This window comes from Bufo bufo, chromosome 5 (genome assembly GCF_905171765.1).
Source record: "Bufo bufo chromosome 5, aBufBuf1.1, whole genome shotgun sequence".
NCBI lineage: Eukaryota > Metazoa > Chordata > Amphibia > Anura > Bufonidae > Bufo > Bufo bufo.
The window spans coordinates 460,362,118-460,434,206 of record NC_053393.1 but is presented as its reverse complement, the minus strand read 5'-3'; the positions used below and the strand labels follow the sequence as shown (position 1 = coordinate 460,434,206).

General features: G+C 45.4%; 1 protein-coding gene across 1 annotated transcript; it reads right to left on the bottom strand.

Annotated features, from left to right (window-relative positions):
- Positions 1 to 14,157: 14,157 nt before the first annotated feature.
- LOC121002578 (ATP-binding cassette sub-family B member 5-like) lies at positions 14,158 to 55,379 on the bottom strand (the record flags this gene model as incomplete). Its single annotated transcript, XM_040434022.1, has 7 exons — positions 55,307 to 55,379; positions 55,126 to 55,213; positions 48,149 to 48,212; positions 46,165 to 46,309; positions 27,662 to 27,713; positions 20,261 to 20,452; positions 14,158 to 14,203 (listed from the first exon to the last, which is right to left on the bottom strand). Coding segments are annotated over exons 1-7 (621 nt in total), but the record flags the coding sequence as incomplete, so codon positions are not given.
- Between the last annotated feature and the right edge of the window lie 16,710 nt (positions 55,380 to 72,089).

Genomic DNA, 72,089 nt, shown 5'->3' with positions numbered 1-72,089 from the left:
GCTGTATATATTTAACTTGAACTCAAACCCCAGAGAATGATGGGTGTATTTCTACTTTAAACTGAGCATGCATAAAATGGCCGCCGCCGCTGCCACCCACCTAACTAACAGAATTCTAAAAGTTTGTATTTTTGGTCAATGAGCTCAGGGCAGGGTAAAACGATAGTGCCCTGCACCCACACAATTATTTGTCTGTAGATCGCTGAGTTAGATTCTCTCCTATGCTCTCCCTGAAATTACAAGTCCAGCAGTATCCTCTCCCTACACTTGCAACAGCAGAGTGACGTGCAGCGCTACGTGACCCAAGCTTATATAGAGCCTGGGTCACATGCAGCTCTGGCCAATCACAGCCATGCCATTAGTAAGCATGGCTGTGATGGCCTCTTGGGGCAAGTAGTACAGTCCTGATCAAAAGTTTAAGACCACTTGAAAATTGGCAAAAAATCATATTTAGCATGGCTAGATCTTAACAAGGTTCCAAGTAGAGCTTCAACATGCAACAAGAAGAAATGGGAGTGAGACAAAACATTTTTTGAGCATTCAATTTAATAAAAACAACAAATAAACTGAAACAAGCTGTTTTTCAGCTGATCAAAAGTTTAGGACCACACCTCTAAAAAAATAAATAAACCCCCCCCAAAATAGAAAACATGAACTCAGTAATGAGTAACTCTGCCGTTATTGTTTATCACTTCCAACATTCGTTTGGGCATGCTTGATGCAAGCATTTCCAGGAGGTGAGTGGGAACATTTCTCCAAATGGTGAAGACGGCCGCACAAAGACCATCTACTGTCTGGAACTGTTGTCCATTTTTGTAAACTTCCCTTGCCATCCATCCCCAAAGGTTCTCAATTGGATTTAGATTAGGGGAACACGCAGGATGGGCCAAAAGAGTGATGTTATTCTCCTGGAAGAAGTCCCTTGTCCTGCGGGCATTGTGTACTGTAGCATTGTCCTGTTGAAAAACCCAGTTGTTACCACACAGACAAGGGCCCTCAGTCATGAGGAATGCTCTCTGCAACATCTGGACATAGCCAGCGGCCGTTTGACGCCCCTGCACTTCCTGAAGCTCCATTGTTCCACTGAAGGAAAAAGCACCCCAGACCAATATGGCGCCCCCTCCACTGTGGCGTGTAGAAAACATCTCAGGTGGGATCTGCTTGTCATGCCAGTAACGTTGGAAACCATCAGGACCATCAAGGTTAAATTTTTTTCTCATCAGAGAATAAAACTTTCTTCCACCTTTGAATGTCCCATGTTTGGTGCTCTCTTGCAAAGTCCAAACGAGCAGTTCTGTGGCGTTCAAGGAGACGAGATCTTTGAAGACGTTTTTTGTTTTTTAAGCCCTTCAGTCTCAGATGCCGTCTGATGGTTATGGGGATGCAGTCAGCACCAGTAAGGGCCTTAATTTGGGTCGAGGATCGCCCAGTGTCTTGACGGACAGCCAGTGCTGATGAAATTTTTTTGGGTCTTCCACTTGACTTTTTTGTTCCATAACCCTCAGGATCATTTAAGAAATTCCTAATGACTGTCTTACTGCGTCCCACCTCAGCAGCGATGGCGCGCTGTGAGACCCTGCTTATGCAGTTCAACAACCCGACCACGTTCAAAAAGGGAGAGTTTTTTTGCCTTTGCCATCACAACGTGTGACTACCCGACAGAAAATGACAATGAATCCACATCTTTGCACAGATTTGGCCTTTTAAAGGCATGTGGTCCTAAAATTTTGATCAGCTGAAAAACAGCCTGTATCAGTTTAATTGTTATTTTCAATTAATTGAATGCTCAAAAAATGTTTTGTCTCACTCTCATTTCTTCTTGTTGCATGTTGAAGCTCTACTTGGAACCTTGTTAAGATCCAACAATGTAAAATAAGATTTTTTGCCATTTTTCAAGTGGTCTTAAACTTTTGATCAGGACTGTATGACGCTTGTTGATTGGCTTCTGTGCAGCCTTTCAAAAAGCGCCAAGAAAGCTCCGAACACCGAACCAGAACATTTTTAAAAATGTTCGGGTTCGGGTCCGGGTCCAAAAATTCTAAAGTTCGGTACGAACCCGAACTTTACAGTTCGGGTTCGCTCAACCCTACAGTTTGAGCTTCAGAGGGAGCTCCCTCGCTCCAAATGACCTCTCAGATGCCATGGCAGCAATTATCTATGATATTTGAGGTGTTAAATGTCCATATTTGGAGTTGCTTGTGATCAGAGCTGTAAAACAGTATGTACTTGCTGGCTATTTCACTGAACTACCAGCACCATCCAGCTGTACTCCTAAACATCATATTAAACATACCTTTGTTAGCCTTTGTGTTGTTTGCTTGCACCAGAAAACAATCTTTATTCTATTTGCAAAAGAGACCAAAATGCTAGGAGGTGTGCTCCAATCCTAACACTTTATAGCTCGTCTCTTCTTTCTATCATCCTTCCTTTCTTCCCTCTCTGTGAAACCTCTGTTTGTCCTGCGCATTACAAACACCATTCTGAGCAGAAGGTTCACAGCGTCTACTCTTTCGGAAAGTCTATGGTGCATTGCTTGACAGCACATGTGTATTACAAACTGCAAAGCTGATGCTCACTGTGGTGTTTGTAATGCATAGGTGGAGAAATTAAAGTTCATTGCACCTGCCTGAAATTTTACTTAGGAGAATGAGTCACATCACAGGGATTGGGGAAAGACTGTAGAGAGGGAAGGAGCTATCAATGGTTAGGACAGGAAGGCCTGGGCACTAGCAGAGATGGAGAACACATCTTATGTGCTTGGGGCCTCATTTGCATATTGGTGATTTATTTAACAACCTGGTATTCACCGTACATTGCATGTCAGCAAGAAATTAAATAGTATTGTTCTGTCCTCAGATGCAAATCCAGTTGTTTCTGTGTGTTTAACAGTTTTGACATTGCATTTACCTGTGTTGTATTTCATCTGCATTATATTGTATGGTAGCAGCACCATCTACTGGTGAGTTTAATGTATTTCGTCCAGCCTTTTTTCCTATGCCATTATGGGAGTGCCAGGGGATTGTGGGCAGTTCCTGGTTCTTTGTAGTCTTGTGCTTGTATTAGAAGCAGTAGCCATCTTATGTCTTTGTGAGAAGCCACACTCTCACTGGTTCTTCTGGTCCTGATTTCTTATAAAGCCTCTTTCAAGCATAGTCGGTAAGGACACTAGCGACATTTAATGAAGTTTATTATATGTTACTTGTATGTGATAGCTCATTATTATTGTATTACCTCATGTACTGTATGTATAGCAGATTATTCTGTATCTTATGCCATGTACTATGAATATTTATGTTCTGAAATACTACTGTTTTATTCTGTAGTTTTACCTTTCCTGTCAATCTACTAGCAATAAAGAGAAGGTTAAAGTTGAACAGTCTCTTTTTCTCAGAAGACAGAGGGTTTAACTACATGTCAGATTACACACCATGCTAACGTGTATGAGGACAGTATAAGTATCATGATAATATTGATGTTAAATGACTACAAGGGATGACATACTTACAGTTAAAACATTACTAATCCTGTAATTTTTAGGATCTGTGTCCAGCAAATGTGTTCCATACCACAGTGCCAAGCCATAGACTGCAAATATCATAAGCTCTGATACTCCAATCATCGCATTCGAAATGATAGACTTCTTTATTCCAGCAGCTTTTGCATCTATTAAATTGGTGTTGTACCTGCAATGAAAATACATATTAAAATCTGCCCCCTGTAGTTGGTTAAGTTCATGAAGGGTGGGAAAAATATAGTACAATAAACGTCTTGAACTAGGAGGCAGAGGTCAAAGTGCAGTAGGAGGTTGAGGAGGCGGTGGACGTGGGGGTGTAGGTGTTTTTTTCCATTTATTTATTTATTATTTATTTTTATAAATTTGGGAAGACCCAAAAACATTGGGAACTAGAAAAGAGAATGCAAAGAGAATATGCGCTGGAGTATAACAATGGCTGGGTGCGGCCGGTATACTTGTCTATGCAGCACAAGGTACGGACAAGTTCTGTGGGATCCATGCCTGGTTCATTTTAATGAACATGAGCTTGTCCACGTTGGCTGTGGACAGGCGACTGCACTTGTCTGTGATCACCCCCCCTGCCGTGCTAAACACACGTTCGGACAATACACTGGCCGCAGGGCAGGCCAGCACCTCCAAGGCGTAAAGGGCAAGCTCAGTCCATGTGCCTAACTTGGAGACCCAGAAGTTGAATGGGGCAGATCCATCAGTCAGTATGTGTAGGCGTGTGCACATGTACTGTTCCACCATGTTGCTGAAATGCTGCCTCCTGCTAAGACGTTCCGTTTCAGCTGGTGGTGCTGGTTGTTGTGGCATGCTGACAAAGCTTTTCCACATTTCGGCCATGCTAACCCTCCCTTCTGAGGTGCTGGCGGTGCCCCAGCTGTGTTGGCGACTTCTTCCTCCTCTGCCTTCGCCTTGTACTTATACTGACCCCTGCTGTCAGGTGGGAATGCCATCACCAGCGCGTCTTCCAGCGTGCGCTTGCACTCGCACATCTTCCGATCATGCTCCAGTGAAGGAATTAAAGACGGCACGTTGTCCTTGTAGCGGGGATCCAGCAGGGTGGTAACCCAGTAATCAGTACTGGTTAGAATGTGGGCAACTCGGCGGTCATTGCACAGGCACTGCAGCATGTAGTCGCTCATGTGTTTCAGGCTGCCCAGAGGCAACGACAAGCTGTCCTCTGTGGAAGGTGTATTGTCTGTGTCCTCTGTATCCCCCCAACCACGCTCTAGTGATGCCCATGAGCTGCTTTGCATGCCATCCTGCTGTGAACATGGTACCTCCTCCTCATCATTCTCCTCATCCTCCAGAACTGTGTCCTGGCTGGACAGTTGTGTACCTGGCCTCTGTTGGTGCAGGAACCCACCCTCCGAGCCACTTGTGAATGATTGGCCTGATAACCGTGGACATGACCCCTTTTCCTCCTTCTCTTCCTCATGTGCCACATCCTCTTCCATCATCACCCAAAGTGTTTTTTCAAGGAGACATGTTGGTGGAGTACTTGAAACAGCACAACACGGAACACACGTCCCACATGGAGGGCCACTCGGTGGTGAAGTGGTGCTGTTATGCAGAGCGACTCACCCATGCGTGCTGCAGCTGAAACTCCCCTATCGCCTGCTGCTGCTCGCACAGTCTCTCCAGCATGTGCAAGGTGGAGTTCCACCTTGTGAGTACATCGCATATGAAGCAGGGAGCAGGAAGGCAGAAGTTACACTGCAGCGCAGACAGGCGAGCAGCAGCAGGTTGGCACAGACAGCCCTCATTTTCTGCAGCAGCTCTGACATATCGGGGTAATTTTTCAGGAACCTCTGCACCACCAGATTCAGCACATACACCAGGCAAGGGATGTGCATCAAACTGGCTATGCCCAGAGCTGCTATGATATTTTGTTTGTTATCGCACACACCACCAGGCGGGGCTTGAGGCTCAGTGGCACCAACCACTCACCGGTCTGTTGTTCCATGCCCGTCCACAGCGCCTGCATGGTGTGTGGTTTTTCCCCCAAACAGATGAGTTTCAAAACAGCCTGCTGTCGTTTATCCCTGGCTGTGCTGAAGTTGGTGGTGAAGGTGTTATGCTGACCAGATGAGGAGGCGGTAGAGGAGGAAGCGGAGTAGGAGGAGGAGGCAACGAGAAACGTCCTGCAATCCTCGGTGGCAGAAGTACATGCGCCAAACTGCTACAGAGGTGGAGGAAGAGGCCGAGACTGTAGCAGAAGAGGGAGCAGGAGGAGCCTGAGATCTTTTGTGTTTTTTGAGGTGTGTACTCCACTGCAGCTCATGCTTTGCATTTAGATGCCTGGTCATGCAGGTGGCGCTCAGGTTTAGAATATTTATGTCTCACTTCAGGCTCCGATTGCACAGTGTGCAAACCACTCACGTCTTGTCGTCAGCACATTGTCTGAAGAACTGAACACGTGTAGTATACGGGAGTTGTAATACCCGTTACTACCAAAGGTCACTTGGTGTGCTGTCGTCCCTCCTTAATATTGGGGAGTTGTTGTATGCCAGTTTTATAAAATGTAATGTAATGTGTGTATTTCCCTGTCACTGAAACTTGCACTTGCAGGCCTGCTAGGGGTGTCATTCCTACTTCTAGTCCATAGAGGGAGCTAGGGAGCCCTAGTTTATATAAGGCCAGACCAGGAAGTGCAGGGGAGACGGAGTCTAGTTTCAGTAAGCTACAGTTGGAGATTAGACAATGTCTGAGACAAGTCCAGGCCTGAAGCCTGCTGTTCAGGAGAAGATTCCCTCCTGAATACCCATATGCAGAAGCAGGAACATCTTAGCCTAAGGGCCTGAGGAACCATTCAGAAGCTAGGAGAGACTGAGGCAAAGATCAGAGGAGCCAGAGGTACTGAGAGAAACAGAGGAGGTACTCATTTAAGCCATAATCAAGGATATAAAGCCAGACTTAGGTTAATGGGCCTTGGTGAAGAATTGCTACATTCCAGGATCAGACAGAGTTAGAGTGCAAGCTCCTTTGCTGCAAATCCTGTGTTCAACACTCTGTAATTACCCTGCTGTACTGAATTGCCTGCATCGACCGAATTGCAAAATCGACTGTATGCTGAGGAACTGCGTTTCCAATATTGTCTCTGCCTGCAAACTACTAAAGTTGAAGTTCTGTTTTAAGACTACGTTTCCTCAATTTATTCCTGCATCCGCAAACGGCGTGCCACCGTTTACTTGGCACTGGCGTCACGAACTATTCCCTACCTATACCTGCCCTTGCAGAGAGTCAGCTGTACCAGGTTAGTGTATATTGCACTACTACACTCAGAAACACCTACTGCACAACTTGAGTACACTGCACTTTCTCTTTTGGCGTCACGAACAGGATACGCACGCTTTCTAGTGCAAGAAGCGTGAACTTTGTGCCTTATACCGTTGCCCTGTGACCAAAGTGACAATTTTCCTGTTTTATTCAAGTGGACTTTGTGGATTAAAAATCATACCCAAAGTGTGTCAAAAACTTCTAAAAAGCGCTGTACAGTATTGCGCTGCACAGAGGAAGAAAATCGCCGCATTGGAGTGTGGTTTTGTGGACTTTAAACATTCCTGCTTGCCGTCAGTGAATAGACAGCGTTTGTACCTAAAGATGGCCGCTGGGCTTGCTGAATTTACTGCTGCGTCACCTTCATCCCGAAAAGGCGGGAAAAATTGGCGCCTTTCTGAGGAAAAAGCGGGAAGAAGGTCAAGGGCAGGCGCCACGGCTTATCTGGACATTTGCATGTCTGCCAGCATGGACACCGCCTTCCATTTACTGGAATACCTGGGGGGCGGCTCCCCAGTGCAGTGGGAGGAGCTGGCTACTCTAATTGACGCGACCCTATCGCTCTCCTCAGAAGGATCGAGCATGTTGGATTGTGAGCAGAGTGTTACTGCAGCGTCCGCACATGAAATTGCAAAGATGACTGACATCGGTGTAGAGCCAGAAGAGGCTCCACCGGCCTACGCTCCGGGACCGGAGCAACCCGCCTGCCGCACCAGGGAGAAAGAACCCGAGCCCTACTATGGCTCATGGAGGGACTTTTTTCAGCCATCGTTCAAATGGTCTTCCCTGATGGCGGAGATCCGAGAGGCCGCTATCAAGCGGAACATAAAGACTAAGATCGTGTATGAGGAATTGACCAAGACCATCCACGAGAAGCATACGCACACCCAACCCCGCCTGGAAAGGAGAAAGGGAGTGGTGCTGTCGTTTGACAAATCCCGTGGCTACGGGTTTATTCAAGACTATCTGACTGGCAGAGACCTCTATGTGAATCGAAGGTCTGTCAAGAGAGACTACCTCCCTTCGTACCAGCACAGCCTCCGCGAGGGAGAGGAAGTGGAGTACACCCCTGCCGAGGGCCTGCGCGGCCCCTATGCGACTGCTGTGACCCGTCCGAAGCGAGGACCTGAGGATTGGGAGGCAGAAGAAGGAGAAGACTACTCTGGCTGCGAGCGAGAACCGGAACGCTCTCCAGAGCCGGCCCATCACGCCTTTCAGGAGCGGAGCTCCTTCATCGGGCCGAACGTCTTCTGGCAGCCAACCGTGTTGGAGAAATGGGTGAGCCCCTATCCTTCCCCCGAGCTGCCTCGTCGGGAGAAGACAATATCAGAGCTGGAACAGTTAAAAGGACTTAGTGCTACCTTTGAGAACATCCGGATGGGACGGAGACCAGATGCAAGTCCAGAACCTGAAGAGGCCGAGTCTGCGTCATCGGTGACTGTACCTGCGCCGGCGGCGCCAGCGGAGAACAGCGACTCCGACACGGAGAGTATCGGTGAGCAGATCGTCCGGCTGGAGGAGAAGTTGCGGGAGTTGCGTAAGACCTACACCGCCAGGATCCAGACACCGTCGAGGAAGGATGAGGTAAGGGTGCCTGTCACCACCCGCCGACCGCCTTCTGTTGTCACCGCTCCGTCAGTGCCCCAGACCGGACCCGCGATGGCCGTGAATTGCTGCACCCAGAGCACCGGACCGCTTGCTGCGGCGGTGCCAAGCATGTCACCCCCTGCAGTGATCATGCCAGGGCCGGCACGGCCCACCAGAGGGTTTACCCCTAGGCCTATGGGGCCAATACCTATTAGGGGCCCCTTTACCCTGCAGCTGCCCCCTGATACAGTCATGTGGGCCCATCCTCCTGTAGAGGAATACTACAGAAGATACCTCCCAGCAGAGCCAAGTAGCTACAATATGCCACTGTGATCAGCCTGCTAGGCCTGTGATTTATTTCTTCATAAGAAGTTGATGTTAACCCTTCCAGGACAGGAGTCCTATGTTGCTGGTCCTTTGTTGCAGCTGCCAGTTTGTCCACGGCTCAGTGGTAGGTGTTGACCACTGAAATCACAAAGTCAGCAAGGCCACGTTTGTTTCCAGGACCTCCTGCCTGCTTTTGCTACCCACGCCAAGTTGTGCCTGTTCCTTTGTTGCACCTTTTACCCTTCACCCCCTTTTCAGGTTGATCAGGGGTGTTACAACACTTGTCTTTGCTGTCCATTTTATTGTGCAACCAGTTACCAAGGAACCGTGCCCGGAGACAGACTCAAAAGTACCTGAGCCTCTGAGATTCTTATTCTTTTAAAAGTATTGTGCCCAGAGATGGACTCCACCGCATGAGAGCCTCTGTGATTAATAAGAAATAACCTGGGTACGGACTCATGTTTGTTATTTGAGCCTCCAAGAACTTTTATACTGTTTTATCCATTTTACTGTTTTATCATGGACTTATTCATTGTCATGGACTATCCTGGTTCTAATGTTACGCTGTGCCAGGTCAGCGCCCCCGTTCCATTCACTATCCTGAGAGAAGAGAACGACGCCCCTTGTCACTACCCTTCACCTTTGCCAATTGGACCTGATGTAAATGTAAATGCAGATGAATTACATGTATGTATGCCTGCATGTCTCTATTTTCTATTTCAGGTAGAGATTCCAGTTGGGCGACCCATGATGGAGTACGAGGTCGTACTCAGCTTAAAGCAGTGGGGTATGTAGTATACGGGAGTTGTAATACCCGTTACTACCAAAGGTCACTTGGTGTGCTGTCGTCCCTCCTTAATATTGGGTAGTTGTTGTATGCCAGTTTTATAAAATGTAATGTAATGTGTGTATTTCCCTGTCACTGAAACTTGCACTTGCAGGCCTGCTAGGGGTGTCATTCCTACTTCTAGTCCATAGAGGGAGCTAGGGAGCCCTAGTTTATATAAGGCCAGACCAGGAAGTGCAGGGGAGACGGAGTCTAGTTTCAGTAAGCTACAGTTGGAGATTAGACAATGTCTGAGACAAGTCCAGGCCTGAAGCCTGCTGTTCAGGAGAAGATTCCCTCCTGAATACCCATATGCAGAAGCAGGAACATCTTAGCCTAAGGGCCTGAGGAACCATTCAGAAGCTAGGAGAGACTGAGGCAAAGATCAGAGGAGCCAGAGGTACTGAGAGAAACAGAGGAGGTACTCATTTAAGCCATAATCAAGGATATAAAGCCAGACTTAGGTTAATGGGCCTTGGTGAAGAATTGCTACATTCCAGGATCAGACAGAGTTAGAGTGCAAGCTCCTTTGCTGCAAATCCTGTGTTCAACACTCTGTAATTACCCTGCTGTACTGAATTGCCTGCATCGACCGAATTGCAAAATCGACTGTATGCTGAGGAACTGCGTTTCCAATATTGTCTCTGCCTGCAAACTACTAAAGTTGAAGTTCTGTTTTAAGACTACGTTTCCTCAATTTATTCCTGCATCCGCAAACGGCGTGCCACCGTTTACTATTCCCTACCTATACCTGCCCTTGCAGAGAGTCAGCTGTACCAGGTTAGTGTATATTGCACTACTACACTCAGAAACACCTACTGCACAACTTGAGTACACTGCACACGTCACTCGCATGACCTTGATTCCATGCAGGTGTACCGCACGCAAAAAATTGGTATATGTCACCCACGATCTAACAGATGGATTAACTATATTAATTTCCCTGTCACATATGCAGTGCAGGTGTACCTCACACAGAAAATGGGTATATGTCACCCACCGAACTAACATACGGATTAACTATATTACTTTCCTTGTCACGTATGCAGTGCAGGTGTACCTCACACAGAAAATGGGTATATGTCACCCACCAAACTAACATACGGATTAACTATATTACTTTCCTTGTCAAGTATGCAGTGCAAGTGTACCTCACATAATAAATGGGTATATGTCACCCACCTAACTAACAGACAAACTATTATATTTTTGTGTCAGGATTGCACCCACAGAATAAATAGCCAGATGAGATTACTAACACTTTCACTCACTTCAGCTGCCTGCTTCTTGTCCCTGCAATACTCAGAGCTGATGTGCGGTGCTTCATGTGATCCAGCTTTTATAGAGGCTGGGTCACATGATGCACTGGCCAATCACAGCCATGCCATTAGTAGGCATGGCTGTGATGGCTTCTAAGTGCCCACAGGTTAAAAGCGTGTTAATTGGCTGCCCTGCAGTCTTTCAACAAGCTGTATTAAATGCCTAAACATCAAACTCGAACCTGAACTTTTGCTGCAAAGTTCAGGTCCGGGTACCCGACCTCTCAAAGTTTGGTACGGACCCGAACTTTACAGTTCAGGTTCGCTCAACACTAGTTAGGAGCCGTTAAACCACTATGCGCTAAATCACGAAAAAGAGTCTGGTCATTAAGGTAATTTCAGGTGTGGCACGTTTCTTCTGTCTATGGGTTGTGTCTGGTATTGCAGTTCAGCTACACTGAAGCGAATGGGGATGAGTTGCAATACCACACACAGCCTATGGACAAGTGTGACTCTTGGAAGAAAGCAACCATATGGTATGAGCCACAGGGGTCAGATGTAACTGCCTTACACCTCAATCTGATTCTGTTATCGACTTGCTTAGTCTGATGTTTGCTGGAAGGGGCTTTTTGATTGTTATGCTGTTAAATGCCTTTTGTTTCTGTGACTCTTTTCAGGGTACAGCGATAGCTCTGTTCAGTTTGTTTCCAGAGTCTTGAAAACTAGTTCTTTGGCTTTATTTGAGAGCATCCTGGGATTTGCAGTTACTTAGGGGGACATTTATTAAGACCAGAAATTTAGACGCCGATCTTAGTCCCTCTGCAATGCCATTGAATGCACCAAAGTTATGTGGAGGTACAGGCCTCTACATAACTTTGGTGGTGCTTCCTCCAGCAGGCCGTGCAACATACTAAAATCTATGCCAGCTCCCTTGCTGGCGTCGATTCAAGTAATTTTCCACGCCAAAAACTGGCATGCAAAATGATAAATGAGATGGTCCCGCCCTCTTCCCCGCCCACACATGCCCCCTTTTCTTGGCACTTGGGAAAAGTGTCGTAAGCGGCAAAAAGTTGCATACTTTTCTGCAAAGAGACCATTGTGACAAAATCTATGACATTAATACTCCAGTTGAGTGTAACAGGGTTCCGAAGGTGCACTCGGTCCCCCATTGCCCGCAGAACTGTTGCTTAGCTTTGGGAATGAGGATCTGTGTTTGACCTCATTCCCAGGGCGGCTTTACTGCTGGGTGGCTCCCTGCTCCTAAGTCTGCCTTGAGCGCCGAGCTGATCACTCGGTGCTCAACTGGTTGGTCTGTCGGTCATGTGACGCTGGCCACGTCACATGACCCTCACTCCCCACTATAAATACAGGCAGCCTGCTAGCCACAGGTTGCCTGTTAATTTCTAGGTTCCTGGCTATTTGTTGGACTACTGAATACTCACCTGATTCCGTTCCCTGACGATCCTTTGCCTGCTCCTCCTGTACTGCGCATCCGTCCTGGTATTGTGACCTCGGCTCCCACCTGACTACTCTCTTAGGACTCCTCTTGTACTTCTCTAGTCTCCTGGTATTTGACCCCGGTTTCTCCTGACAATTGATTGCTTTACCCTTTGTACTGCGTAGCTCTCTTGGTTCTGACCCGGTCCGTTCATGTTCCGTATTTTGTCTTGTCTGTCTTCCCTGCACGTATCCTAAGTTAGGGACTGTCGTCCAGTTGTCCCCTGTCATCAGGACTCGTGAGGCAAGTAGACAGGGCCAGGGGTGAGGGTGGAGCTCAGTGGTCACTATCCTTCCCCCTGTGTGTGTGTGGACGTGACCGTTACATTGAGTATAATTCATAATAAATGCCACCGTTAGGCCCCTTTCACACGGGCGAGATTTCCATGCGGGTGCAATGCGTGAGGTGAACGCATTGCACCCGGACCGAATCCGGACCCATTCATTTCTATGGGGCTGTGTACATAGGCTGTGATTTTCACGCATCACTTGTGCATTGCGTGAAAATCGCAACATGCTCTATAGAAGTGAATGGGGCTGCGCAAGCAAGTGCGGAGGCGGTGCGATTTTCACGCATGGTTGCTAAGATGACAGTCTATTCACTGTATTATTTTCCCTTATAACATGGTTATAAGGGAAAATAATAGCATTCTTTAATACACAATGCTTAGTAAAAGGTCAGTTGAGGGCTAAAAAATAAAAATAAAATTAACTCGCCTCCTCCTCTTGATCGCGTAGTTGCCGATCTCTTCTTTCTTCTTTAATCATGAGCTGCCGGGTAAAGGACCTGTGGTGACGTCACATCACATGGTCCAATCACATGGTCCATCTCCGTGGTGTTGGACCATGTGATGAGCTCTGTGACGTCACCACAGGTCCTTTGACAGGTCCTGAAGAAAGAACAGGAGAGCGGCAGCTACGCGATCAATTGGAGGAGGTGAGTTAATTATATATTTTTTTTAACCCTCAATTGACCTTGTACTAAGCATTCTGTTTTAAAGAATGCTATTATTTTCCCTTATAACCATGTTATAAGGGAAAATAATTTTATCTACACAACCTTGAACCCAAACCTGAACTTCAGTGAAGAAGTTTGGGTCTGGGTACCACATTAAGTTTTTTATCACGCAAGTGCAAAACGCATTGCACCCGCGCGATAAAAACTGAACAACGGAACGCAATCGCAGTCAAACCTGGCTGCAATTGCGTACCTACTCGCGCGGGTTTGCCGCAATGCACCCGGAATGCATCCGGACCTAATCCGGACACGCTCGTCTGCAAGGGGCCTTAGTCTTTTTGTTGTCTGTATTTCAGTTGTGTTTGTTTGTGGGTTTCTGTTAATGTATATTTTTTCTTACTGTTTAGTTGGACTGTTTTGTGCTTCATATATAAAAGTGACTTCATACAACTCTCAGCACTTTAGTGATGGTCCTGAATCCCTCTTACTCCATTATAGATGGCAAATTAATAAGGCAAGATGTCCAGTATGCAGTCTATGCAGTGGAACCATAAAACCAAACTACAGGTAAACATGACATACTTTTCCATTGCTTTTTCTTGTCCATTAAATGAAGAGACTGTTCTTATTGCTGTCAAGATTTCTTCTGCAACTGCATCCGCCATCCCATAGGCTTTTAACTCTTTAATTGTAAATACTGAAGAAAGCTGCAAAAACAAGATTGTTAAATTGTGCAGCCATTCACCAATACTTAGGTTACTGAGTTTTAGAAACTTACCTTAATCCATAGTGATATTAAAAAACTGATTATTAGACCAGATGCTAAGATCACTAGTGCCAGTTTCCAGCCTAGGACAAATCCTATACAAAGGCCAAATATAGCAGCCGAAATAGATTGTACACATATGCCCCATTTAATGGATAGTCCTTCATATATGGTATTAATGTCCCTATAAAAGGAAAGATAAATGTATAATTAGCATAGCGCAGGAGGTGAACCTTGTGAATTTATTATATGTTATAAAATAGTGCAATAGTTTACTTTGGAAATTAAAGGCGGATTTACAAGGAGCGAGGTGAAGACGTTTGTTGGGAAGGAAGCATTCCTTCCCGAAAGTCAGCTGTTCGTTAAGTTGAGGTGAAGCGCTGCACTTACATGCAGCGATCACCTCCACAGTATGAGAACGAGCGATACAAAATTATTGCTCCTGGGTAACAGAGTACTGTTTAGACAGCACCGTCTGCTGCACAGGAACGATGATTGAGGCGTCTGCACCTCCGATCATTTCACCCAATGAACGAACGTTTCGCCTGTGTGCCCCCACATATGTCAACATGTCCCTGACCTGGTGGGATGCCAAAGTAGTTTTTGCAGAAGCTACATTTGGAGGCATGAATCAATACATTTGTGACTAAGAGTTATCAATAATATAGTATATTATGGTTTGGTATGCAGTCAAAATGTACTCACTTTTAAAGTACCGTATTTTTCGTTTTATAAGACGCACTTTTTTTCCCTCCAAAGTAGAGGGGAAAAGTCACTGCGTCTTATAAAACGAATAGAACTAAAATTAGGTGGCTCAGGAGCTCTCACTAACAACTCCTGAGCCTGCCATTAAACTGTTGGGCGGGCTGGCGGCTTCACTAAAGGTTTCTGCCGCTAGCCCGCGCTTCCTTAACAAGACTGCACCAGGGATTGTTGGGCTGGCAGCTTCACTTATTGTGCTCCGCTGCTGCCAGCCAGCCCGCCCGCTATTATAGTAAACCGAACTGAATTTTCTCCTGGTACGGAGATTTCAGAGACTTCCACTTCTGTTTTACCTCTTGAATCAGTAACTCTGGGCTTGTCTCCTCCCTTTTGACAATGTCCGCTTCTTGTATGAATTCAGGAAAGAAGTGCAGGACTTGCAGCTGGCTGCACAGCATCTAATGCTTTCTGCGTCGCTCCATGGAATCATCCACCAGGACTGGCTGGGATCTCGCATCACCTTCTTTACGCCGCACGTCCAGACTCCAGACAAGGGCGGTTAGAGAGGGAATCCAAAAGCCCTCCGCCATCCTGTCACTGCTTCCTGCTCCCGAACTACTTGTCTGGACGTGCGGTGTAAAGAAGGTGATGGCGAGATCCCAGCCAAAGTCCTGGTGGATGATTCCATGGAGCGATGCAGAAAGCAGAAGATGCTGTGCAGCCAGCTGCAAGTCCTGAGCTTCCTTCCTGAATTCAAGCGGACATTGTCAAAACGGAGGAGACAAGCCCAGAGTTACTGATTCAAGAGGTAGAAGAGGTAAAACACAAGTGGAAGTCTCTGAAATCTCCGTACCAGGAGAAGGTGAATGAAGTTAGAGATTATACAGTAAACCGTTGGGCGGGCTGGCAGCTTCAGTGAATGTGCTCTGCTGCCGCCAGCCCGTACTTCTTTAGTCCTGCTGATTAGTGGTGAGCGCAGTGGTGCTGCCCTCACCTCCATCAGCTTCCTTCCACCTTCCCGCTGTACCAGCTCTGCTCCTGCTGTGTACAGCGGTTTTGTGTACCCAGTCCCCGGGTGAGTGGAGCTCTGGGCAATATAAAAATGACTGCAAATGTGTCATCTATGACTACAAACCCCCCCCCCTTCCCCCCTCCCCCATAGGTATCCACCCAGATACTGCAGTATATGAGTGGATTCCTATGGATGAGGGGGGTTATAGTCATATTTAATATAAGCACTGTCCAGGGACTGTTCTGTAATTGTCATGTGTTTATATTAAATATGACTATAACCCCCCTCATCCATAGGAATCCACGCATGTGCTGCAGTATATGAGTGGATTTCTATGGATGAGGGGGGTCATAGTCATATTTAATATAAACACATGCCAATTACAGAACAGTCCCTGGATAGTGTTTCTATTTAATCTGACTATAACTCCCCTCATCCTTGAGAATACACCAATGTACAGTACCTACAGTACATCAGTGTATTCTCTAGGATGATGGGGGTATAATCACATAAGTGTCATCCATAGATCCCTCATAACAGTGCGTCATCCACAGATCCCTTCCATAGAAGTGTCATCCACAGACCACCATTAGTTCAAAACCCACCAAAAGCACACCTTTTGGTTAAAAATATTTATTTTCTCATTTTCCTCCTCAAAAACCTAGGTGCGTCTTATAAACAGGTGCGTCTTATAAAGCGAAAAATACGGTAAGTAAATGTAAATGACATGGTCCTCATTTTTATATCAGAGTGTGACAGTAACCATCTGGCCTTCCCTGGTATAAAATGTCACAGGGTGGTAATGTCCATTTCTTAGCAGACATATAAAGAGTTTTAGGCAGAATCTTTTATGGACAGTAAGACTGGGACACACCTCTAAATGATTGAAGGTTGTTTCATTCTGTCCCATTTCAACAGGTATATAAAATCCAGCATCTATCCTTGCAGACTGCCTTTTTTGTGAAAGAATGGGTTGTTCAAAATAGCTCAATAAATTCAAGAATGGTGCTGTAATAGGATGCTTGCAACAAGTCATGTTGTAAAGTTTCTTCTCTTCTAGATACGTTTTCCATGATCTGTTGTGATTGGTATTATTAAAAAAGTAGAAGCGCTTGGGGAGCACAGCAACTCTACCATGAGGAGGTTGGGGTCGCCAAGCACTGAGGTGCATAGTGCATAAAAATCACCAATGCTCTACTAACGCAATAACTGCAGAGTTCTAAAACTCTTCTGGCATTAACATCAGCACAAAAACTGTGTTCCAGACGCTTAGTGACTTAGATTTCCATGGTTGAGCATGTGCATGCAAAGCTTACGTCACCAAGCACAATGTCAGATGGAGTGATGTAATACATACCAGCACGGTGACAATAAAGAGCAGAGGAAATATATAGCCAAAACCTCCAAAAGAACTGGCAGGACCAGAGCTGCTTCTATTGTGGTCAGATCGGGAACTGGTGATGCTGCCGATATTGTGGGCTCAGGCTCAAAATTTGCCAGACCTACACCAAGCTTGGCTGCCTCTAGCTCTGTGCGAGCAACTCCCATATGGCATTTATTTCTCCACAAGGCCAGCACACAAAACCACAGCTGTGTGCAAGATTTGCAGGATTAAAATATGATGTGTGTGTTCAAACACAAACATAGGTAGCAGGGCTCTATTGCAGCACATGAGGCGACATCACCAGATCCTATGGATAAATTTAACAGATCAGCATTCTCAATCAGAACACGTCCTCCTTCTCTTGGTCTTCTTTGTGGAAGCCAGCTTGCCTCCCCAAGCAGTGTAGTGTCCTTGTCATCATCAGCTGCTTCTTCTCCTGCTCAGACTCCTCATCATCTGTTCCTTCATGAGACTTTCTTAAAGGAATGTGTGGCCCTGTGAAAATGATTCACAACCAGCTTATGGGAAAGCTGAACTCCACCTGACAAAGTTGTTGGTGGTTCAGTTGCTCCCGTATTACTTAGTTGTAGTAAATGTGGCACCTTCGTCTAAATAAAATTTTCAGGAAATGTGCCATTTCTGTGCCTTTGCCTAAATAACATTTTCTGGAAAAGTGGCACATGTCTGCTCCTTCGCCTAAATTACATTTTTGGGAAATTTGGCACACTTACGTGCCTTCGCCTAAACTTAAATTTCGGGAAAAGTTGTGTACTTCCACACCTTTACCTAAATGTAATTCCTAGTAAAAAGAATAAGGTTTCTTGGTCTTGGTTTGATCAAATATAAGATTATATTCTCGGGAGCTAATTAGCCCAAATAAAGGAATTCAGAATTGCCTGTGTCATGTTCCTACCTGTCTGCAAACCCAGCTCCTCTTCCGACGTCGATTAGTCACTATTGTAATTAGACATGTTGACAATGGGGATGGTTGGCTTATTAGAGAGTAGAGACACTGGACCAATCAGGCTTGGTGCAAGTGTCACATATTTCCTGTCAATGGGGTATTTAAACAGGGAGCCACTAGCCACAGTTGTCTGTGATTGGATTTCTTACTTCACACACTTGCTTTTTCTTGTGACTTTGCCTCTGACTTCTGATTTGGTATCTGAAGTGGCCTCTTGGTATTGAACCTTTTCTGGTACTGTAATATGATTTGTTAACATACTCTGGTTTAATAATAATGAATCACAGCAGGTCACCATCAATTAGAAGTGCTTTTACTGTTGAGTACAACGGAAAACATGTGGCAGTTAGTCGTCAGACACTGTGCCGCAGTAGGTAGCAGGAACGGAAAGTGTAGGTACACCAAACGGAACGGTGCATAATTGTACCCTCTAACCCTCTTAGCTCTGGTGCGATTATGCACCGTTCCGTTTGGCATGCCTACACTTTCCATTCCTGTTACCTACTGCGGCACAGTGTCTGACGAGGCCTATGTGCCGAAAACGTTAACACACGAACTGCCACATATTTTCCATTGTACTCAACAATAAAAGCACTTCTAATTGATGGTGACCTGTTGTGATTCGTTATTTTCTGAAATTGGGATGGGAACCCTATACACAGCGAAACCCGTACAGAGTGCGACAAAGCTTTGAGAACCATACTCTGGTTTAATGTTACTCTCTGATTTTTTACCTTAGCTTGTTTTAGTCTGTTCTGGTGTGCTGCCTCTGCCTGTGCTATCTAGATGCTAGATTCTGTCCCAGTGTGTCATAGTGGGCCCAAAGTTACAGGAGAAAAAAAAAGCTATTTGAAGCTGCTTTTTGAGCCAGTCACTGGTCACTAGGATTTACAGTATTTCTTTGAATCAAAGCCTATTAGACTTTATTGACAATATGGGAGTTGGGTTCCAAGATTATTTTCCTCTGCTGGGCTCAAGGAACTCCACACCAACATTGCCTGTTGGCCTACTGCATTGTCCCCCAGGTTAGTTTGAACACTGACTTTGGATCCAGTCACTTTTTAGAAAATTGACAAAGAGAAAAAGCAGAGCAGACACCTCGTGTGTACCTATACATCATTACTGAACAGAACTGCTTGAGAATGTAAGTTGTTAATTCAGGGACTACTGCAGTGCCACCACTTGGGAGTATCCATATGAGCTTCAGGAGAGTCAAAGTAAACAGGTTCAAACTAGGGAGATAAAACCAAAAAAACTTACACCACTCATTAATACAGCAAGAGCTTCATCTTGTTCTCAAACAGAGATATATTTACAGTAGAGATGAGTGGACCTTTTGAGATTCGGTTAGTTTCAGATTTGCCAAAATTTTCAAACAATTTGGAAGAACTGATTCTATCTGAACCAGAGTTGCTCCAGTTGCCCTGTAACTTTGTACATAACTCCCTATAGGGGATTAGCAGTGTGGAAGAGCAGTTGCAGCGGTAGAAGCACCAGCAGCCATACAGTACATGTTAGTAGGCAGGCAGACAGTGGCAGTGGCATGATGGTGGCAGCAGCCATACGGTATGAAACATGCTGGTAGGCAGTCAGACAGCTGCAGTGGGAAGATGGGCCACCGTCAGCAAGGTCAGATCTATTCATCAGCTCAAGCTAGAGGAGTGTGAAAATCCTTCTGGATCCATTCCCGATTCCTTGTGACAAAAGAGATGTTTTGGACGCTGACGAAGGACAACTTAGTAAGTTTGGCGTCACCACATCTCCTTCAGCACAGAGATGAACATTAGGAAATGTGAAAAAGTGAAAGGGCCTGAAGACTTTTTGAATGCATTGCACAGTATATAGTTTTACATATCTGTACTCTTACCTCCTAATGAATCACATGTAGCGTTATCTTTCTAATGTTGAGCATGTTGCATAAAACTGAGATGTGTTACCTGTACTGTTTCTCAGTATAAGTACTGTCTGTCTTATTATAATGGTTGGCTACTCAAATAACATTTTGGTCCCATCAAACTACCACCATCATGTTTGACTTTTGGTATTCTGTTCTTGTTGAGGATCAGATATTACAAGGTTCATGCATCAACAGAGTATTGATTATAAAAGACATTTATATTAATACCGTTGGACACTGTCCAACAGCAAGTAAACATCCCAAAACATTTCACCTACTTACTCTGTTAGTCTACTGTTCAGAGTCCCAATGTGATATGAATCAAACCAAGCCATTTCCTGATGAAGGATAGAACTGAAACACATTTGCCGAATCCTCATAGTCTGTCTTGTTGCAGAGATTATAAATGTCCACATTTGTAAAAAACTAAAGATGAATGAGGCAAAACCAATTATAAGAAAATTCTGGGTAAATCTAAAAAAGTAAAAAGAAAAAAAAATATGTATCAATGTAAAGCATAAAGATGTCACATGAAAACTAAAAATCTTCCTGGCCCATTTCTAATGTATGCACTTGATGTCACCACACTGTATCTTACAAGCTGTATTCTAAATGTTCTTCACTAATACGAAATAAACAGTAAATAGGTTCCAGTAACCTAGTTGTTTGGAGTGGGTTCTTAATCTATTACAAACAATTACTTTGAGGTTAATGTGAATTAGGTAATTTCTGATTTGAGGAAGCTCACCAACTAATTGGTGCCAGGCCTGCTGACCACCCTTCAGCAAAAAAAAAACAACAACATATTTTTATATATAAAAAGAATATAGTAATATGTATATAAAGTTATGTCTATAAAAAAAAAAAAAACATTCTTGGATATCTGGAAAATATACCACCCACATTACGCAATGAACGAGTTTTCCAGATATCCAAGAATGTTTTTTTTTTTTATAGACATATCTTTATATACATATTACTACTATCACTGTTACTATTTTTCAATTTTTTTGTTTTTTTTTGTTTTTATTCTATAGTCTTTATTTCTATTATAAAAACCTTTTTATAAATCTACACTCACCTAAAGAATTATTAGGAACACCTGTTCTATTTCTCATTAATGCAATTATCTAGTCAACCAATCACATGGCAGTTGCTTCAATGCATTTAGGGGTGTGGTCCTGGTCAAGACAATCTCCTGAACTCCAAACTGAATGTCAGAATGGGAAAGAAAGGTGATTTAAGCAATTTTGAGCGTGACATGGTTGTTGGTGCCAGACGGGCCGGTCTGAGTATTTCACAATCTGCTCAGTTACTGGGATTTTCACGCACAACCATTTCTAGGGTTTACTAAGAACCCTGGAAAACATCCAGTATGCGGCAGTCCTGTGGGCAAAAATGCCTTGTGGATGCTAGAGGTCAGAGGAGAATGGGCCGACTGATTCAAGATGATAGAAGAGCAACTTTGACTGAAATAACCACTCGTTACAACCGAGGTATGCAGCAAAGCATTTGTGAAGCCACAACACGCACAACCTTGAGGAGGATGGGCTACAACAGCAGAAGACCCCACCGGGTACCACTCATCTCCACTACAAATAGGAAAAAGAGGCTACAATTTGCACGAGCTCACCAAAATTGGACTGTTGAAGACTGGAAAAATGTTGCCTGGTCTGATGAGTCTCGATTTCTGTTGAGACATTCAAATGGTAGAGTCCGAATTTGGCGTAAATAGAATGAGAACATGTATCCATCCTCTGATGGCTACTTCCAGCAGGATAATGCACCATGTCACAAAGCTCAAATCATTTCAAATTGGTTTCTTGAACATGACAATGAGTTCACTGTACTAAAATGGCCCCCACAGTCACCAGATCTCAACCCAATAGAGCATCTTTGGGATGTGGTGGAACGGGAGCTTCGTGCCCTGGATGTGCATCCCTCAAATCTCCATCAACTGCAAGATGCTATCCTATCAATATGGGCCAACATTTCTAAAGAATGTTATCAGCACCTTGTTGAATCAATGCCACGTAGAATTAACGCAGTTCTGAAGGCAAAAGGGGGTCCAACACCGTATTAGTATGGTGTTCCTAATAATTCTTTAGGTGAGTGTATACAGATCCAAAGAAAAAATGATAGACATTGATTAAACAATGGAAGTAATGATACTCCGTCTAGTAGTGATCCAGCCCAGATATTTGATCTTACTTAACACTATTTAAAGATCTAGTATTAGGTCCCAGTATTTTATTAAATTCTGAATTTTATACCACTGAGGAAGGACTTTGTCCGAAACGCGTCTAGTGGCGGTTGTGTTGTCTTATATGAAGACCGTGTGGACGGAAACTTAGAAGCACGACTATAGTCATAATCTATCATCAAGTACCGGCGTCCTGGAAGATTCATGTTGCATGCACCAGGAAAAATTCGATGGAGAAGATTACAGCCAGCAAAGGTGTTGGTCTTGAGGGAACACCTCAACAAAGACCTGTGCAGCTGAGCCGTGAGCATGTAAGCTGAAAGGATTGTGGGGATTTGCTCTGGTAGGCAGATTATCCTGGTAGGCAGATTAGTGGACGCAGTACAGAGGCAAAAACATAGTCTTTGACTTAAAGGGACACTGACAGGCCTTCTGAGCATAATTAGCTCTTTATATGCCCCCCTAGGTCTTATAATAAGTTCCCAATTCATATAAGTATTATCCCTGTACGCATTATAAAATGTTAAAAATAATCTTTATAATCACCTCTCCTTTCTGTCCCAACTGCCGGGTCCTTAGACATGCCCATCTCATTAGTATTCACTTGGCACAATGTGATCCCGGCGAGCGAGGGTGCCGGGCGCATGCGCATGATCTCCGAATGTCGGGGACTGGAAAATACCGCCCAGCGAAGTGAATACTAATGAGATGGGCGTGTCTAAGGATCCGGCAGTTGGGACGCGGCTGGGCACAAATGCGCCATAAAGAACGCCCCTTGGGCAGAAAGGAAAGGTGATTATAAAGATTATTTTTAACGTTTTATAATGCGCACAGGGATAATACTTATATGAATTGGGAACTTATTATAAGACCTAGGAGGGCATATAAAGAGCTAATTATGCTCAGAAGGCCTGTCAGTGTCCCTTTAAACAGTGAAGTGTTTATTCACACATAAATAAATAATGACAGTTTGTCGTCTTGGTGTTCATTCACACCATGGTAAGTCCACAGAACAAAAAGCATTCACCTTGTCAGCGGTTTTGGCAGTAGCAGTCCCCAACATGCTTTAGGGCCTGCTTCCCAGCAATGCGGCTCTCAGCCCTTTAGTACGGCACACATCATGCAGATCTGAAACCACAGATCCACTGTGAAATGGAGGATAATCCACACGCAGCTGAGACTGCTGGCTGGGTTTTATATCCCTAACCAAATCCCGGCCTGGAACGTGGGGAACAGCCACCCACCCTGCACTTTGGCTGCTCCCAGTAAGAGCCGGCCCGGATCGGCTTTACAGCCACACTAAATAACCAATAGTGTCAGTCAGCCCTAGATCCCGCTGACATATAAAATTACCGTCTCTTACCTCACCGAGGCCAGGAACCTCGGTGACACATATCTTCCGTCAATGACGACCCCTTGCGCATTCCTACAGGATATATTCGAACAGTGAGTAACACGGGGATATTGTCAAACTTCAGGGTAGACAAGTGCCGTAGCACTAAGTGCTACATTCATAATTTGAGCGCTTTCTGAACAATGTATGTGCTAGGCACACATGCCGAGTGCCGCACAGAAAACGTTGGGGGCCGCACGAGTGCGGTGAGTGCTATATGAATATACTAAGTGCTCCATAAATGCAGTAACTACTCTACTATATCCTGACATATGTGGTCAAACAGACTATATGTGGCTAAACCAAATATCTCACTAGCATATTAATCACGGACTAACAGTACAACTAAAATCTGTTACAATATCAAAGAAGATTAAATAAATGAATAAAGCTAGCTGATAAAATAATGTGCTTCTATTAATATCAATTGACTACCATAGGCGTGTTCAACCTATTGCATTAGGGTGTGCACCCTAAAGCACAAACACACACACCGCGTGCGTATGTATGTATATATATTTAGCCTTTATGCCATTAGCCCCCATTATCAGCCCTTATGCCTCATTAGCCCCCATTATGCCTCTCATTAGCCCCCATTATGCCTCTCATTAGCCCCCATTATGCCTCATTAGCCCCCATTATGCCTCATTAGCCCCCATTATGCCTCTCATTAGCTTCCATTATGCCTCATTAGACCCATCATCAGCCCTTATGCCTCATTAGCCCCCATCATCACCCCTTATGCCTCATTAACCACCATTATCAGCCCTTATGCCTCATTAGCCCCCATTATGCCTAACATTAGCCCCCATTATGCCTCTCATTAGCCCCCATTGTGCCTCTCATTAGCCCCCATTGCGCCTCTCATTTGCCCCATCGTGCCTCATTAGCCCCCATTATGCCTCATTAGCCCCCATTATGCCTCATTAGCCTCCGTTATGCCCCCAGCAGCCTCATTTTTTATAAAATAAAAAAACACTTCTCTGCTCCTGGACGCCGCCTTTTCTCGCCGCCCGTGATCCTCTTCCTCCTGCTGTTGGCTATGCTCTGAACTGGCGTGCACAGCGTGACGTCACAAAGCGCCTCACACTGTGCGCAGCCCTGCACAGCCGACAGTCGAGGACTAAGAAGGGGTAAGTACATAGCGTTCACTGCTTCCTGGTCCTCCGATACTAATGAGCGCTTCCAAAATGGAAGCGCTTCATTAGTATTCGCCGGCCAGCAGGCTTGATTAGGGTGTGCCCAGGCACACCCGGAACACCCTGTGCGCACGCCTATGTTGACTACAAGACCTAACCAACACAGTAACAAATGCATTTTGTGCTATTTTAGTATATTTTAACTTTGTATGCATGAGCTCTGCATTTAAAAGACTGGGATCACTAATTTGCGGTTAGTTTTTGGTCAGTGGAAGTCTAATGGGGGTCTGATTTGAAGTCTGGAGGTCTTATGGGGTCTGATTGGGCGTGTGGACGTCTGATGGGGGTCTAATTGGGGGTTTGGAAGTCTAATGGGGGTCTGGAGGTCTAATGGGGGGCTGATTGGGGGTCTAGAGGTCTAATTGGGGGCTGATTGGGGGTCTGGAGGTCTGGTCTGAGGTCTGATGTGGGAGAATGGGGGTCTTAAATGGGGGTCTGAAGGTCTAATGGGGGTTGAATCTAAGAGGTCTAATGGGGGTCTGGAGGAGGTCTAACGTGGGTCTTATATGAGGTCATATATTGGGGTGGAGTCTGACATGGAGATCTAATGGGGATGTGATCTGATGTTTGATATGTGGGGTCTGAAGGTCTGTTTGGCGTCTGGAGGTCTGAATGGGGGTCTAGAGGTCTGAATGGGGGTCTGATTTGTGGTCTGGAGGTCTAATGAGGGTCTGATTGGTAGTTTAGATGTCTGATGGGGGGCTGATTGGGAGTCTGGAGGTCTAATGGGGGTCGGATTGATGGTCCGGAGGACTAATGGTGGTCTGGAGGTCAAAAGGGGGCTGATTGGGGGTCTAGAGGTCTAATGGAGGGCTGATTAGGGGTCTGGAGGTCTAATGGGGGTCTGACTGGGGGTCTAAAGGACTAATGGGGTCTGGAGGTCTAATGGGGGGTTGATTGGGAGTCTGGAGGTCTAATGGGGTCTGATTGGTAGTGTGGAGGTCTAATAGGGGGCTGATTGGGGGTCTAGAGGTCTAATGGGGTCTGGAGTTCTAATAGGGGTCTGATTGGGGGTATGGAGGTCTTATTGGTGGTCTGGAGGTCTAATGGGGGTTTGCTTGGAGGTCTGCAGGTTTAATGGGGGTCTGATTGGGAGTCTGGAGGTCTAATGGGGGGTCTGATTGGGGGTCTGGAGGACTAATGGGGGTCTGATTGGGGGTGTGGAAGTCTAATGGAGGTCTCATTGGGAGTCTGGAAGTCTAATGGTGGTCTCATTGGGGGTGTGGAGGTCTAATGGGGGTCTGAAGGACTAATGGGGGTCTAGAGGTCTAATGGGGAGCTGATTGGGGGGTCTGGAAGTCTAATGGGGGTCTGATGGGGAGTCTGGAGGTCTAATTGGGGTCTGATTGATGGTCTGGAGGACTAACGGTGGTCTGGAGGTCAAAAGGGGGCTGATTGGTGGTTTAGAGGTCTGATGGGGGGCTGATTGGTGGTTTAGAGGTCTGATGGGGGGCTGATTGGGAGTCTGGAGGTCTAATGGGGGTCTGATTGATGGTCCGGAGGACTAATGGTGGTCTGGAGGTCTAATGGGGGTCTTATTGGGGGTCTGGAGGTCTGGTGGGTGTCTGAAAGTCTAATGGAGCTCTGATTTGGGGTCTGGACGTCTTGTCCGAGGTCTGATGTAGGGGAATGGCGGTCTAATGGGGTTTTTATATGGGGGTCTGAAGGTCTAAGAGATCTAATGGGGGTCTTATCTGAGGTCATATATTTGGGCGGAGTCTGACAGAGATCTAAAGGGGGGTGATCTGAACTGAGGTTTGATATGTGGGGTCTGGAAATCTGCTTGGGGGTCTGGAGGTCTAATGGGGGGTTGATTGGGGGTCTAGAGGTCTAATGGGGGGCTGATTGGGGTCTGGAGGTCTAATGGGGTCTGGAGGTCTGATTGGTGGGATGGAGGTCTAATAGGTGTCTGACTGGGGGTCTAAAGGAATAATGGGGCTCTGGAGGTCTAATGGGGGGTTGATTGGGGGTCTAGAGGTCTAGTGGGGGACTGGAAGTCTAATGGGGTCTGATTGGGGGTCTGGAGGTCTGGTCTGAGGTCTGATTCGGGGTCTGGAGGTCTAATTTGGGTCTGATTGGGAGCCTGGAGGTCTATTGGGAGTCTGATTGGGGGTCTGGAGTACTAATGGGGGTCTGGAGGTCTAATGGGGGGCTGATTGGGGGTCTGGAGGTCTAATGCAGTCTGATTTGGGCTCTGGAGGACTAATGGGAGTCTGGAGGTCTAATTAAGAATTAATGGATTTACTTACGTATGAAAGAATGCGAACACCCCAAAATCTGTAGTATCAACCCGTAATTTCACCCCAATTACACATTTAAGGAAGATTGAATTATGTATAAAAGAATGTGAACACCATAAAATCTGCAGTATGAAGCCACAATTTCACCCCGATTACACAATTAAAACGAATTGAATTATATATAAAAGAACGTGAACACCCCAAAATCTGTAGTATCAGAGCAATATTTTACCCCAATTACACAATTAAAGATTAATGGATTTACTTACTTATAAAAGAATGAACACCCTAAAATCTGTAGTATCATACCGTAATTTCACCCCAATTCAACATTTAAGGAGTATTGAATTATGCATAAAAGAATGTGAACACCATCAAATCTGTAGTATCAAGCTACAATTTCACCCCAATTACACAATTAAAACGAATTGAATTATGTATAAAAGAATGTGAATAACCTAAAATCTGTAGTATTATAACACTTTTTAACCCCAATTAGTGCAGGAAGGTGTAATAAAATAGCTTCCCTCATTCCCGAGCTTCTTATTTCCTCTTTTTAACGTGTGCAGCAGCCGATTTAGAAAAAATCGAATTCGCTACCACTTTAAACTTCGATTCTCTCAACTCTAGTCATCACCCATCACCTACCTGGGTATTTCAGTTTCAAAGCCTGATGAGCAACCAGAAATGTTACTTGAAGCTGAAAGGAAAGAAGGACGTATATTAAGCATAGTTAACAAGCCTCATAAAGGTATTATTTTACATGGGTATGCATTTAAAAAACTTATTAAAGGCCATCAAGACAATTTAGAGAACATTTTTTATGACTTCCCCACATAGACAAAAATAATAATGATTATCATAATGATAATTTAAAATAAATCCACATTATATTAAAGGCGTTGTGCAGTCAGTACATATTGCTGACCTACCGTATCCTCAGGATAGGCCATCCATATCTGACCGGCGGGTGTCTGACTCCCGTCACCCTGTGCTGGTGGTGCCACTGGTGTGAGAACTACTTGCTCTTCAAGATTACACTGTGAATCGTCTCAGAAGTTTTGGTGGCGCAGTGTAATTACAAGTGCTTATCCCATTCACTTGTAATTACACTGTGCTGGTGCTGCAAGCTACATGATGCTCAGTGTAATCTTGAAGAGGAAGCAGTGCTCGTACGAGTGTAACATCCCAGAGTATTTCACTAAATTTCTGTTTCCCCGCTGCAACATGTTAGGTGTGTATGTATTGTCATTCTGTGTAATCGAACTTTGCATTTGCCATTATATGTATTTTTAGGCCTGTATTATGTATTTGCTGTAATTTCAGTGTTCACCAGCAGGTGGCAGCAATATGTAGCAGACCGAAGTCAGTTAGTATTCCTAGCCTGGAATAGTCCATTCCAGGTTAGCCTCCCCTGTGTGAGCAGAAGTGGGATATTCCCATGTCCTGTCTCATGAGGAGGAGAAGGAAGTTAGTGTGTAACCAGCCCCCCGGCTGGGGAAGGCTGTTTTGGTAGGAGCTCCCAGAAAACAGGGATCCCAACCTAGGATCCAAGCCTCGGCTGAGGCCCAAGGATCACTCTCGGCCTCGGCTGGGACCCAAGACTATTGCTGTATCTTGTATGGATTCAAAGCTGCATTAAGTAAAGACAAGTTGAATTATATTCCAAGTCTGGATCTCATTTACTGCTACCAAGTTCCTCAATTACTCCTACTAACCGCACTCAATTTATTGCATGTGAGCCAGGATACAGGAGTCCAGCCGTACCAATGTAGGAGACACCATTGACACTACCATATTTTCTATACAGAGACATTATCCCCCTCTGGCATTCCTCACCTGGTACGTGAGCTATAACATCTTAAAGGGCCCTGCTACAGTACCTGCGCAAGCTGCAATTGGTGTCACGAACTACTACACATATAATCTGACCCACTGCATAGCTGTCCCACTGTACCACAGCCCGGCTCACTGCATTAAAGTGGCGTCACGAACAGGATACGGATTGAATTGTGTGTTCATCCCTAACAACAGAACCGGATCCAGTTGTGCACTAAAACGGATCCCATCGCATGTGCCACAGTATTATAAGGGCTGAAGAGTGTGCAAAAACCGTTGAAAATGGATTTTCTTACTTTTATTGCTGGCCCAGAAAACGCTGCACTGTGCGCATCGGCACTACAAGGGTTAATCGGCCATGTTTCCCTTATGGCGCAGCAGCTCATCCCTGATTTCCAAGATGGCAAAGATAGCGAATCCACGCCCCCTCAAGAGCGCGAAACTAGCGAATACGCCCCCCAGAAGCAGGAAAACTCAGCAACTCCCCCTCAAAGAAGCGAAGATGTCGAATACGCCCCTCTGGGATCGGGGAAAAATAGAGACTACCCACAGTGAACTTCCTATTGTGGACCGAGAAGATAAAGACTCGTCCCTCTGGGCTGCCCCCCTAGAACTGGTCATTTGCTGGATGGAGGAGGTCGGCAAGATGGCATTAACCCAACCAAAGTGGAACCAGATGGCGATTGGAGACGAGCCTGTCTATGAGGAGCACCCACCGGAGATCCAAGTCTCCCAAATTATAAAGAAAAGTGGGCCCTTGTTCGCGACTGCTGTGCCGGAGGCTGTGGATTCCTCCCTGAAAAGGAACGTGATGCCGTCTACCTTAAACAGCATCCCGGAGGTCCCGGAGCAGACCGCCACTGAGGTCCCGAGTACTGCTGTACCTGACCCAGACTTGATGGAGTTCCCGGAGGTCGTGGATCCCTCCGCCTCGTCAAGTACCCCCGCGGAAGAAGACGTGCCTGTGAGAGTGGAGGCCGGCGTCGAACCAGTACCCGCGGAGGACGTCACTGACGTAGCAACTAACACCGTGGACAAGCCAGAGAAAAAGATGGCGCCAGAAGTCCATGATGGTCACCAGGAGGCACCGGAACCGGCCGCGACAACAGGAAGGAGCTGCCGCGCTCCCTGAAGCCCCGGCCCGGTCCATGTCCAGACCTGCGCCGCGTCCAGAGACCCCAGCACCTGTCACCAGGCCTAGGCCTGCACCGCCACAACCACCTACTGGTGCGGCGGAGGGGGCCAGTGATTCCACTCCGCCGCCCAGCTACGAAAAGCTGCGGAGCTTGACCCCTGATGTCCCGCATGAGATAACCGCTTTTGCACAGACCGCTTGGGAATACAAATCCGCGGTCGAGGAATGGGTGAAGCAGGTTATTGACGATCCCCAGCCAGGAGACCTCAAGCTGACCAGGAGAAACGGGACAGTGCTGTGGTTTTCAGTAGAACGGGGGGTCGGGTTTCTCCAGGACAACTATTCCGGCACCGAGGTGTTTGTAGGCCGGCGTTCCGTCAAAAGGAATTACTTGCCCCAGGCCAGGCACAACCTTTATGTGGGGGACCAGATCGAATATACCCCCATGCGGTCCATGCAAGGACTCTTTGCGGCTGGTGTCACTCTACTCGATAAACCGCTTACCCCCTGCCATTACCCCAGAGACCTGGCAGGAGGATCCAGGCTCTGAGGGTCCGTTGTCTCCAAGAAACCCCTGATGGCCGTATGCAGTTCAGAGAGAAGCCACAACCTGAACCTGCACCGCTTATCCCAGACCTGTCACCACCGCCAACTCTGAGGGTAGGGCAGATCAACAACTCTGTCCTGACCTTTAACCCTAAGGTCCAGCCCTGCATCATGCCCCCATATATGCTACCTTGGAAGCAGCCCCAACAATCTGCTCCAGGCCTTCTTGAACCCCTGCAGCCAGAAGTGCTACCACCTCCTGTACCAGCTGTGGATTCCGGGCTGCAGCGTGTCACTGCTGCCTTTTCCAGATTGTCCACCCAACCAGTACCCAGAGCCATCAGTAGAGGCCAGTGGCTCACTACAACAAACACAACAATGAGCTACCATCAGAGGCTGGAACATCCTCTTATGCGATTCAGCAGCTCCAGCAGTGATGAGGAGCTGGACACCTTCCTGTAAGGTGTGCCACTAAAGAAAATCAGTGACATTGGGGAGCCACGCCATGGACTGATTTCCTGACAGGTGAGGACCTGTTGGCCTTTTCTGTGCTTTTAACCTTTTGTTTCAGGTTGCCAGTGTTGTCCTCATCCAGATGGTCATGTCAGTTAGGACTCCCCCATCAGCTCTTAACCCCTCATGTCCAAGTTAACTGTTTTATCCCCTTTCTCAGGTTACCTGATAGCCTGCTGCTCTTATATAAACATTTTAACCCTTTGGATTACAATTAACATTTAACCCTGTGGATTACAAATGGACTTTTATCAGTTTCCAGAGGATTCTACTACAAGCACTTCCAGGAATAAGGACTCAAGTTATTGTTGAGCCTATCCTTGTACTTATAACTTGCACTTATATCATTGCACTTTATTATATAAAATGTTTTATTGCAACATAAAAGCTTGCACTAAATTTTCATGCCATTTAATAATATTGCACTATTGTACCAGTTTACAAGTTTGTAACATATAAGATAACATGCCCATTGTGTGTATTGTTCTTCTAGGTGTTGCAATGTGATTTTATGCACTGTTTTGAATGATTGCACTTAACCATTGCACTTAACAAAAATGTAGCAACTTACTTAAGTATGCCTTAACTTAACAGCTCTTGTTCTCTCCCCCTTTTATACGGACTGTCTTCACACGGACGTTGAATACTAATGGCCTACACATGGTGATATATACCCATAGGTACCCAGGGTAGGACCAAGTGGTAAGTCCAGGCAGGTACAGTTACTACACAGGTACCCCTGCTGCTTCGGGAATCGTTAGAAGCCCTACGCTGCTCCTTCCCGCTTGTTAAATGTTCAGGATTGTTCCCATCCTGAGGTGTCTCATTTCCAGGAGAGCGACGGGATTGTACTACCCTCGCCCTTGACTTGCCAGAAGATACGGAGATGATAAATACCTCCCCTTCTGAGCCTTTTGCCTAAGGTAAGGCGCCTCAAGCCTTAGAGCCATACTTTAGCTTCCCCTCAGTCATCATAGTGATCGTGCTACAAGCCAAATTTCTTCAGGCTATGGTGCAGGGAAGGGAATACAGGATAAAGCCACCCTTCCATTTGCGGGCTTTGTATTACACAATGGTGGGATTACAGAGTAAAGACACCCCCATGCTTTCTTTGATGTTTTAGGGCCAGAACATACAAAGTCAGTCAGTCAGATGTTTGCTTTGTGCAGTATTTAGGTTACCTGGTTATACCAAGAGAAGGAAACTGTGTGTTGGACACCTTACTCTAGCGGGCAGGAACCTCGAGAAAGCCGTTATATGTTTTGTCTATGTATGTCTTTTTATGTAATTCACTCAGCACTTTGTATTTTATTGGGTACCCAGAGCTGATTCCTCACCCTCCTAAGCCTACGCCGAGGACGGCTTCACTTAAAGTAAGCGGGTATGTAACATCCCAGAGTATGTCATTAAACTTCTGTTTCCCCGCTGCAACATGTTAGGTGTGTATGTATTGTCATTCTGTGTAATCTAACTTTGCATTTGCCATTATATGTATTTTTAGGCCTGTATTATGTATTTGCTGTAATTTCAGTGTACAGTTGTGGCCAAAAGTTTTGAGAATGACACAAATATTAGTTTTCACAAAGTTTGCTGCTAAACTGCTTTTAGATCTTTGTTTCAGTTGTTTTTGTGATGTAGTGAAATATAATTACACGCACTTCATACGTTTCAAAGGCTTTTATCGACAATTACATGACATTTTTTTCAAAGAGTCAGTATTTGCAGTGTTGGTCCTTCTTTTTCAGGACCTCTGCAATTCCACTGGGCATACTCTCAATCAACTTCTGGGCCAATTCCTGACTGATAGCAACCCATTCTTTCATAATCACTTCTTGGAGTTTGTCAGAATTAGTAGGTTTTTGTTTGTCCACCCGCCTCTTAAGGATTGACCACAAGTTCTCAATGGGATTAAGATCTGGAAAGTTTCCAGGCCATGGACCCAAATTGTCAACGTTTTGGTCCCCGAGCCACTTAGTTATCACTTTTGCCTTATGGCACGTTGCTCCATCGTGCTGGAAAATGCATTGTTCTTCACCAAACTGTTGTTGGCTTGTTGGAAGAAGTTGCTGTTGGAGGGTGTTTTGGTACCATTCTTTATTCATGGCTGTGTTTTTGGGCAAAATTGTGAGTGAGCCCACTCCCTTGGATGAGAAGCAACCACACACATGAATGGTTTCAGGATGCTTTACTGTTGGCATGACACAGGACTGATGGTAGCGCTCACCTTTTCTTCTCCGGACAAGCCTTTTTCCAGATGCCCCAAACAATTGGAAAGAGGCTTCATCAGAGAATATGACTTTGCCCCAGTCCTCAGCAGTCCATTCACCATACTTTCTGCAGAAGATCAATCTGTCCCTGGTGTTTTTTTGGGAGAGAAGTGGCTTCTTTGCTGCCCTTCTTGACACCAGGCCATCTTCCAAAAGTCTTCGCCTCACTGTGCGTGCAGATGCGCTCACACCTACCTGCTGCCATTCCTGAGCAAGCTCTGCACTGATGGCACTCCGATGCCGCAGCTGAATCCTCTTTAGGAGACGATCCTGGCACTTGCTGGACTTTCTTGGACGCCCTGAAGCCTTCTTAACAGGAATTGAACCTCTTTCCTTGAAGTTCTTGATGATCCTATAAATTGTTGATTGAGGTGCAATCTTAGTAGCCACAATATCCTTGCCTGTAAAGCCATTTTTATGCAACGCAATGATGGCTGCACGCGTTTCTTTGCAGGTCACCATGGTTAACAATGGAAGAACAATGATTTCAAGCATCACCCTCCTTTTAACATGTCAAGTCTGCCATTTTAACCCAATCAGCCTGACATAATGATCTCCAGCCTTGTGCTCGTCAACATTCTCACCTGAGTTAACAAGACGATTACTGAAATGATCTCAGCAGGTCCTTTAATGACAGCAATGAAATGCAGTGGAAAGGTTTTTTTTGGGATTAAGTTAATTTTCATAGCAAAGAAGGCCTATGCAATTCATCTGATCACTCTTCATAACATTCTGGAGTATATGCAAATTGCTATCATAAAAACTTAAGCAGCAACTTTTCCAATTTCCAATATTTATCTAATTCTCAAAACTTTTGGCCACGACTGTACACCATCCCAGTGTAACATCCCAGAGTATGTCACTAAACTTCTGTTTCCCCGCTGCAACATGTTAGGTGTGTATGTATTGTCATTCTGTGTAATCTAACTTTGCATTTGCCATTATATGTATTTTTAGGCCTGTATTATGTATTTGCTGTAATTTCAGTGTACACCAGCAGGTGGCAGCCATATGTAGCAGACCGAAGTCAGTTAGTATTCCTAGCCTGGAATAGTCCATTCCAGGTTAGCCTCCCCTGTGTGAGCAGAAGTGGGATATTCCCATGTCCTGTCTCATGAGGAGGAGAAGGAAGTTAGTTAGTGTGTAACCAGCCCCCCGGCTGGGGAAGGCTGTGTTGGTAGGAGCTCCCAGAAAACAGGGATCCCAACCTAGGATCCAAGCCTCGGCTGAGGGCCAAGGATCACTTTTTCCAGCCTGAGTCATCTAAGGCTATGTTCATATCAGCGTTCAGCCTTGCCGTTCTCCTGCTCCGTTATAGGAGCAGGAAAACGGAAAGGACGGATTCGGCTCATAACTGAGACGAACGGAGCCTACGAACCTCATAGACCCCCATAGACTATAATGGGGTCCGTTAGGGGTCCTGCAGGACATTTGTCTCCGCTCCAAAATCATCTTCTGAGCGGAAACCTAACGGACCCCATTATAGTCTATGGGGGTCTATGAGGTCCGTAGGCTCCGTTCGGCTCAGTTATGAGCCGAATCCGTCCTTTCCATTTTCCTGCTCCTATAACTGAGCAGGAGAACGGAAAAGCTGAACGCTGATGTGAACAAGGCCTAACTCAGCTGGTTGACAAGCAAGCAGCTATCTACAGAACTATAGATCTCCAGGAAGAAGACATCATACCCTGCGAGCAGTCCTATGAGTACAGATCCAAAGACCAAGAGAAACCAAGTACCTCCTCAGCTAGTCAGGCCCAAACTAAGCAGACTACAGACAGAGCAGAAGATAGATACCTGCCAGATCTACTAGGCTCATGTATAAGAAGCAGAATACATATAGATTCCTGCCACATATTGCCAATACCTGCTGGGACCCAAGACTATTGCTGTATCTTGTATGGATTCAAAGTTGCATTAAGTAAAGACAAGTTGAATTATATTCCAAGTCTGGATCTCATTTACTGCTACCAAGTTCCTCAATTACTCCTACTAACTGCACTCAATTTATTGCATGTGAGCCAGGATACAGGAGTCCAGCCGTACCAAGGTAGGAGACACCATTGACACTACCATATTTGCTATGCAGAGACATTATCCCCCTCTGGCATTCCTCACCTGGTACGTGAGCTATAACATCTTAAAGGGCCCTGCTACAGTACCTGCGCAAGCTGCAATTGGCGTCACAAACTACTACACATATATCCTGACCCACTGCATAGCTGTCCCACTGTAACACAGCCCGGCTCACTGCACGAGCGCCACCTCCTCTCTAAAGAACTGGTCGGCAGGAGTACCGGCATTCAGAACCCCATGATCAGATATTGGTGACCTATCCAGAGGATCGGTCATCAATATGTACTGGATGCACAACCCCTTTAAGTAAATAACTCCTAAACCTAGTTTTAAGCAGATTAAAGCACTGAGGATTACAGTATCCCTTGGTGACAATAACCCATGGTTTAATATCCATTGTTAGAGATATCAGAGTAGCATTGATATGAAGCAGATTTGCTGGAAATTTGAAGTAATGGATACTATATTAGAGATGAGTGACGTTGTCACAATAAGTAAAAAAAAATAAAAAAAAGTTAAATAGTGTTGTCTGCTAAAAAAATAAAATCAGTTTTCTTCAGACTGTCTTTATACCAAATCATCGCAGTCTGCAAGCTCCCTGCAAGTTCTGCAGGCAAATGTAGGTACCATGGCTCTCCTTCAATACATGAATTGGCATCACAGACTTAGGCCTCATGCACACGGCCATTGTGCGGCCGTTCCGGATCGAGACTCATTTAACTTGATTGGGTCCGTGATCCCGCCTCACCGCAAAAAAATAGAACATGTTCTATTTTTTTGAGGTGCGGAGGCACGGACAGAAACACCACGGAAGCACTCCGTAGTGCTTCCGTGGGGTTCCGTGCCTCCATTCCACACCGCAGCTACGGATTGGGGACCCATTCAAGTGAATAGGTCCGCATCCATGATGCGGGGAGCACACGGCCGTGGCCCGCATATTGCAACGGCCGTGTGCATGAGGCCTAAGGCTACTTTCACACTTTTTTTTTCCTGATTCGGCAAGGATCAGCAAGAACGCTTCAGTTTCTGATAACACAACCGCCTGCATCCGTTATGAACGGATCCGATTGTATTATCTTTAAAATAGCAATGACAGATCCACCATGAACTCCATTAAAAGTCAATGGGTGCCAAATCTATTTTCTGTTGAGTCCGAGAAAACGTTTTGCTCCGCATCCCATGCCGAACAGAAAACCGCAGCTTGCTCCGTTATGGGAACACAACCAAACTGAACAGAATGCATTCTGGGGCATTCCCTTCTGTTCAGTTTTGTCCCCATTGACAATGAATGGGGACAAAACTAAAGCGTTTTTCTCCGGTAACGCAAGTGTGAAAGTAGCCTAACATAGGAAAATCAAACTTGCCAGCAGTGTGAGCAAAACTGTACTTTTCCTCCTCGTTGTCATTCTAGAAGCCAGGTCAAACGGTCATCTCCATAACTATCAATATCATCAGCTACAACTTCTCCTGCACCTCTTCTACTTAATCATCAGTAAACCATAACAGAATGTGTGGGCAAGAAACAACAATACCTGCCTAGCAATCCGTTTGTGTACATACTGAAGTCCTGATGGCATATGCTCAACCTCAATGAAGATACCTAGCTTCCATTATTCCTAAAAAAGGCCATCCCTGCCATGTACTCTCACATGGCCGAGAACGTGGGTCACTCTTCGGAAGTGTCAATGTGTGGCAAGTAGGGTTGAGCGAACCCAAACTGTAAAGTTCGGATTCATACCGAACTTTAGGATTTTTGGACCCCGGACCCGTACATTTCAGTAAAAGTTCGGGTTCGGTGTTCTGCGCTTTCTTGGCGCTTTTTGAAAACAAGCGGTTAACTGTCTGACCTTAGAAGCCATCACAGCCATGCCTACTAATGGCATGGCTGTGATTGGCCAGTGTAGCATGTGACCCAGCCTCTATATAAGCTGGAGTCACATAGCGATGCACGTCACTCTGCTGTGCTTAGTGTAGGGAGAGGATGCTGCTGGTGATTTCAGGGAGAGAATAGGAGAGAGTCTTTGCTCAAAATCTGAATCTAAGTCAGCGATCTACATACATTGTGTTTTGTGGGTCCAGTGACTGAAAAAATAATAACTTTAATAAGTCAGTTAGGTGGGTGGCGGCGGCCATTTTATGCAAGCTCAGTGCACTAGAACTGCATCTGAGCTTTTTGGACATTGAAAATCCCATTTTTTTAGGCAATTTACAACATCTGGTGCATTTGCAGGCTTAGTCAGTGTGCTCTTTAAGCTAGAAATACAACCATCATTTTCTGGGGTTTTAAAAACACACTTTTTTGCCAAAAAACACTATTTTCAGGCCTTGCAGCATCAGCATGTGTGAAATTACAGGGTTATATACTGCTGTCAAATTCAGCTAGTAAACAAACACCCGTTTGGGCAAGAAATTTTTAGTTGGCAGCCTTTTATCACGACCGGCGTGTCGATCACATACGTAACGCAAAAGGGAGGGAAAAGGAAGGCCCTGTCCAAGGGAGAGGGAAAGATGGTGACCCCTAACTCACCTTGAGGCTGGCACCTGACTGCCCTGACGTCCCTAGACGGGTTTCTCACCCGTACGCCGATCACATGCCTAAACCCTGGCTTTCCCTAAGATGAGCCCTACGTAGTGAATAGGGTGGTGGGAACACTAGTCCGCACCACTAACACTAAAGGGAAACACTAGGGAGAGGACAGACAATACTGACAAAACATATAGTCCCAGGTGGGCGACAACAAACAACCAACAGGGATCCGGAGGGTAATGCTCTGGTACGACAACCAGGGATAACAGCAACTCAGCTCCAGTGGGTCAGTATAGAAGTCCAGGCAGGAAGCTCTATATCTGGCAACCAGAGAAATGGGAGAGGGGAATATAAGGAGGTTGGGAGTGCCGGACAAGAAACTGAGGAGAAGAAGCTACAGATCCCTGAGTGAGACAAAAAGGATTGCAAGGCAAACACAGAAAGCTACCATTAAGTAACAGCGCTATCTTTAGACATAGAGCGCGCAGCCACCCGCTGCGACTTCCTGACCCCGGGCATAACGGAGTCAGACGTGGCTCTTGACACCCTCGTGACACCTTTGCTGCAGATGTCATTTTGAGATACATTCTTTATACATTTGGGTTATATTCAGATATTTGAAATACCATTTGGAGCACAAATCTTTAATTCAGGCCTACTGTGGATCAGGCCGTGTGAGATACACCCTGTATATACAGGGTTTATATTCTTTCATTAATAAAACACCCTTTTTGGGGCAAAATACACAATATTTCAGGCCTTGCAGCATAACTACGTTTGAAATTACTGCTGCCATATTGAGTTATTAAACAAACACCCGTTTGGGCAAAAAAAGTTTATTTGGCAGCCTTTGCTGCATATGTCATTGTGAGATACACCCTTTATACATTTGGGTTATATTCAGATATTTAAAATACCGCCATTTGGTGCACAAATCTTTAATTCAGGCCTACTGTGGGTCAGGCCGTGTGAGATACACCCTTTACGTACAGGGTTTTGAAATACAGCCATTTTGGGCAAAGAAATCATTAATTGAGGCCTACTGTGGGTCAGGCCATGTGAGATACACCCTTTACATACTGGGGTTTTATTCAGGTATTTGAAATACAGCCATTGTGGGCAAAGAAATCTTTAATTGAGGCCTACCGTGGGACAGGCCGTGTGAGATACACCCTGTATATACAGGGCTTATATCCTTTCATTAATAAAACACCTTTTTGGGGCAAAATGCACAATATTTCAGGCCTTGCAGCATCTTGACGTTTGAAATTCCTGGGTTATATACTGCTGCCATATTGTGTTATTAAACAAACACCAGTTTGGGCAGAAAAAGTTTATTTGGCAGCCTTTGCTGCCTATGTCATTGTGAGATACACCCTTTATACATTTGAGTTATATTCAGATATTTGAAATATCACCATTTGGTGCACAAATCTTTAATTCAGGCCTACTGTGGGTCAGGCCGTGTGAGATACACCCTTTACATACAGGGGCTCGATTCAGGTATTCGAAATACAGCCATTTTGGGCAAAGAAATCTTTAATTCAGGCCTACTGTGGGTCAGGTTGTGTGAGATACACCCTTTACATACTGTCGTTATATTCTATTAAACACCCATTTAAGGCAAGATCCTAAATTCGAGAAATATGAGGAGAGCGTCAAATAAGGGACATGGCCCAAGTCGTGGCGCTGCTGGTGGAGCTCCTGTTGCAGGAAGAGGACATGGTTGATCTGTGCCAGCTACACGCACAAGTGAAAACCGTTCCTCAGGTGCGAGTAGGCGACAGAGCCTGCAGCGGTATTTGGTCGGGCCTAATGCGGCTCTACGAATGGTGAGGCCTGAACAAAAACAGGCGATAGTAAATTGGGTTGCTGACAGTGGAACCAGTGCCTTCACATTGTCTCTCACCCAGTCTCCTGCTGAAAGACCACAGTTGGCACCTGCAGCCGATATCCATCAGTCTTTCACCTCACCCCCTTGCAAATCAGCCAAGCAGTCTGAGCCCCAAGTCATGCAGCAGTCTATTCTGCTCTTTGATGACTCTGTTAGCAGGCTTTCCCAGGGCCATCCACCTAGCCCTGCCCCAGAAGTGAAAGAGATTGAGTGCACCGATGCCCAACCACTTATCTTTCAAGATGAGTACATGGGAGGACCATCGCAGCACGTCTCAGATGATGACGAAACACAGGTGCCAACTGCTGGGGCTTTCGAAAGTGTGCAGACCGACAAGGATGGCAGGGGTAAAGACTGGGTGGAAGATGATGTGGATGACGATGAGGTCCTCGACCCCACATGGAATCAAGGTCATGCGAGTGACCTATGTAGTTCGGAGGAAGAGGCGGTGGTCGCACAGAGCCACCAGCACAGCAGAAGAGGGAGCAGGGTGCAAAAGCGGAGAGGCCGTCCTCTAGACAGAACGCCTGCTACTGCCCACTGCAGCAAGGGACCGAGCACACCAAAGCCAGCTCCAAGGAGTTCCCTGGCGTGGCAGTTCTTCAGGCAATGTGCTGACGACAAGACACGTGTTTTGCACGCTGTGCAATCAGAGCCTGAAGCGACGCATAAACGTTCTCAACCTGAGCACAACCTGCATGACCAGGCATTTAAGTGCAAAGCACGAGCTGCAGTGGAGTAGACACCTCAAAAACCAAGAAAGGTCTCTGGCTCCTACTGCTTCCTCTTGTGCTGCAGTCTCGGCCTCATCATCCACCTCTGGAGTGACAGTGCCACCTGGCACCCCGCAAACAGAGGATCTGCCAGCAACACCAACACCTGGGTCACCAAGCATCTCCATAATGTCTTACGGAAGCGTTCAGCTCTCCATCTCTCAAACGCTGGAGAGGAAAAGGAAGTACCCCCCAACCCACCCGCGATCCCTAGCCCTGAATGCCAGCATTTCTAAATTACTGGCCTTAGAAATGCTGTCATTTCGTCTGGTGGAGACGGATAGTTTTAAAGACCTTATGGCGGTGGCTGTCCCACAGTACGTCGTGCCCAGCCGCCACTACTTTTCCAGGAGAGCCATCCCTTCCCTGCACAACCAAGTAGTGGACAAAATCAGGTGTGCACTGCGCTCTGTGGCAAGGTGCACCTCACTACGGATACGTTGATGAGTAAGCACGGTCAGGGACGTTATATCTCCATAACAGCACACTGGGTAAATGCAGTGGTAGCTGGGCCTGAGGCAGATAGCAGTTTGGCGCATGTCCTTCCACCACCGAGGATTGCAGGGCGCTTCAGTTTGCCTCCTGTTGCTTCCTCCTCCTTCTCTGCTACCTTATCCTTTACCAGCTCCTTATCCGGTTAGCGTAACACCTTCACCACCAACTTCAGCACAGCCAGGGGTAAACTACAGCAGGCAATTTAAAAACGTATCTGTTTGGGGGACAAACCCCACACCGCGCACGAGCTGTGGACGGGCCTTGAACAACAGACCGATGAGTGGTTGGTGCCAGTGAGCCTCAAGCCCGGCCTGGTGGTGTGCGATAATGGGCGAAATCTCGTAGCAGCTCTGGGACTAGCCGGTTTGACGCACATCCCTTGCCTGGCGCATGTGCTGAATTTGGTGGTGCAGAGATGCCTTAAAAATTACCCCGATATGTCAGAGCTGCTGCATAAAGTGTGGGCCTTCTGTGCGCGCTTTTGGCGTTCTCACCCTGCTGCTGATCGCCTGCCAGCGCTGCAGCGTAACTTCGGCCTTCCCGCTCACCGCCTCATATGCAACGTGCCCACAAGGTGGAACTCCACCTTGCACATGCTGGCCAGACTGTGCGAGCAGCAGCAGGCGATAGTGGAGTTTCAGCTGCAGCACGCACGGGTGAGTCGCTTGGCGGAACAGCACCACTTCACCACCAATGACTGGGCCTCCATGCGAGACCTGTGTTCCTTGTTGCGCTGTTTCGAGTACTCCACCAACATGGCCAGTGCTGATAACGCCGTTCTCAGCGTTACTATCCCACTTCTATGCCTCCTTGAAAAAACGCTCCTGGCAATGATGGAAGAGGATGTGGCACAGGAGGAAAAGAAGGAGGAAGAGGGATCATTTCGTAGGGTTTCCGGCCAGTCATTCCCAAGTGGCTCCGAGGGTGGGTTCCTGCACCCACAAACCCAAGGTACACAATTGTCCAGCCAGGGCACAGTTCTGGAGGATGATGAGGTGGAGGATAAGGAGGAGGAGATGGAGGAGGAGGAACCTTGTTCACAGCAGGGTGGCACCCAGACCAGCTCATGGCCATCAGTGGTGCGTGGCTGGGGGGATACAGAGGACACAGACGATACACCTCCCACAGAGGATAGCTTTTCGTTGCCTCTGGGCAGCCTGGCACACATGAGCGATTACATGCTGCAGTGTCTCCGCAACGACCGCCGAGTTGCCCACATTCTAACTTGTGCTGATTACTGGGTGGCCACGCTGCTGGAACCCCGTTACAAGGACAACGTACCGTCCTTAATTCCCTCACTGGAGCGTGATCGTAAGATGCGCGAGTACAAGTGCACGCTGGTAGACGCGCTGCTGGTGGCATTCCCACCTGTCAGCGGGGGCACAGTGGAAGCACAAGGCGAAGGCAGAGGACGAGGAAGAGGTCGCCAACGCAGCTGGAGCACCGACAGCATGGCCGAAATGTGGAAAAGCTGTGTCAGCACGCCACAACAAACAGCACCACCAGCTGATATAGAACGTCTTAGCAGGAGGCAGCATTTCAGCAACATGGTGGAGCAATATGTGTGCACACGCCTACACGTACTGAATGATGGGTCTGCCCCCTTCAACTTCTGGGTCTCTAAATTGGGCACATGGCCTGAGCTTGCCCTTTACGCCTTGGAGGTGCTGGCCTGCCCTGCAGCCAGTGTATTATCTGAACGTGTGTTTAGCACGGCAGGGGGCGTCATCACAGACAAGCGCAGCCGCCTGTCCACAGCCAAAGTGGACAAGCTCATGTTCATTAAAATGAACCAGGCATGGATCCCTCAGGACTTGTCCATACCTTGTGCAGAATAGACATGTATACCAGCACTAACCAGCCATTGTTATACTGCAGCACAATTGCTCATTCTTGTATTTTGGATATTTCACACTCTTTTATAGTGTACCCTAATTTTAAAAAATAAAATTAAAACCAAAAACCTGTGTTGGCTACCTCGTCCTCCTCCACCTACACTGCTACGTCCACCGCCTCCTCAAACTCCTACTCCATATGGAACTCCACCTCATAAATCAAATTTAGTTTTTTTATTTGTACGGATTTTATTTTCATTTCACTACTTTGTCAGTTACATTTTCGGGTGAAATTCACCAATTTTTGGTTGTATTGTACCACTGCTATACCTAGTAGACCGTTAAAAAAATAAATTGTCAGTTAAATTGTCTGGTGAAATTCACCAATTTATGGGGGTATTGTACCACTGCTATACCTAGTAGACAGGTTAAAAAAATAATAATTGTCATTTACATTTTTGGGTGAAATTCACCAATTTTTGGGTGTGATGTACCACTGCTATGCCTAGTAGGCCGGTTAAAAAAAATAAAAAATTGTAATTTACATTTTCGGGTCAAATTCACCAATTTTTTGGTGTGATGTACCACTGCTATACCTAGTAGACAGTTAAAAAAAAAAATTAAAAACATTGTCATTTACATTTTCAGTTGAAATTCAACAATTTTTGGGTGTGAAGTACCACTGCTATACCTAGTAGGCCGGTAAAATAAAATAAAAAAAATTGGCAGTTAAAATTTCTGGTGAAATTCAGCAATTTTTTGGTGTAATGTACCACTGCTATACCTATTAGACCGGTAAAAAAAAAAACAAAAACATTTGTCAGTTACATTTTAGGGTCAAATTCACCAATTTTTGGGTGTAATATACCCCTCCTCTACCTAGTTGACAGCTTAATAAATTTCAATAATTTTTATTTTACATTTTCAGATGACAATAAACAATTGTTTTCGGTCATAGACCCCTGCTCTACCAAGTAGACAGGTTAATAAATTTCTGTAATTTTTCTGTTAAATTCTTGGGTTGACATTATACAATTTTAGACGTGAATAAATCCCTGCTCTGCATTGATGACAGGGAATAAAATTTCTGAAATACTTCTTTAATTGATGCGCGCCACCTCCTTTGATTCAATGCTTAAACAAGTTGTACCACATTTGCACTTCAATAATTTGTCCCACATTTCCGCTATACTCTTTTGGCCCACATTTGGGCTTCTGTAATTTGTCCCACATTTGCGCCTCAATAGCTTTTCCCACATTTCTGCTCGATCCCCAAAATTTTTTATAAATTTATCTCCCTTAAATTTGGTCTCTTTTTCTCACGCTCCCTCTCTGGCCTGGAACCCTGATTCCCCGCCACCCGTGATCACCATGGTAGGGGCATAAAAGAACATCGAAAGTTGATAGAGCAGATTTTAAATTGGACCGTGAACATCACGGGGACGTGCGACATGGTGGGGCAGTAAGTATGCACACGCCTACACGAATTAACTGACACGGGTCAGCTCCTGCAACTTCTGGGTCTCCAAATTGGGCACAGGGCCTGAGCTTGCCGTTTACGCCTTGGAGATGCTGGCCTGCCCTGCAGCCGGTGTATTGTCTGAACGTGTGTTTAGCACGACTGGAGGGTTATATTATAACCAAAAAGCAGTGTAGGCTACCTCCTCCACCGCCACTTCCACCACCTCCTCAACCTCCTACTCCATATGGACCTGGTCCTCCTAGATCAAGATTTTTTTTTATTTACGTATTTTATGTTATTTAAAGTCATTTCCCTATCCACATTTGTTTGCAGAGCACTTGCCATGCTCTTAACCACATTTTGATGACATTTGCAGCCCTGTAGCCCTTTCCATTACATTTTTACAGCCATTTTAGTGCTCAAAAGTTCGGGTTCCCATTGACTTCAATGGGGTTCGAGTTCAGGGTCTAGTTCAGGTCAAGTTCGGGTCCCGAACTCAAACTTTTTTGTGAAGTTTGGCCGAACCCGTACATCCAGGTGTCCGCTCAACTCTAGTGGCAAGGTCCACACCACCATAAACATGTGGAGCAGCTGTAACGGGCATGGACATTACATGTCTTTCACTGCTCACTAGATCGATGTTCTGTTTGGCTGCAGTGGCGCTACACCACACAACATAATAATTATATAGCACCAACATATTCTGCAGTGCTTTACAATTGAGTTTCATGTAAAAACAAAATCATACATTACATAACCAACAAGTCAACAATTAAATCAAGAGGAATGAGGGCCCTGCTCACAAAAGCTTAAAATGTTTAAGAAGATAGGGGTGACACAATAGGTAAAATGGAAGAGTTTTATCATCTCTCTTGTGCCAGAAAATTGGCTTTAAAAAGTCACAAACTGTGTGTTTGTGACTTTTTAAAATATGACTTTTTGAAAACTTTTTTCCAAAAGGGGGCGAGACAAGGGCAGGAAAGGGGCGTGGCCCAACAACAGAGACAAATTTATCTTCTTTTATTTTTCAGGTGCTCTCAGCGGTCATAGATTTCTCTTTAGATGCACTGACTGCTGGAAGATACGTCTAATTTATGACAAGACCTGCGCCACTTTTATTGGGTTGCCAAGAAATAGCCAAGCCAGTGCTATTTTCGGCAGTACTATAGAGATGAATAAAGGCGGCCGCGTATGCATGGAGTGCTTTCATTCACTTTGCAAGCTCTGTTCTAGAGATCGGTGCAATATAGGGTGGCCACTGGCTTCACCCTAGAAAGCCGGACCGCCCCAAACCACACCCACAATGCCCCAAACCACTCCCAAAACATGCACCCCCGCCCCTTATCAGTGAAGCCACGCCCCCACCATCGGCTGGAGAAACATTGGGGAGGAGAGGGAAGAACTTTGTGAATGGAAGGTGAGCTGGGGGCAGCCGGGGTGCTTCTCTACCCCTCAGTCAGCCACAGGGAGCCATATCTGTGGCTCTAGTGACTGACTAGGGGTGAGAGAAGCCTCGGTCAGTTGCTGCAGCTCACGCTCAGACGGCGCAATGCTGCTGTCTGAGCGTGAGCTACTGAAAAGGAGGACATCCCTGCGTCCGTCCAGGCCCTGCGCCGGCAACTAAGCCAGTTCTACTTTACAGCAGTTTGATAAAGGACCCGCCCCATTATCTGCCGGTTCACACCTGGTTTTGGCTTACAAATACTAATGAAAAATACTAGCCAAATACTGACCAGGTGAAGTGGTCTTAATGATATCTTTTAATGCTATAGTTTTAAAGAAGTGAATTTACCATTTACGTTATTTCCGCTGACGACCAAACCTTCTGCCGCATGTCCAAATACAACAGTGTTGAGGGGAAGCGCTGCTCCATTTCCAACAGCACATACAATTCCTATTACCATGAGGATAATATCCCATTTATCTGCATACTGCAACTAGAAATGAGCACAAAAAGAAAATCATCTCAGGGTTTAGTAAACTTTAGTTATATTTTTCCCTTTTATAGATATATGAGGTCATTTGTCAAACTGGTGTAAAGTAGAACTGGCTTAGTTGTCCATAGCAACCAATCAGATTCCACCTTTCATTTTTGACAGCTCCTTTGGAAAATGAAAGGTGGAATCTGATTGGTTGCTATGGGCAACTAAGTCAGTTCTCCTTTACACCAGTTTGATAAATGACCCCCATGTTCCTTATGTACATATACATTTGTCACCTGTCATGCTGACTTGCTTCTCCCTACTGTAAAATATATTGTACCTACAAAATTACATAAAAGGGTTATGTCACATGCTGTTTCTGTAGCTTCCATGCACAGTAATGGGAGCCACTGAAATAGTGAGCTCCACAGCGCTCCGCTCTTTTCCGGCCGGCTAGACATTTTTTGCTGATCTCACGCAGGACCATTTATTTCTATGGGGCTGCAAGAAATGCAGACAGCACACAAATGGAATCCATGTGCTGTCCACATCAGTCCGGCTCACCGACACCAGCACCTGATGCTGGCATGGCCACCGCTGCCCACCCCCCAGCCCCTGCCGCCAGATGTTTTCATCCGCGAGACGGGTAGATGCAGCGGTGGTCGTGCCGGCATCAGAAGCAACGAGGTTGTCGGGGAGCGAGGTAAGTACAATCTGTGTGAGGGGCCCGGGCATTTGGGGGGCATTATAGGTCTTGGATAACCCTTTTAAGGGGCGGCTGATTCCCATTCAAGTGAATGGGCCTGAGCTGCAACACCAATGTATGACACTATAGTTGGAGTTCTGGTGCAGAGGTCGCTTCAAAAAGCTGGTTTGATTCATTTATCTATCACATTATACAGTACTTTGCTCATATCCAGGGGTTATGACTACCCTGCTATCCAGCTGTTTCACACAATAGGAAAAGGCGTCGGCCACATTTATAGCTACCTGTATGGGCTCATGCACACGACCGTATGTATTTTGCTGTCCGCAAAAAACGGATTCGCAAATAACACACATGACATGGCATTCTGTATTTTGCGAAACAGCTAGCCCCTAATAGAACAGTACTATCCTTGTCCATAATGCACACAACAATAGGACATGTTACATTTTTTTGCGGAATGGAAATACGGACATATGGAAACAGAATGCACACGGAGTAACCCACGTTTTTTTGCGGATCCATTGAAATGAATAGTACTGTATACGGTCCGCAAAAAAAAAAAAATGAACGGACACGGAAAGAAAATACGTTTGTGTGCATGAGCCCTATCAGAGAGTCAACATTTGCACGGGTTTGCACGCTTTCAGATGCCGTGGTCAGGATTGACCACGGCATCTGAAGTGTTAAATATCCATGAACGGTATTCTCAGCAGTATGAAACAGCAGGCACCACGCGGCTATGGAACCTACTCCGCTCAGGAGCAAGCTCTATCTCTAAAGACCCAGCCATCGTCTTACTAGTACGGAGCTGGTCGGGAAGGGGTTAAATGAATCTTCCCTATCCAGGAATTCTGCCCTATGATACATGGCATTCAAAACATCACTAGAATAACCCCCAGCTAATAACCTGTTATATAGAAAAGATCTCTTCAGAAGAGCAATTCCTTCCTAGATGAACCCATTCACCCTAAGGAATCGTGGAAGACAATGGATCCATACCGTGATATGGCTGGTATCTGTGTTTTGTGGATCTGTGGAATGCCCCCTAAATTAGATAAACCCTTTCATTTTCTGAATACAGAATACCCATTTTACTGTATTAAAAAATTATTTTTCATCAATACATAAAGATAAGAAAAACTGACCAGTTCGAGTATTCCCACCATCTCCTTAGTGAATACCTTGACATGGGAATTCTTTCTTTCTTTACTAAAATAAATAAAAATAAGAATAGTAATTATATTAACAATACAAATAAGTCATCTTCCTGATTTTAGTTAGTGATGAGCGGCAGGGGCAATATTCGAATTCGCAATATTTCGCGAATATTCGCCATATATTCGAGAATTTGCGAATTAATGATCCCTAAGCATTGATTTCGAAAATTCGCCTAAAGAATTCGAATAAAAATTCGCATGAACTGGTATTTAAAAAAAAAATCTAATATTCGAGATTCCGAATATATTTTGCGATATTCTAAATATTCGCAAATTCTCAAAGTGCCGATATTCGCGATTAAAATTCGCAATTCGAATATTCGTGATCAACACTAATTTTATTTAGCTTCTTTATTAAAAATATAAATCTAGATCATAGATCAGCAACCTTCGGCACTTCAGCTGCTGTGAACTACAGCTCCCAGCATGCAAACATGCTTGGCTGCTCTTTTAAGGCCACTTTCACATCTGTGCTTTCCTTTCCAGTATTGAGATCCGTCATAGGATCTCAAAACCAAGGGAAAAAACTGTTTTGTCCACAAAACTGAACTGAACATTTCTAAATGTTCCCATCAGGGCCAGAGTCAGCACCTGGCAAAGCATGGCAAGTGCTGGGGCCCACTGAGGTTGCTCAACAGTGGGGAATCCTGAGGAGTTGGGACTCTTCCTGGCTTAGGAGTTCCTGCTCTGACTCCATATATGGAATCATTGCTATGACCATGAAGGGGGTATCCCTGTGTATTTAAGTCTAATTACCCTCTTTCTAAAATGTTCCTGCTGGAAATTGAACTCACAATCTTCTACATTAAAGGCAGGAACCTTAACCACTGAGCTATTGAGCTCAATGCTAAGCTATGACAGAAAAACCTTATAGTAGTTTCTCATGTATTAGGTATTTCTTTACAACAGTATCATTTAATTTTTTTAGTAATTGTTAAAAAAAATGTGGAACAAAATATGTAATTACTAAAAAAATAATATATAAAATCCTACCTCTGGCTCTGATATATATATACAGGGTGGGCCATTTATATGGATACACCTTAATAAAATGGGAATGGTTGGTGATATTAACTTCCTGTTTGTGGCACATTAGTATGTGTGAGGGGGGAAACTTTTCAAGATGGGTGGTGACCATGGCGGCCCTTTTGAAGTCGGCCATTTTGAATCCAACTTTTGTTTTTTCAATAGGAAGAGGGTCATGTGACACATCAAACTTATTGGGAATTTCATGTCACATGACTCTCTTCCTATTGAAAAAACAAAAGTTGGATTCAAAATGGCCAACTTCAAAATGGCCGCCATGGTCACCACCCATCTTGAAAAGTTTTCCCCCTCACATATACTAATGTGCCACAAACGGGAAGTCAATATCATTCCCATTTTATTAAGGTGTATCCATATAAATGGCCCACCCTGTATATATAAATCCAGAAAATCACAGGGCAGCACTCCTAACTTCAAGCAGTTCAGGTGCCAGTGTTATCCCCTTGGTCCTAGGGTCCAAACACACTCCAAATAAATATAACGCAGCACTCCTTGGATAAAAAAGTGAAAAAAATTGATATTTATTCAACACATTGGCTTGATAATGGCTCTGTGAGAGAGCTGAAACGTTGCCTGTATCAACATGTGTTGAATAAATATCAAATTTTTTATCCAAGGAGTGCTGCGTTATATTTGGAATATAATATATATATATATATATATATATATATATATAATAAAGTGAAGAAAAATCACTGCAGCTCTCACCTGCAACCTCCCAATGGAGCATGGAAAAATCAGACCTGGACTCGGTCAGGTATGAACTGCGAAAAACAAATGGAATCCAGCTCCACATAAAATTTGCTTTTAATCATCTTCCATAAAATCCAGACATCTAACAGGACAAATTGCTGTGACGCGTTTGGGGCTATTACATCTTTAGCCCTTCATCAAGACCATGAAGGGTGGTCTCGATGAAGGGCTAAAGATGTAATAGCCCGAAACGCGTCACATCAATTTGTCCTGTTTGATGTCTGGATTTTATGGAAGACGATTAAAAGCAAATTTTATGTAGCTCTGGATTCCATTTGTTTTTCACAATATATATATATTATATATATATATATATATATATATATATATACACACACAGTACAGACCAAAAGTTTGGACACACCTTCTCATTCAAAGAGTTTTCTTTACTTTCATGACTATGAAGGCATCAAAACTATGAATTAACACATGTGGAATTATATACATAACAAGTGTGAAACAACTGAAAATATGTCATATTCTAGGTGCTTCAAAGTAGCCACCTTTTGCTTTGATTACTGCTTTGCACACTCTTGGCATTCTCTTGATGAGCTTCAAGAGGTAGTCCCCTGAAATGGTCTTCCAACAGTCTTGAAGGAGTTCCCAGAGATGCTTAGCACTTGTTGGCCCTTTTGCCTTCACTCTGCGGTCCAGCTCATCCCAAACCATCTCGATTGGGTTCAGGTCCGGTGACTGTGGAGGCCAGGTCATCTGGCGCAGCACCCCATCACTCTCTTTCATGGTCAAATAGCCCTTATTTTCAAAGTTTTCCCAATTTTTCGGCTGACTGACTGACCTTCATTTCTTAAAGTAATGATGGCCACTCGTTTTTCTTTAATTAGCTGCTTTTCTTTTGCCATAATACAAATTCTAACAGTCTATTCAGTAGGACTATCAGCTGTGTATCCACATGACTTCTCCTCAACGCCACTGATGGTCCTAACCCCATTTTTAAGGCAAGAAATCCCACTTATTAAACCTGACAGGGCACACCTGTGAAGTGAAAACCATTTCAGGGGACTACCTCTTGAAGCTCATCAAGAGAATGCCAAGAGTGTGCAAAGCAGTAATCAAAGCAAAAGGTGGCTACTTTGAAGAACCTAGAATATGACATATTTTTAGTTGTTTCACACTTGTTTGTTATGTATATAATTCCACATGTGTTAATTCATAGTTTTGATGCCTTCAGTGTGAATCTACAATTTTCATAGTCATAAAAATAAAGAAAACTCTTTGAATGAGAAGGTCTGTCCAAACTTTTGGTCTGTACTGAATATATATATATATATATATATATATATATATATACATATACATACACACACACACACACACACACACACACACACATACACACACACACACACAACACAGAAAATCCGCAGCACTCCTTGAAGTAAAAAATGTGCAGTTTATTCACACATGTAAAAAAAAGACGTTTCAGTTCTCTCACAGAACCTTTCTCAAGTCTCTGTGACTTGAGAAAGGTTCTGTGAGAGAACCGAAACGTTGTCTTTTTTTGACATGTGTGAATAAACTGCACATTTTTTACTTCAAGGAGTGCTGCGGATTTTCTGTGTTGTTTATCCTGTCCTGTATCGGGGGACCACCGCGGGCACCTGCACAGCTACAGCTGTTCATTAAGGAGTGCTGTCTGACCCTTTCTATGGATATATATAGATATAGATATATATATATATATATATATGTATATATATATATATATATATATATTGTAAGGGATCGTCTTTTTATTCGGGGGTCATTCTCACAGTCTTCTTCCAGAAAAAGGCTTTAGTGTCCAAACAGTGCATTTATTTGGCAGTCTTCATGCACAAACAGCAACCAAAACATAAATCAAAACAAATCCTCAGCCATCGGGCCACTGACAGTATAGTCCCTCTCTAGCAGGATCCGGGTCTACCACCCAGCTTCCCAAAACACCGCAGTGCTTACCCCACCCAGGGTCAGAGGGTCCCAGCTCCCACAGGATTTAGCACAGCCTGCTCCTTCCTCAGACTGAGAGCCCCACTCAAGTCCAGCAACAGAATTAAATAGCATCCCTGGACATGGGCATATTCCTAAATCCCGGAGTGGAGCATGGGGAACAGGCACCCACCCAACACATTGCCTGTTCCCAGTAAAAGCTCGCCCTGGACTAGCTGGAGCCAGCTAAGCCAAGTAGCTTGGTGTCCACCAACTAGCTTAGTGGCCACCTATATCTAGGGCCGTTACTCCACCAAGGCCGGGCCCCTTGGTGACACACTATTGGTGCAAACAACACCCCCTTTCCATGCTTTGCCGGGACTTTTCTGTTGTCATCCAGGCTCCTCTGGGTGAGATGCACCCTTTCAATGGCCGTCATGTGGCCCTCTGGCAGCTCCACTGCCTGATATATATATATATATATATACACATAATATGTGGGAAACTACTACTGAGGTTTTTAACCATAATATAGTTACAGCAGGTTAACATGAAGTTCTATAGCTCAGTGGTTAACCACCTCCCATCCGCCCATAGACTATAAACGTCCGGGAGGTGGCTCTCTATTTCTGAATGGACGTTCCAGAACATCCATTCAGAAACTGCAGCTGCATGCAAAACGTGCATCTGCTGATCGGGTTGCCGGCTGTCAGTGACAGCAGGGAAACCCAGAGAGAAGGCAGGGACAGTGTCCAGGTGTCCCTGCCTTCTGGATCACTGCATACACAGCGCTCACCGAGCTATGCGCTTCCTGTTCCAGCCCGGCGGTCATGTGATCGTCGGGACCGGAGAGTGCAGGAGCTGTGTGAGGTCTTTCAGAGACCTCGATCAGCCCTGCACTGAGGCTGTACAGTGCTGTATTGCACTGTACAGACTCTCTGGGGGGTGTATTTCTCCTGTAACTGGGGCTACTATGTCAGAACATAGACACATTAAAACATAATTTTTTTGTTTCAAAAATGCTATTATTGTGTAAAATTTTAATAAATAAGAAAGTATACATATTTGGTATCGCCACGTCCGTAACAATATGCTTTATAAAAATATAACTTGACCGAACCCCTCAGGTGAAAGCTGTAAAGATAAATAAAATAAAAACTGTGCTAAAACAACCCATTTTTTGGTCACCTTTCCCCATAAAGTGTTTAAATGAATGATCAAAAAAATCATATGTACCCAAAAATAGTACCAATAAAACTGGCACCTTATTCCCTAGTTTCTCAAATGGGGTCATTTCTTGGGAGTTTCTACTGTAAGGGTGCATCAGGGGGGCTTCAAATGGGACATGGCATCTAAAAACCATGTGGAGTTCCTTTTCTTCTGCGCCCTGCCGCGTGCCCATACAGCAGTTTATGACCACATGTGTGGTGTTTCTGTAAACCGCAGAATCTGGGTAATAAATATTGAGTTTTGTTTGGCTGTTAACCATCGATGTGTTAAAGAATAAATTGGATTAAAATGGAAAATCTGCCAAAAAAGTGAAATTTAAAAATTTGATCTCCATTTTCCTTTAATTCTTGTGGAACACTTAAAGGGTTAACAAAAATTGTAAAATCGGTTTTAAGTAACTTGAGGGGTGTAGTTTCTACAATGGGGTCATTTATGGGGGTATCCACTATGTAGGCCCCACAAAGTGACTTCAGATCTGAACTGGTCCTTAAAAAGTGGGTTTTGGCAATTTTCTTAAAAATGTGAAGAATTGCTTCTAAACTTCTAAGCCTTCTAACGTCCTAAAAAAATATAAATGGCATTTCCAAAATGATGCCAACATAAAGTAGACATAATGACATCATAAAGTACAATGTGTCATGAAAAAAAAAATCTCTTAATGACTTGGATAAGTAAAGGCGGTCCAAAGTTATTACCACATAAAATGAGATATGTCAGATTTGCAAAATTAGGCCTGTTCAGGAAGGGGGCAAATGGCCCAGATGGGAAGTGGTTTAAGGTTCTTGACTTTAATGTAGAAGGCTGTGAGTTTGAATCCCAGCAGAAGCATTTAAAATAGAGGCTGAATAAAACTTAAATGGACACACAAACCTTTTTAATTTGTATAACTATTATTTTTTGTTGGGAAAGGTGGCAACCCTAACACTACCCCTGCTCCCCGGTACACCCATAACAGTTTTTTTTATAGTTATGTCTACGGAGATGTGTGGGGGCTCATTTGAGGGAAATCTGTCTTTTTTGACAATACCATTTTGGGGTGTGTATGACTTGATAATTTTTTATTCAATTTTCTTGGGAGATATGAAGTGATGAAAAAAACTGCAAATCAGCCTTTCTATTTTTTACTGTTACGTCCTTCACCAAATGGGCTAACTTTTTAAAAAATATTTTAATAGTATGGGTGTTTTTGCATGCAACGATGCCCATAATGTTATTCTTTTTTTGTTTATTTTTATTTTAGGGAAAGCGGGGTGATTTTACCTTTTACGTTTTTTTCATATTTTTAAAACTTTTTTTCTTTAATTACTTTTCATCAGATTGCAACTTATACAGAATAATGGAAATTGCTCCATTTTTCTGCATAGAAATCATTATATAACAGTTTAGTGATGCCACCTAGTGGCCTTAACTGGGATATACTAATAATGAGCCTGAAAGCCTAGTACAGGCTGTGGCTCATTTTTAGAACAGGGTGCTTTCCCCCATCTCCGCTGGGGGAACCCCGCGCTTCAGTTTTACAACACTTTCAGATGCCGTGGTGACATTTGACAAATGCCACAAGGGGGCCCACTGAGATTTATCGCCCAAGGGCCCACATGAACCTGGAGCCGGCCCTGTTTCCCATGACGCACACAAAAGCGCTGCAAGCAGTGTTTTTGAATACGTCATGGGATATGGAGCAAGACGGATCCAGCATGAACACAATGTAAGTTAATGGTGCCAGATATGTTTTCTTGGACACAAAAGAAAACAGATCCAGTGGCCATTGACTTACAATGGTTTTAGTAGTAGTGCCGGAGGTTGCTGATCCCTGATCTATATAGATAGACAGAGAGATTGTCATGTATCTATCTGTCTGTGTGTCTGTCTGATATATATATATACACACACACACACACACACACACACACACATACATACAGTATATATATATATTATATGTGTTTTACCTTTCAGAAGCATCACTATTTTTGATCTTCCCATTTATCTTCTCATTACACTGATGATCAGAGATGTTAATATAATCAGTAGCTTTTCCTGTGGGTTATAAATGCATGAGATGAGATACCAATTAGATACAAAAATCCCAGAAAGTAAATATGACTAGGAAAGAAAAGTCAGAAAACGTACCAGTTTTAGATGCAGCTGTTTGAGTTTGGCCCATTCTAATGAAATGATTCAATCAGGTTTAAACGTGGAAAATAGAGATGACTGCAAGACATAGGAAAACCAATTCATATCAGTACAGTAACTAAGGCACTGATTAAGAATGCTTTCTACTAGAGATGAACAAATTGATACTAAATTAAATCAGATTTTTTACTAATTTCACCAAAATTCTATTTCCAAACAAATTCTCTGTGGATGAATCATGCAAAATGGCACACACCATTTTACATTTCAAATTCAGTACACTACTGAGGGAAACAGGGAAGATGAAGGAAGAAGATGGAGGATCGCATGACGTTGGTCAGGACCCTGGCCAGCAGGATAGCCCACAATGCTTTGCAGTCAGCCAATCAGGAGGGAGGATGCTGGCTGGTCTGTCAGGCTCTAGGCTAGTTCTGAAGCACACACCCCATTGTGCCATCAACCACAGATGGGGCAAGACATGTCTGTCCTATCTGCAACAGACATACAAGAAGCTAGCCATATGAGGGGTTTTCAGGGACAGGTTAGGGATTATAAAGAAGATATGATTAGTTAGGTAGATTGAATTACTAGGTAAAAAATAAAGTTTTAACATTAGGGACAGTATAGCAGCAGTTTGTGTACTGTGTGCCTTAGGCCCCTTGCAGACGAACGTTTGTCACGCTGTGAGTCTGCAGCTCAGCTCCTGGCCTACTTCATGTGCTGCACTGCACAATACGAGACACCTGAGCTTTAAAAGACACAGAACTCTTTTTCTAACAGAGCAGAAGAATTGAAATGTAATGTGAACCCGGCCTAACATATTAATATACACACACAGACCATACAAACAAAATGCTGATGAATCCTACCAGTAACACATGAATAGTATACACATGGAACATAGGAGCCAGTCACATTCTTAGGCCTCATGCACACGTCCGTATTTTTTTGCGGTCCGCAAAAACGGGTTCCGTAGTTCCGTGATCCATGTCAGTTTTTTCTTCCGTGGGTCTTCCTTGATTTCTGGAGAATCCACGGACATGAAGGAAAGTAAAAAAAAAAGTCGTTTTGGTGTCCGCCTGGCCATGCAGAGCCCAACGGATCCGTCCTGACTTACAATGCAAGTCAATGGGGACGGATCCGTTTGACATTGACACAATATGGTGCAATTGCAAACGAATCCGTCCCCCATTGACTTTCAATGTAAAGTCAGGAGTCTATTATACCATTGGATCGGAGTTTTCTCCAATCCGATGGTATATTTTAACTTGAAGCGTCCCCATCACCATGGGAATGCCTCTATGTTAAAATATACCATCGGATTTTAGTTATAGCGTGAAAACTCAGATCCGACAGTATATTCTAACACAGAGGCGTTCCCATAGTGATGGGGATGCTTAAAGTTAGAATATACTAAGAACTGTGTACATGACCCGATCTCTTACAGGGGGCTGTGACCCGCACAATTAACCCCTCAGGTGCCGCACCTGAGGTTTTTTTCTTTTTTTTTTTAACTTTATTTTTATTATAGAAAGTCATATAAAATATTACCAATACAACAGTGAATGTAATATAATAATACTAGAATTAGTACATAGACCAATATAAATCACTTCAGTATATACACTGCGTGCAGAATTATTAAGCAAATGAGTATTTTGACCACATCATCCTCTTTATGCATGTTGTCTTACTCCAAGCTGTATAGGCTCGAAAGCCTACTACCAATTAAGCATATTAGGTGATGTGCATCTCTGTAATGAGAAGGGGTGTGGTCTAATGACATCAACACCCTATATTAGGTGTGCATAATTATTAGGCAACTTCCTTTCCTTTGGCAAAATGGGTCAAAAGAAGGACTTGACAGGCTCAGAAAAGTCAAAAATAGTGAGATATCTTGCAGAGGGATGCAGCACTCTTAAAATTGCAAAGCTTCTGAAGCGTGATCATCGAACAATCAAGCGTTTCATTCAAAATAGTCAACAGGGTCGCAAGAAGCGTGTGGAAAAACCAAGGCGCAAAATAACTGCCCATGAACTGAGAAAAGTCAAGCGTGCAGCTGCCAAGATGCCACTTGCCACCAGTTTGGCCATATTTCAGAGCTGCAACATCACTAGAGTGCCCAAAAGCACAAGGTGTGCAATACTCAGAGACATGGCCAAGGTAAGAAAGGCTGAAAGACGACCACCACTGAACAAGACTCACAAGCTGAAACGTCAAGACTGGGCCAAGAAATATCTCAAGACTGATTTTTCTAAGGTTTTATGGACTGATGAAATGAGAGTGAGTCTTGATGGGCCAGATGGATGGGCCCGTGGCTGGATTGGTAAAGGGCAGAGAGCTCCAGTCCGACTCAGACGCCAGCAAGGTGGAGGTGGAGTACTGGCTTGGGCTGGTATCATCAAAGATGAGCTTGTGGGGCCTTTTCGGGTTGAGGATGGAGTCAAGCTCAACTCCCAGTCCTACTGCCAGTTTCTGGAAGACACCTTCTTCAAGCAGTGGTACAGGAAGAAGTCTGCATCCTTCAAGAAAAACATGATTTTCATGCAGGACAATGCTCCATCACGCGCGTCCAAGTACTCCACAGCGTGGCTGGCAAGAAAGGGTATAAAAGAAGAAAATCTAATGACATGGCCTCCTTGTTCACCTTATCTGAACCCCATTGAGAACCTGTGGTCCATCATCAAATGTGAGATTTACAAGGAGGGAAAACAGTACACCTCTCTGAACAGTGTCTGGGAGGCTGTGGTTGCTGCTGCAAGCAATGTTGATGGTGAACAGATCAAAACACTGACAGAATCCATGGATAGCAGGCTTTTGAGTGTCCTTGCAAAGAAAGGTGGCTATATTGGTCACTGATTTGTTTTTGTTTTGTTTTTGAATGTCAGAAATGTATATTTGTGAATGTTGAGATGTTATATTGGTTTCACTGGTAAAAATAAATAATTTAAATGGGTATATATTTGTTTTTTGTTAAGTTGCCTAATAATTATGCACAGTAATAGTCACCTGCACACACAGATATCCCCCTAAAATAGCTAAAACTAAAAACAAACTAAAAACTACTTCCAAAAATATTCAGCTTTGATATTAATGAGTTTTTTGGGTTCATTGAGAACATGGTTGTTGTTCAATAATAAAATTAATCCTCAAAAATACAACTTGCCTAATAATTCTGCACTCGCTGTATGCATAACTGTGTAGTATAACAATCTTAGATATCCTTATACCTCCCCCCCCCCCATTGGCTGTCTTCCCCTCAATTCATTCAAATGCAACAATCAATAAATAATATCCGTATATGTCTACGTGGCTCTGTGTGCAACTCTCCGATACTTTCCGATATCCTCATAGATTTTAATTTGCCGGAGGTATAGATCCCACTCCCTTACAGAAGGCTGGGAGACAGAGCCCCAGTACTTAACCAGTATAGCTTTCGCTACCATCAATCCTTTCATCCAGATCTGTCTAACCCGGGGAGAAACTTCCGTTTCTGAACCGTAGTCTCCAAAAATCACTATCAGGATCCCCGGGTTATAGTTCACCAAGGATTCCTTTTGTAGGGCAGAGAAAACCTCATCCCAATATTTTCTTATTTTACTACAGCTCCATAACATGTGGACAAAGTTCGCATTAACATATCCACATTTAGGGCAGCAACAATCCCGGTCCCTATTTTGTGGAAATTTCCCTTGGACCCTAGGCGTATAGTACAGTCTATGAAGAATCTTAAATTGAATTAATCTTTGCGCGCTAGAAACTGACGCCCTTCTTACGTTCCTATAAATAGTAGGCCACTGTAAAGGAGAGCAATTCAGCTCTTGCTCCCATTTACTTGGGCTTTTAAAAGGTGTAACCGTTACCAGTGCCATTCGAAGTTTAGCGTATAATCTAGACATTTTCACCTTCTCATACTTCTGGGCGTCACAGTAGTCAAAAAATATATTCTCCCGTGGAAAAATACAACCCCTATTCTTAGAGGCTTCAAAAACATGTTTCAAACGTGCATACATAAATATCTCTAGTGGAGAGCTATTATTAAAGCCAAATTCCTGTAGTGTTTTAAAACGACCCAAATGGAAAAGGTGAGACACCATACAGATGCCTTCTCGTGACCAATATCCAAAATCTGTAATCTTGAAGAATTCCTCCAACGCCCCATTCCTCCACAAAGGGGTGAAAGCAAACGGACCGGGGACTTTACTGGTCCCTTTCTCACTACAGAGGGTGTGGAACAGGCTGAAGGAGATCCTTAAAGACTTCCTCATTCCCATAGATCCAGATTCCAGATATGAAAAAATATTTTCTATCGGAGTGTCAATTACTCTATTCAAATACCGTGACAGTAAACTCTCTTTCCAATAACAACATCGCTGAATCTGTGCGCAAAAGTAATAACCCTGAAAAAAAGGTAGTGACAACCCACCATCTGCCTCCAATAGCCATAAATATCTCTGCTTAATACGCACCCTCTTCCTTCCCCAAATTAGATCATTGATCAATGTCTCCAATCTATGGAAAAAAATATCATCAATCCAAATGGGGCAGGCGCACACCGGAAATAAAACTATAGGCAGAATAATCATCTTGATCAATGCAATTCGATCTATCTGTGCCAATGTCAGTTTTCGCCAGGCGCCAACTTTGGTCCTAACTTTATTCAGCACTGGGGCCAGATTGAGCTCATAAAACCTATCTATAGGGACCCCAATCTTAACCCCCAAATAGTCCAAAGAATCATTAGGGGCCAAGACGCGGACTTGACTCCCCACATCCACCGCTTTCCGATTCAACGGAAGGAGCGATGACTTTGTCCAGTTGATCAAATAGCCTGAAAGTTTACCATATTCTTCAATTAACTGTATGACCAACGGAAGGATTATCCACCCCTGATCCAGAAATAGAATCACATCGTCTGCATACAGGCTTATTTTGTCGCTAACACCAGCCACCCCAAAGCCTGCGATACGATTCTCCAAACGTATCCGACAAGCCAACGGTTCGATAAAAAGAGCGAAGAGGAGAGGAGACAGGGGGCATCCCTGTCTCATCCCCCTCCGCATCGTAACCGGAGAAGATCTCATGCCATTGATGTTAATATATGCAACAGGCTGTTCGTATAACATTTGGGTCATCTCCAAAAATACATTCCCAAGGCCAAAACATGACATCGTAGCCCAGAGAAATGGCCACTCCATCCTATCAAACGCTTTTGCGGCGTCCAATGACAGGACGGAGTGGTCAACACTGCCCCCAACCGACAGATTCAAAAAGACCCTATAAATACTATTGTGTATTTGCCGACCCGGAATGAAGCCTGTCTGGTCAGGATGGACCAGCTATAACTCTCTTCAAACGCTTAGCCAGAATTTTTGCAAAGATCTTATAGTCCGTATTCAAAAGCGATATGGGTCTATATGAAACCCACATCGCATGGATCCTTCTCCTTTTTCAGAACCAAAGTAATTACTGCCTCTCTAAATGATGGAGGTAAAGATCCAAATGCACAAGACTCCTTAAAAACTTGGAGAAGAATCGGCAAGAGGGACTTGGCATGGTACCTATAAATTTCAAACGGCAGCCCGTCTGGGCCAGGGGCAGAACTATACTTTAGGAGTGGTAGGGTCATTTGAAGTTCCTCCAAGAGAATGGGGGAGTCCAACATCTCTCTATCTTGAGTAGTTAACTGAGGGAGCACCAATTGTTGTAGGTATTGATCCATCTCAGTACGGCTAGTTATAGATTCAGATTTATAAAGGGTAGAATAGTATTTCCTAAACTCCTCTCTAACCTCCTCTGCGGATCTCACCCCAATTCCCTGTGGGTTCCTAATTTCTTTTATAGTGGAATCCTCTCTGATTGGCCACCAAACGAGCCAAAAACCTACCCGTTTTACCGGATTCGCAAAAACTATTCTGGCCTTGAAATAGAAGCTTGTGTTGTGCTTTTTTATACAATAGTGTCTTAAGTTGCAAATTAGCCTCCTTTAATTGACCACTGAGTTGTTCCTCATGACAGTCAATCAATGCGGCACGCAAACTCCCAACCGAATCCGTCAGTTGTTTTTCCCTACGTCGTACTTCCATTCTAAATCTGTGAATTTTGGAAAAATAAAGGCCCCTAATATGGGCTTTCAGCGCATCCCACACATAGTGGATATGGGTCGAGCCCACGTTAAGGCCCCAAAATTCCTGTATGTCCTGATCTACCCGGGATTGCTCCCCTATCACCTCAAACCAATGACGCACCTGAGGGGTTAATTGTGCGTATCATAGCCCCCTGTAAGAGATCAGGTGCTGCCAGACAGGAGGGGGCAGACACCCCTCCCTCCCCAGTTTTAAATTCATTGGTGGCCAGTGTGGCCCCCCTCCCTCCCCTGTATTACATTCATTGGTGGCCAGTGCAGCCCCCTCCTCCCTCCCCTGTATTACATTCATTGGTGGCCAGTGCGGCCCCCCCTCCCTCCCTAGTATTTAATTCATTGGTGGCCAGTGCGGCCCCCCTCCCTCCCTCCCCTGTATTACAGTCCCAGTTTAATCGCTCGGACTCCGATCGGTAACCATAGCAACCAGGACGCTACTGCAGTCCTGGCTGCCATGGTTACTTAGCAATTTTAGAAGCATTATACTTACCTGCGCTGTCTGTGACTGGCCGGGCACTCCTCCTACTGATAAGTGAAAGGTCTGTGCGGCGCATTGCTTATAGCACAGACCTTTCACTTACCAGTAGGAGGAGCGCCCGGCCGGTCACAGACAGCGCAGGTAAGTATAATGCTTCTAAAATTGCTAAGTAACCATGGCAGCCAGGACTGCAGTAGCGTCCTGGTTGCAATGGTTACCGATCGGAGTCCCAGCGATTAAACTGGGACTCCGATCGGAACTCTCCGCTGCCACCAATGATGGGGGGGGGGAGAGGGGAGGCCGCACTGGCCACCAATGAATTAAATACTGGGGGGGGAGGGAGGGGGGGCCGCACTGGCCATCAATGAATGTAATACAGGGGAGGGAGGGGGGGCCGCATCGGTCACCAATGAATTTAAAACTGGGGAGGGAGGGTGGGGTCTGCCCCCTCCTGCCTGGCAGCACCTGATCTCTTACAGGGGGCTATGATACGCACAATTAACCCCTCCGGTGCCGCACCTGAGGGGTTAATTGTGCTGATCACAGCCCCCTGTAAGAGATCGGGTGCAGCCAGGCAGCAGAGGGCAGTCATGTACACAGTTCTTAGTATATTCTAACTTGAAGCGTCCCCATCACTATGGGAACGCCTCTGTGTTAGAATATACTGTCGGATCTGAGTTTTCACAAAGTGAAAACTCTTATCTGAAAAAGCTTTCATGCAGACGGATCTGCGGATCCGTCTGTGTGAAAGTAGCCACGGATGACAATCTTGTGTGCATCTGTGTTTTTTCACGGACCCATTGACTTGAATGGGTCCGTGAACCGTTGTCCGTCCAAAAAATTGGACAGGTCCTATTTTTTTGACGGACAGGAAAAACAGATCACGGACGCGGATGAACAACGGTGCATTTTCCGAGTTTTCAACGGACCATTGAAAGTCAATGGGTCCGCAGAAAATCACGGAAAATGGAACAACGGACATGGATGCACACAACGGTCGTGTGCATGAGGCCTTAGTATTTATACACTATGCTTAAAGTAATATGCTGGCAAATCACCACATTAAATGTATAGTATGCAGCATACACACAAAAATGGTTGAGATAATACGCCAGTGAATCACGCCAGCGTCATTTTATGGTATATGTACACAAAATGTGGGCTCCATCAGGAGTGCACTGCAAGCTCAAAGAGAACCTGGAAAAAACCTAAAAGTAGCCTTATGTTGTAGGCAAATCCAAACTGAAAGAAGCCAGGGCAAGGCAAGTAGGCAGGGACAACAGAAGTAGACAAGGGCTAGAAATACCTTAGTGCAACACAAAATACCACCCCAGCATAACTAAATACCACAGTGCAGCACAAAATACTTCTGCCCCCACTGTAGTATTCAACTGTGTCCCTGTCCTGAGGATGGCTATACCATTGAACTCAGGAGGGCAACTGTGACAAACAGTGTGGCCTTGAGGGGGGTTCAGGAAGCTCCTTGGGCATCATCCCACTGGGAGATTTCCCTGTAGTGTCTAAGGCTAGTCCATCCCTGGGAGCTATACAGTGGAGAATAACCCCAGCGACAAGTTAGTTAGGATACTTCCACATGGTGTAATGACCGGCGTCACACACAGGTAGGGAAAAGGGAAAGCCCTGCCCAAGGGAGAGGGAAAGGTGGTGACCCCTGACTCACCTTACGGCTGGCACCTGACTGCCCTGACGTCCCTAGACGGGTTCCTCACCCGTGCGGCGATCACGTGCCTAAACCCTGGCTTTCCCTAAAATGAGCCCAATATAGTGAACGGGCCGGTGGGATCGCTAGTCCGCACCACTGACACTAAGAGGGAAACACCAGGGAGAGGACAGACAATACAGACAAACACATACACCAAGGTGGGCGACCATAGCAGACCACAAAGGTCCAACAGGGATCCTGAGGGTAGCGTTCTGGACCAACAACCAGAGAACGCAGCATCACAGCTCCAGAGGGTCAGAATAGATGTCCAGGCAGGAAGCTCTATATCTGGCAACCAGAGAAGTGTGAGAGGGGAATATAAGGAGGTTGGAAGTGCTGGACAAGGAACAGCTGAGGAGAAGGAGCTACGGATCCCTGAGTGAGCCAAAAGGGTTTGCAAAGCAAACCCAGAAAGCTACCATAAGGAAACAGCCCTATCTTACATAGAGCGCGCAGCCAACCTCTGCGACTTCCTGACCCCGGGTATTACGGAGTCAGGCGTGGTTCTTGACACCCTCCTGACACATGGTCAGGTTTCCTGATGCAGCTTTGGAAGCCAGAGTCAGGAGTGGATTAAAAAAGGAGAGAAAATATTAAGGATAGATACTACTTCTCCCCATTTTTCAATTCCGGGTTTTGGCTTCCAAACCTGCATCAGGAAACATGATCATGTTCCATGCTCTAATGGATACAGGGTTATTACAGTTTATTTTTTTTCTCACTTAGAGACAATTAGGTGTTGTTTTGTTCCCCTCCTGTTTTACCAGGATCAAAAGATAAATTCAATGGTGACAGAGGCACTTGGGACATGATGCTGCTTACACCATTAGTGCAGACTCAAAATTTGCCATACCTATACCAAGCTTGGCTACTGTTAGCTCTGTGTAGTTATCTCCTGTATGGCAATTTTTCTCCACATAGGCACCACGGCTATATTACAGCACATGAAATTGCATCACCAAATGCAGTGGGAAAATAGAACTTGTAAGTAGGGTTGAGCGAACCCGAACTGTAAAGTTCGGGTTCGTACCGAACTTTAGGATTTTGGGACCCGAACATTTCCGTAAAAGTTCGGGTTTGGTGTTCGCCGCATTCTTGGCACTTTTTAAAAAGGCTGCACAGCAGCCAATCAACAAGCGTCATACTACTTGCCCCAAGAGGCCATCACAGCCATGCCTACTAATGGCATGGCTGTGATTGGCCAGAGCAGCATGTGACCTAGGCTCTATATAAGCTTGCGTCCCATAGCGCTGCACGTCACTCTGCTGTTACAAGTGTAGGGAGAGGATGCTGCTGGACTTGTGATTTCAGGGAGAGCATAGGAGAGAATCTAACTCAGCGATCTACAGACAAATAGTTGTGTGGGTGCAGGGCACTATCGTTTTACCCTGCCCTGAGCTCATTGACCAAAAAATACAAACTTTTAGAATTATGTTAGTTAGGTGGGTGGCGGCGGCAGCCATATTATGCATGCTCAGTGCACCAGCACTGCATCTGAGCTTTTGGGACATTGCAAATCACAATTTTTTGGAGGCAAACTACAACATCTGTATTAGTCAGTGTGCAATTTAAGTTAGAAATACACCTTTTTCCAAAAAAACAGTATTTTCCAGATCTGCAAGTGTTAGGCCCCTTTCAAACGAGCGTGACGGATTAGGTCCGGATGCGTTCAGGGTGCGTTCAGTGAAACTCGCACTATTTTGCAAGCAAGTTCAGTCAGTTTTATCTGCGATTGCGTTCAGTTGCTCATTTTTTTCCGTGTGGGTGCGATGCGTTTTGATGCGTTTTTCACGCTCGTGATAAAAAACTGAAGGTTTACAAACAACATCTCTTAGCAACCATCAGTGAAAAACGCATCACACCCGCACTTGCTTGAGGATGCAATGCGTTTTTTACACAGCCCATTCACTTCTATGGGGCCAGGGCTGCGTGAAAAACGCAGAATATAGAACATGCTGCGATTTTCACGCAACACAGAACTGAAACGTGAAAAACAACGCTCATGTACACAGACCCATTGAAATATATGGGTCAGGATTCAGTGTGGGTGCTATGCGTTCATGTCACGCATTGCACCCGCGCAGAAAACTCGCTCGTGTTAAAGGGGCCTTAAATTCAAGTTTAATATATACAGCTTTCATATTTTTTGGCAATCTACAACATCTGTATTAGTTAGGCCTCTTTCACATGGGCGTTACGGGAAAATGTACGGGTGCGTTGCGGGAACACCCGCGATTTTTCCGCACGAGTACAAAACATTGTAATGCGTTTTGCACTCGCGTGTGAAAAATCGCGCGTGTTTGGTACCCAAACATGGTTATAAGGGAAAATAATAGTATTCTGAATAGAGTTGAGCGAACACCTGGATGTTCGGGTTCGAGAAGTTCTGCCGAACTTCCCGGAAATGTTCGGGTTCGGGATCCGAACCCGACCCGAACTTCGTCCCGAACCCCATTGAAGTCAGTGGGGACCGGAACTTTTCGGCACTAAAAAGGCTGTAAAACAGATCAGGAAAGGGCTAGAGGGCTGCAAAAGGCAGCAAAATGTAGGTAAATCCCCTGCAAACAAATGTGGATAGGGAAATGAATAAAAATAAAATAAATAAAAATTAACCAATATCAATTGGAGAGAGGTCCCATAGCAGAGAATCAGGCTTCATGTCAGCAGAGAATCAGGCTTCATGTCATAGCAGAGAATCAGGCTTCACGTCACCCAAAACTGGAACAGTCCATTGTCAGATATTTAGGCCCCGGCACCCAGGCAGAGGAGAGAGGTCCCATAACATAGAATCTGGCTTCATGTCAGCAGAGAATCAGTCTTCATGTCATAGCAGAGAATCAGGCTTCACGTCACCCAACATTGGAACAGTCCATTGTCACATATTTAGGCCCAGGCACCCAGGCAGAGGAGAGAGGTCCCATAGCAGAGAATCTGGCTTCATGTCAGCAGAGAATCAGTCTTCATGTCACCCACCACTGGAACAGGCCACTGTCAGATATTTTTAGGCCCCGGCACCCAGACAGAGGAGAGGTTCATTCAACTTTGGGCTGCCCCGCAATATAATGGTAAAATGAAAATAAAAATAGGATTGAATGAGGAAGTGCCCTGGAGTACAATAATATATGGTTAAGGGGAGGTAGTTAATGTCTAATCTGCACAAGGGATGGACAGGTCCTGTGGAATCCATGTCTAGTTCATTTTTATGAACGTCAGCTTGTCCACATTGGCTGTAGACAGGCGGCTGCGTTTGTCTGTAATGACGCCCCCTGCCGTGCTGAATACACGTTCAGACAAAACGCTGGCCGCCGGGCAGGCCAGCACCTCCAAGGCATAAAAGGCTAGCTCTGGCCACGTGGACAATTTGGAGACCCAGAAGTTGAATGGGGCCGAACCATCAGTCAGTACGTGGAGGGGTGTGCACAGGTACTGTTCCACCATGTTAGTGAAATGTTGCCTCCTGCTAACACGTTCCGTATCAGGTGGTGGTGCAGTTAGCTGTGGCGTGGTGACAAAACTTTTTCACATCTCTGCCATGCTAACCCTGCCCTCAGAAGAGCTGGCTGTGACACAGCTGCGTTGGCGACCTCTTGCTCCTCCTCTGCCTTCGCCTTGGGCTTCCACTTGTTCCCCTGTGACATTTGGGAATGCTCTCAGTAGCGCATCTACCAACGTGCGCTTGTACTCGCGCATCTTCCTATCACGCTCCAGTGCAGGAAGTAAGGTGGGCACATTGTCTTTGTACCGTGGATCCAGCAGGGTGGCAATCCAGTACTCCGCACACGTTAAAATGTGGGCAATTCTGCTGTCGTTGCGCAGGCACTGCAGCATGTAGTCGCTCATGTGTGCCAGGCTGCCCAGAGGTAAGGACAAGCTGTCCTCTGTGGGAGGCGTATCGTCATAGTCCTGCGTTTCCCCCCAGCCACGCACCAGTGATGGGCCCGAGCTGCATTGGGTGCCACCCCGCTGTGAACATGCTTCATCCTCATCCTCCTCCACCTCCTCCTCATCCTCGTCCTCCAGTAGTGGGCCCTGTCTGGCCACATTTGTACCTGGCCTCTGCTGTTGCAAAAAACCTCCCTCTGAGTCACTTCGAAGAGACTGGCCTGAAAGTGCTAAAAATGACCCCTCTTCCTCCTGGGCCACCTCCTCTTCCATCATCGCCCTAAGTGTTTTCTCAAGGAGACATAGAAGTGGTATTGTAACGCTGATAACGGAGTCATCGCCACTGGCCATGTTGGTGGAGTACTCGAAACAGCGCAACAGGGCACACAGGTCTCGCATGGAGGCCCAGTCATTGGTGGTGAAGTGGTGCTGTTCCGCAGTGCGACTGACCCGTGCGTGCTGCAGCTGAAACTCCACTATGGCCTGCTGCTGCTCGCACAGTTTGTCCAGCATGTGCAAGGTGGAGTTCCACCTGGTGGGCACGTCGCATGTGAGGCGGTGAGCGGGAAGGCCGAAGTTACGCTGTAGCGCAGACAGACGAGCAGCGGCAGGATGTGAACGCCGGAAGCGTTAACAGATGGCCCGCACTTTATGCAGCAGCTCTGACATGTCGGGGTAGTTGCGAATGAACTTCTGCACCACCAAATTCAGCACATGCGCCAGGCAAGGGATGTGCGTCAAATCTGCTAGTCCCAGAGCTGCAACGAGATTTCGCCCATTATCGCACACCACCAGGCCGGGCTTTAGGCTCACCGGCAGCAACCACTCGTCGGTCTGTTGTTCTATACCCCGCCACAACTCCTGTGCGGTGTGGGGCCTGTCCCCCAAACATATGAGTTTCAGAATGGCCTGCTGACGTTTACCCCGGGCTGTGCTGAAGTTGGTGGTGAAGGTGTGTGGTTGACTGGATGAGCAGGTGGAAGAAGAGGAGGAGGAAGCCGAGTAGGAGGAGGAGGAGACAGGAGGCAAAGTATGTTGCCCTGCGATCCTTGGCGGCGGAAGGACGTGCGCCAAACAGCTCTCCGCCTGGGGCCCAGCCGACACTACATTTACCCAGTGTGCAGTTAGGGAGATATAGCGTCCCTGGCCGTGCTTACTGGTCCACGTATCTGTGGTTAGGTGGACCTTGCCACAGATGGCGTTGCGCAGTGCACACTTGATTTTATCGGATACTTGGTTGTGCAGGGAAGGCACGGCTCTCTTGGAGAAGTAGTGCCGTCTGGGAACAACATACTGTGGGACAGCAAGCGACATGAGCTGTTTGAAGCTGTCTGTGTCCACCAGACTAAATTACAGCATTTCATAGGCCAGTAGTTTAGAAATGCTGGCATTCAGGGCCAGGGATCGAGGGTGGCTAGGTGGGAATTTACGCTTTCTCTCAAATGTTTGTGAGATGGAGAGCTGAACGCTGCCGTGTGACATGGTTGAGATGCTTGGTGACGCAGGTGGTGGTGTTGGTGGTACATCCCATGTTTGCTGGGCGGCAGGTGCCAACGTTCCTCCAGAGGCGGAGGAAGAGGCCGAGGCGGCGGCAGCAGCAGAAGAGGCCGAGGCGGCAGCAGCAGAAGAGGCCGAGGCGGCAGCAGCAGAAGAGGTAGCAGGGGGAGCTTGAGTGACTTCCTTGTTTTTAAGGTGTTTACTCCACTGCAGTTCATGCTTTGCATGCAGGTGCCTGGTCATGCAGGTTGTGCTAAGGTTCAGAACGTTAATGCCTCGCTTCAGGCTCTGATGGCACAGCGTGCAAACCACTCGGGTCTTGTCGTCAGCACATTGTTTGAAGAAGTGCCATGCCAGGGAACTCCTTGAAGCTGCCTTTGGGGTGCTCGGTCCCAGATGGCGGCGGTCAGTAGCAGGCGGAGTCTCTCGGCGGCGGGTGTTCTGCTTTTTCCCACTGCTCCCTCTTTGTCTTTTGCTACGCTGTTGGCTCGGTCTCACCACTGCCTCTTCCTCCGAACTGTGAAAGTCAGTGGCACGACCTTCATTCCATGTGGGGTCTAGGACCTCATCGTCCCCTGCATCGTCTTCCACCCAGTCTTTATCCCTGACCTACTGTTCAGTCTGCACACTGCAGAAAGACGCAGCAGTTGGAACCTGTGTTTCGTCATCAGAGACGTGCTGAGGTGGTATTCCCATGTCCTCATCATCAGGAAACATAAGTGGTTGTGCGTTAGTGCATTCTATGTCTTCCACTGCTGGGGAAGGTCTAGGTGGATGCCCTTGGGAAACCCTGCCAGCAGAGTCTTCAAACAGCATAAGAGACTGCTGCATAACTTGAGGCTCAGACAGTTTCCCTGATATGCATGGGGGTGATGTGACAGACTGATGGGCTTGGTTTTCATGCGCCATCTGTGCGCTTTCTGCAGAAGACTGGGTGGGAGATAATGTGAACATGCTGGATCCACTGTCAGCCACCCAATTGACTAATGCCTGTACCTGCTCAGGCCTTACCATCCTTAGAACGGCATTGGGCCCCACCAAATATGGCTGTAAATTCTGGCGGCTACTGGGACCTGAGGTAGTTGGTACACTAGGACGTGTGGCTGTGGCAGAACGGCCACGTCCTCTCCCAGCACCAGAGGGTCCACTAAGCACTTGCTTGCGGATGCTTGCGATTTTCACGCAACCCCATTCACTTCTATGGGGCCTGCGTTGCGTGAAAAACGCACAAAGAGGAGCATGCTGTGATTTTCACGCAACGCACAAGTGATGCGTGAAAATCACCGCTCATGTGAACACCCCCATAGAAATTAATGGGTCAGTATTCAGTGCGGGTGCAATGCGTTCACCTCCCGCATCGCATCCGCGCGGAATACTCGCTCGTGTGAAAGGGGCCTTAGTGTGCAATTTAAGGTAGAAATACACTCATCATTTTCTGGGGTTTGAAAATTACAGGCTTATATACTGCTGTCAAATTCAGTTTTTAAACTAACACTCATTTGGGCACAAAAAATTTAGATGGCAGCCTTTGATGCAGATGTCATTGTGAGATACACTCTTAATACATTTGGGTTATATTTAGAGATTTTAAATTTGGTGCACCAATATTGAATTTAGGCCTACACTGGTTCAGGCCCTGTGAGATACCCCCTCTACATACAGGGGTTTAAATTAGGCATTTGAAATACAGCCATTTTGTGCAAAGATATTTACTTCAGGCCTACAGAGGTTCAGGCCCTCTGAGATACCACCTCTACATACAGGGGTTTGAATTAGGCATTTGAAATACAGCCATTCTGTGCAAAGATATATTTACTGCAGGCATACACTGATTCAGGGTGTGTGTGATCCACCCTATACATACAGGGGTTTGAATTAGGCATTTGAAATACAGCCATTTGAAATACAGCCATTTTGTGCAAAGATACAGTCCTGATCAAAAGTTTAAGACCACTTAAAAAAATGGCAAAAAAACATTGTTGGATCTTAACAAGGTTCCAAGTAGAGCTTCAACATGCAACAAGAAGAAATGAGTGAGACAAAACATTTTTTGAGCATTCAATTAAATGAAAATAACGATTAAACTGAAACAGGCCTGATCAAAAGTTTAGGACCACATGCCTTTAAATGGAAAAATCTGTGCAAAGATGTGGATTCATTGTCATTTTCTGTCAGGTAGTCACATGTTGTGATGGCAAAGGCAAAAAAACTCTGCCTTTTTGAACGTTGTCTGGTTGTTGAGCTGCATAAGCAGGGTCTCTCACAGCGCGCCATCGCTGCTGAGGTGGGACGCAGTAAGACAGTCATTTGGAATTTCTTAAATGATCCTGAGGGTTATGGAACAAAAAAGTCAAGTGGAAGACCCAAAAGAATTTCACCAGCACTGAGCCGGAGGATCAAATTGGCTGTCCGTCAAGACACTGGACGATCCTCGACCCAAATTAGGGCCCTTACTGGTGCTGACTGCAGCCCCATAACCATCAGACCTTGTCTCCTTGAACGCCACAGAACTGTTCGTTTAGACTTTGCAAGAGAGCACCAAACATGGGACATTCAAAGGTGGAAGAAAGTTTTTTACTCTGATGAGAATTTTTTTTACCTTGATGGTCCTGATGGTTTCCAACGTTACTGGCATGACAAACAGATCCCACCTAAGATGTTTCCTACGCGCCACAGTGGAGGGGGCGCCATAATGGTCTGGGGTGCTTTTTCCTTCAGTGGAACAATGGAGCTTCAGGAAGTGCAGGGGCGTCAAACAGCCGCTGGCTATGTCCAGATGTTGCAGAGAGCATTCCTCATGACTGAGGGCCCTCGTCTGTGAGGTAACAACTGGGTTTTTCAACAGGACAACACTACAGTACACAATGCCCGCAGGACAAGGGACTTCTTCCAGGAGAATACCATCACTCTTTTGGCCCATCCTGCGTGTTCCCCTGATTTAAATCCAATTGAAAACCTTTGGGGATGGATGGCAAGGGAAGTTTACAAAAATGGACAACAGTTCCAGACAGTAGATGGCCTTCGTGCGGCCGTCTTCACCACTTGGAGAAATGTTCCC